The sequence below is a fragment of the Miscanthus floridulus genome, chromosome 3, assembly GCF_019320115.1.
Source record: "Miscanthus floridulus cultivar M001 chromosome 3, ASM1932011v1, whole genome shotgun sequence".
In the NCBI taxonomy this organism is placed as follows: domain Eukaryota; kingdom Viridiplantae; phylum Streptophyta; class Magnoliopsida; order Poales; family Poaceae; genus Miscanthus; species Miscanthus floridulus.
In genome coordinates this window covers 88,071,317-88,143,039 of record NC_089582.1, presented here as the reverse complement: position 1 = coordinate 88,143,039, position 71,723 = coordinate 88,071,317, and the positions used below count along the sequence as shown (strand labels likewise).

Here is a 71,723-nt window from a genome sequence, read left to right as displayed (position 1 = left end):
CCGATGATCAACACCTCAAGCAAGACATTAGAAGCACAAGTGAAGACCCAAGATATCAAGCAAAGTCCAAGCATGAAGATAGGAACCAAGCCGTATGCAAGATCACGAAGAAACGAGCTCGTAGAGGCGACCGGACGCTGGACCGGACGCTGAAAGCGCGACCAGACGCTAGACCGGTGGCTCGGCAGACAGGCGACCGGACGCGAGGACTGGACGCTAGCGGCAACCGACCGGACGCAGAAACACAGCGTCCGATCGAGTACAGAGAGGTTCTAGGCGCGCGAAACTGCGACCGGACGCATTCGGTGGCAGGCGACCGGACGCTGGCAGCGTCCGATCGGTAGTTCGTGGCTGCAACGGTCGGGACGACCGGACGTGTCCAGTCAGGACGATCTCAGCATCGGGTCAGTAGCAGATTTGCGGGAGTTCAACCCCAACGGCTATTTTTTCAGTGGGGCTTATAAATACAACCCCCAACTGGCCATTCGAGTAGGGTGGAGCTGATGAAACATACCAAGGGTGTTGATGCACCATTTTAGTGATCACATGCATAGTGCTTAGTGTGTTATTAGATGATTAGCATAAGTGCTTTGCGAAGTGCTTAGGTTGATTAGACCACCGCTCATGCACTTGCTCTAGGTGTTTGCCTAGTGTTTAGTGAGGTTTGCATACCTCTTGCCACCCCGTGCTTGCGAGCACAAGTGTTGTACATCGGAGGGGCTTGAAGTCTTGCAAGATCGCACCAACCGCGTTTGTGGTGCGGCCACCACCGTGTACCGAAGGGAACAAGGCCCGCGGTGTTTCGGCCGGAAGCTTGATAGTGAAGACGGCGGGAAGCATCCGGGAGAGGCTTGCCGGAAGGCACATCAGAGACCCACTTGCGCGTGGGGAAGGCCCGAGGCTATCCACGGAGTTACCCGACCGGGAGCTTGGCCCTTGCGAGGAATTCCTTGCAAGGGGCTCCAACGAGGACTAGGGGGAAGCTTGCGCGCTTCTCGATACCTTGGTAAAAATACCAGAGTCATCGACGGGAGTTTGCATATCTCTACCTTGCTCTTTAAGCTTCCGCATTTACATTGATCATATTATTATCATTTGCGGTAGAGATAGCAACACACTAGCAAAACCGTAGTTGCACATCTAGATAGATTATCTTTTGCGTAGGTTTTGCTAGAGATTAAAAAAAGAGGCCATAGTTTGGAGTTAGAATTTTAAGTTGCCTAATTCACCCCCCCCTCTTAGGCGTCACGGTCCCTTTACTAGCATAGGTTGCGCCCGGTTGAAAAGTTAGACAATGACAATGCTTACAACCTCTCGCAATCACATGCTTTGACTAATTCTTGTGTTAAGCCGTCAACTCTAAAAATTTGATAAAATTTGAAAAAACACAAGTCTTAGGTTCATCTTTGGCATGTTGATTGACCGCTATTTGGGATTGTTCACCTGGTATACACTTGTTAGCACTTGGTTGATTTCCTGCTTATACATGCTATGTGCTATCCTTAGTGGTGAACATCTCTTTGAAACTGCTTAAAACTGATCTACATGTTTACACTTGTACATTTTGTTTCATATGATCAGTTTGAGCATCTACTAGCACTTGTATTTGTTGCTATACTCATAGGACAACACCACTTAGAGCATCTTTTCATTCTGATTGCTATACCCTGTTGACAGTGAAAATGTCATAAAATTACACACTCAAAACACCGTCAACAACGTCGGTTTAAAGGAAGAGAGACATGTCATGAAACATATTTTATCAATAACAAGTTCCACTTGTACCTTGAGGTATTTTTATGCAGGAGATGACAAATGGAGGCAAATGAGACGGTGGGGCCTCCATATGTAGGTCGCCCGACCTACCTATGGACCCACCAGACTATGCTAAGGTGGTAGGATCCATGTTATGTATCCCAGAGCTATTCCCCACCCTTGGATCACACTTGTGTCTTCTCTCAAGGGTGGAGGATGAAGTCACACGGATTCATGGGCCCACAGCGAAGCATCCAATGTGACAAAAGTGGCCAACACACTCCATGTATGTGGGGACACCTTCTAGAAGGAAGTGGTGGAGCCCAGCTACCATAGGCAGGTCGGCCAACCTCCCCATGGAGGCTCCAGCCCTCCACCACCTTCCCCACACATTTAGCACATGCCAAATGACTGTGGCCCTTGGATTTAAGGTGGTTCTATGGCAGTGGATCCAATGGTTGCATGATCAAGGTCACACGGATCTCTGATGTGGCGCTCCTCCACCACCACCTATAAATAGAGGGTCACTCCCCCCTCTCCATTAATGGTGAAGAAGCCTACAAGCTCAAGTGAAGAGTAGTTAGTCCACTTTATCTTAGTAGTGTAGTCTAGAGTGGGAGTTAGAATTGAGTAGTGAGCTTTGCTTGGGTCTTCCGGAGCTGTTTTCTTATTCAATATATTACTCTTTCTCTACTTTACTTAGTCTTAACTTTGTGCAATATTATACTAGTTATAGTATTGTTGTGGCTTATTTGGTCATAGAGTTGTTATACACAAGATTGTGATCCTAGAAACACACCTGTATTGCGATCATCGCCTGTCACAGGGTGCTCTAGTTGGCCTCGTAATTATAGCTAGAGTAGTGAGAGAAGGTGTAAGCGTGGTGCTTATACACGATCTTGCCTTTAGTTACCGCTTGTTGCACGGATTGTTTATGGTAGCTAGCAGGTGGTGATAGCCCTGTCTAGCCTTTGTATTCCACCACGTGTTGTAGGCAAGTTCTTAAAAGGTAGGGCCCCCATAAAAAGGTAGCCGCTTCAGATAGGGGTTTCATCCCCTATTGTCTTGCCTATCTCCTAGCATACTTGTTGTGAGGTATCAATCTATGTGTCTCAATTGTGTGGTTTAATTAAGTTACAGGAGTAGAGTTAGAAGCATAGGAGTCCATTACTCTGTTGTTGTCCTCCCACCTAGTTATACTTATTAGTTATCTTATCTTTATCTTGGCTTGTTTCATCATCATCCCTTCCTACCATATTCCGTTTACCCCCCCCCCCCTATACTAGTTGATACTAAATTGTGGTATATAAGGATCTCTCTTTTATTGTCATTCCTAGCTACCGCTTTCCCTTGGGTACCAGAGCACTAGATCCTAAGAGCAGTCTCTTGTTCAACCAATAAGAGTACCAGAGGTACCTCTCTATTCAGGAGCGCACATATGAGCACACAAAGGTAATTGATCCTGCTCTCCTCAGCTGCTGAGGTATGGATATGGAATTCACCACTGTCTTTTCTACAATTGGTTGGGAAAGTTTCTAGCAAATTGATGAACTAAGAATAAAACTTCTTACCATAGAGTTCTTATGCTCTCTACAAATTACACATGATGGAGTTTATTTTCGTATGTTCAATCAAGAGTATAATCTTACTTGGAGACAATTAAATGTTGCTCTTGGTTTCGATAATGCAAACTTGCTAGACTTAGACCACGCCACCCGTAGGTTGAAGAAAGTTGAGTTTTGGGAAGCTATAACAAATTCTCTTAATTGATCTAATCCAAGACCTAATGAAATCCATAATCCTACCGTGCGCTTTCTTCATTATTAGATAGTTGTCACTCTTTTTCCTGGCAGTGATGTTCACTCACTAAGCACGGAAGAATTAAAATTGTTGTGTGCCATGAACCATAAAATTCGTGTTTCACCTATCAAGCTCTTAGTTGCTTTTTGGCAAGGAGTGTTTAGTAGAGGGGGGCCTATTGAGTTCACCTCTCTAATTACTCGTATTGCCGACACAATTAACCTGCTAGAGGGTGCACATCCGTTTGAGTTCATAACTACGGATAGGGGCATAATCACTGAGGAATACTTTATACATGCCCACATGCTAAAAAAAGGTCCAAGGGGTGGTCTAAAAATGATTTATCGTGGCCATACAGCTGAAGTCCCTCTCCCAAATGAGAAACATCAGCTGTATAGGGTTCGCCAGCTAACCTTTGACTTGGACCCAGAGGCAAGACGCTGAAGTTTTACAGGTACAGACAGGGTGACACGAGACATGTCACGGGCTGCTCAATTTGAGCAAGGTGGCACCTTGCGAGATACAGGTGATGATGAAGAAGATGGCGAGGAGGCAACATCAAGCGCCATGGACATATCAGGGTCCAGGGCATGCCTCCTCGCATCCACCATGCGCCCACGACACACGAGCTTCCTTCTCATCCGCACGAGATAGGGAACATCGTGGCTGTTGGTAGGAGATGGACTAGCTTGCCAATGGGATGGGCGAGCTACGCATTGAGCAAGAAGCCACCCTTGATGTGGTCCAACAAAATGCCCAACTCATTGAAGCTCTAGAAGAACATAACCCTCAATGGGAAGGATGGTGGGAATTCTACCCACCACCACATCCAGGACAGTGAGCAAAAGGCAAGCTTGGGGGAGGTTCCCTTCCCCACTAAGGTAAGTATTCCCTACCTTTGCATATTGCATTCTACTTGGTTCATTTTATTTCCATCATTGCGTGGCATAAAAAACTGAATATGATAAAAAAAAGACCAAAAATATTTCCCTTTGCTTATATATGCTTCATGCATGTTTATCTTCCTCATGAAAATGATGAATAGTTGCTCTGTTAATGTTTCTCTAGCACCTAGTTTACAACTTGATATTTCTCTAAGTATGGATTACTTGGCTCATATGAAACCATCATGAACCTAAAACTTTGTGGGTTGCAAGTGCTGTAACTAAGTCTAGGTTGTTGTGATACATGAAATAGTGACACAAGAGCTGCTATAATATTGTTCCAAATAGGAATGACTATCAGAGATTTGGCTTTACAACATATGCAAGGTAAGTATGCTCTTTCATGGTTTAAGCCTTCCACATAAGTTGCTTGCTTTGTGTTGAGTTTTGTCAAGTCTTGTTGACCCTTATTGAGAGACTTATCATGCTCCCAACATCAAAATCACGTACACACCACATACATATGCTGCTTCTACACTGGAAGTACGCAAAAACATGCTTTCCATTTTCCATCAAAATAAATGCTCCATGCGCTAAAAGTGTGATCTCTCTCTAAATATGATTTTTAGTAGAAGAGACATGGGCTATGCAAAAGTATTGAGAAAGAAAAGAAAAGAAAAAAAATGTGGACACATGAAGGTCCATAGCATTGAAAAAATGTGAGCACATGAAGGCTCATGAATAAAAGTGATAGCCATGTCTCAAAAATAAGTTAGAGAGAGAGATCATAACAAATAGAGGAGCATATTATATTTACCATCACATTTTCCATGTTCCACACATGCACATCTTGATCTAAGAGTATGACACTTCTCTCCATGGATCCGAGATTTGGCTTTACAACATATGCAAGGTAAGTATGCTACATCTTTCATCCCTACCCAAACTCCACATAAGCCTTTTAGAGATAGGATGGAAAATAAGGAAACTTCAAAAATGAGCCTTGGTGAGGAATCATACACCATTTGAGCGACATGAGAGTACCATTTGAGGAACATTAAGTTTTCTTTTGAAAAATATTGCAAACCCTCCTATAAGAAACTTATGCGGAATGAGAAAAATAGTGCTCAAGTCAAAAGTTGTTCTATCTCTCAACAGCCCAAGACGAAGGAAAAGGCCATACGCCCCATGAAGGACTAAGATAATATAGGTGAGTTTTCAATATTGCTAATTTTTCCATTCAAAGAGAAGTATGTTTGTTAAACACATGGTACTCTTGAGATGTGAAGCATAGTAGCAACTCCTGATCCGTCGAGGCTAAGTTTAATTGTTTGCTGGGGACGAGCAAAGGTTAAACTTGGGGGATATTGTTGATGGTGAAAATGTCATAAAACTACACACTCAAAACACCGTCAACAACGTCGGTTTAAAGGAATAGAGACATGTCATGAAACATATTTTATCAATAACAAGTTCCACTTGTACCTTGATGTATTTTTATGCATGAAATGACAAATGGAGGCAAATGAGCCGGTGGAGCCTCCATATGCAGGTCGCCCGACCTGCCTATGGACCCACCAGGCCATGCTAATGTGGCAGGATCCATGTGAAGTATCCCAGAGCCATTCCCCACCCTTGGATCACACTTGTGTCTTCTCTCAAGGGTGGAGGATGAAGTCAAATGGATTCATGGGCCCACAGCGAAACATCCAACGTGACAAAAGGAAGTGGTGGAGCCCAGCTGCCATAGGCAGGACGGTCGACCTCCCCATGGAGGCTCTAGCCCTCCACCGCATTCCCCGCACATTTAGGACATGCCAAATGACCCTAGCCCTTGGATTTAAGGCAGTTCTATGGTGGTGGATCCAATGGTTGCATGATCAAGGTCACACGGATCATTGACGTGGCGCTCCTCCACCACCACCTATAAATAGAGGGCCACTCCCCCTCTCCATTCATGGTGAAGAAGCCTACAAGCTCAAGTGAAGAGTAGTTAGTCCACTTTATCTTAGTAGTGTAGTCTAGAGTGGGAGTTAGAGTTGAGTAGTGAGCTTTGCTCGGGTCTTCCGGAGCTGTCTTCTTATTTAATATATTACTCTTTCTCTACTTTACTTAGTCTTTACTTTATGCAATATTATACTAGTTATAGTATTGTTGTGGCTTATTTGGTCATAGAGTTGTTATACACTAGATTGTGATCCTAGAAACACACCTGTTTTGTGATCATCGCCTGTCACAGGGTGCTCTAGTTGGCCTCATAATTATAGCTAGAGTAGTGTAACGTCTAGTCCTGACATACATGGCCCAGGCCCACTCTTCCTAGGAGTGGTCCCACCCGCGTAGCAACCCGCTTGAACTTTCGTCCCCGCTTCGTTCAAAATGGTTAACCGAAGGTTACTATGTGTCCCTGGCCCTGGTATTTAAGTCGATCCGGCGAATTCAGAGTTTCCACTATGGTACTAACTAGTTGCGCAGTGTTTTTTGTGGTGCTACAGTAAACTCATGTGAACAGTACCCCCGAATTTGTCCGAATCATTTTCAGGTGAACGGTGCTCGGTCTACAGTAACCCGGAATTCGGATGCTGTGGTAGCTGGCCCGTTTTGCTACAGTAACGCCGGCCCATGCCTGGATTGAATTGGGCCCACTTTGGCCCATTAGGATGTTACAAGTAGTGAGAGAAGGTTTAAGCGTGGCGCTTATACACGATCTTGCCTTTGGTTACTGCTTGTTGCACAGATTGTTTGTGGTAGCTAGCAGGTGGTGATAGCCCTGTCTAGCCTTTGTATTCCACCACGTGTTGTAGGCAAGTTCTTAAAAGGTAGGGCCCACATAAAAAGGTAGTCGCTTCAGATAGGGGTTTCATCCCCTATTGTCTTGCCTATCTCCTAGCATACTTGTTGTGAGGTATCAATTTGTGTGTCTCAATTGTGTGGTTTGATTAAGTTACAGGAGTAGAGTTAGAAACATAGGAGTCTTTTACTCTCTCATTGTCCTCCCACCTAGCTATACTTACTAGTTATCTTATCTTTATCTTGGCTTGTTTCATCATCATCCCTTCCTACCATATTCTGTTTACCCCCCCCCCTATACTAGTTGATACTAAGTTGTGGTATATAAGGATCTCTCTTTTATTATCATTCCTAGCTATCGCTTTCCCTTGGGATAAAAATAAATAGCAATACCTTGAAATACTCCCGGGTGAAGTTCTACAGCGGTATATTCTTTGTGCTTGCGGAATTATCCAATAGACATAAGAAATACCAACATACCTCTGAAGCTCCTTCATTTTCTGCATTCATGCATATTTTGAGGGGGAGTTGCAGTTTTGGGATTCTTACTGAGTGCATTTATCAACAAGGGGGAGAAATAGACACAAAGACCTCTCACCATGACGAGGGGGAGTCACATTTACCCAAGAGGGTGACCTTGTTGAGAGTGCATTGATTTGTGAGGAGTTGCATTTGTTCAGGGGGAGTTGCACTTGAGCTGCTTTTGCTAGGTGTGTTGAGCCTTTGCCTCTTTTGGAGGGCCGAGCTAGCTGTGTTTTGGAGTTTGCTCTATTTTTTGCTAGTGGTGTTGAGCCCGTTTGTTGCCTCTTCTTGAGGGCTAGCTGTTCTTTGCTTGGTTGCATCAAGTCATTGCCCATGTCTTTGGGGACCAAGCTTTGCTCATTTCAAATGACCTGGTTTTAGCTTTGTTTGGTTTTTGGTCATTTGAGTGAGTTCTGTGTTTTTCCTTGCTTTTGTTTTTGTTTTGTTTTGCCTTTGTGTTGTTGGTGTTGACAGCACTCATCAAGAGGGAGATTGTGAACACAAGGTTGATATGTGCCCTTATGGTTCAAGTGTTGTGATGAGTGATTATCAATGGTGTATCGTCTTGGGTTGAGTCATGTGGACTAACCAGGGAGTGAGTGAGTGTGCAACATATCTCTTGGCTTGTGGTGTGCAGGTGTAGAGCTCCGAGGTGGTGATCGATGGTGAAGGTGAAGGTGAAGGTCATGCGGGTCTGTGCCGATGGACTAGGAGCGGTGAAGGATGGATGTTGGGACTTGACTGAGGGACTAGAGAAGCCGGGTGGTTGGTTGTGGTGGCAGGCACCTAGGGACATCGACAGGCACAAGAGTACATGGTGAAGCGGGCTGTGTCACTGGTGTATGGAGTACGCTACTCACTATGGTTTGGTGGTTGAGCCTCAAAACCACCCTATGGATGGTTTCTGGGTTTGGGCCTCAAAACCCAGGGCATGGTTCCGGCGGGAATCGAAGGCGGTACATGGCACCATCATGGAGGTTGCGTCAAGGTGAAGCAAATCCATGAAGGGAGTGTGGCCATCAGATCTATGGTTTGGGAGTTGGACCATTATGCCCCTAGCTAAGTGTTTCGGCTCTAAAATATCTATGGGTATGTTGGGAATGTGTAATGGCCTCTATAAATAAGAGGAGGGCTGCCCCCAACCAGCCATCTCTTCCCATTGTTTAGTTTTTAGTCTCTCTCTAATAGGTTCCTCCCTCTAGACTGTTATAGGAGACCCGCAAATGATTTAGCCACTTAGAACATTGAATAGCTACGTTATTTTTCTCCTAAATTTGGTCTTACCGCTTTTTAGTCAACACTTGCTCCTGTAAAGCCCCCTAGCCCAAACACTTTTAGCCTAGGCCGCTCGGGGGCTCCATGAGGATACAATACTAAATACTACCTCTCTTTTTTACTATCACATATTAACAACTTTGTCCCCGAATGGAAGCGCGTTCCATTCATTTTGATTGGCCTATGTGACTCTGTTCTTACTCCTAACCGAACACACCCCACCATGACCAACGATTATGAGTAGCCAAGCCCCATGGGCCATGCCTAGGTTCTTAATAGCTACAGCCTATGGAACTAACAGGTAGGTGCGAAAAAGAAAGGATAAAAACAAAAGTTATGCTAGGATAAAAACAAGGAATGGATAGTGGTTCTATCATAAGAACAGAGCTGATGGATTCATTGATACAAAAACTGTTCACACGAGGGCTCGCCCACGAACTCAACTATTATATTTTCTAACTACTTCTAATCCAAATACTACTGTGGCCGCTCGACGACATCGCCTGACGCCAAAGGAAAGGCCATGGCACACGCCGCCGGACATAACCACTGCCATAGGGGCCCTGCCCGGTTCTGCTCCCTTGACTTCGGCGAGCGCAATGGGTACCTCAAGGGACCCGCCTAGTTCTGCTCTCTCGACTTCAGCGAGCGCAATGAGTACCTCAAGGGACCTGCTCGGTTCTGCTCCCTCGACTTCGACGAGCGCAATGGGTACCTCAAGGGCGTCGCACCCATAGATGCTCAGCAGAAGAGCATGGAGCTCTAGACCTTCTCATGCAGTCGAGGTCGCTCCTGGGCAGGGACGCTGCCACCAAAGTATGACCACTATAGCTGGAAGAGATCTTATCAAACTTTATGAACTGGCCAACCTGAGCAGTTGTAGGCACGGAACCCTCCACCAGCACGATCCTAGGCAACTTCCCCTCCGACAAGGCTCGCCCGGTGAAGATCCACCGGAAAAAATCCACACACAGCTCAATCCTAAAAAAGGCCTCGCAGATGAATCCAGCGTGCCACCTCCTTCGGAGAAAGCCGCCCCTTCTCAGGCAAAGACGACCAGCACCACCCCGAGCAGCCTCTATCTCATCATCATGCTCTGGATTCACAAAAGAATTTGTAAGTCCTCCCCCTCGCTTACCCTCTATCTCACTTAGGAACCGCCATGGCATACAGGCACTCTCGATGAAGAGGAAGAAGGAGGAGAGACAATAGTTGGAGAACTGGCAAAGGACTATGACGAAAAGTCCTCTCCCTCCCCCTATTTAAGGAGGAAATGCGACAGCAGAAGAGGGGCAAAAGATCAGAGCGAAAAACTCTCGCCTTTCTCCCATTCAATGCGTATGGGAAACGATGGGACACACCCTGACCGATGGGACGCACACTGACCGAAGGAACAACACCTGGTCAGACAGAACGCCACCTGGTAAGATGGGACATGGCCTAGGTATGGCCCACCACTACCGCACGCCGAGCGCAAAAACCAAAGCATCACCATGCACAGGCGGCTCTCCACCTCCCCAGGTGGGACTTGGAAAAACCCAAACGACTGGATCTCCGCCATGAGAAACCTTCGGGCTTCCTAAGTCGATCGAACAGCTCAAGAAAACACCAAGAGATAGGTAAGGAGCGAAGGGACGCCCATATAGGCCATGCCAACTCCATCACGAACGACAAGCAAGGTTCTCGATCGGACATTTCTGATTAGAGCTCTTCAAACCCCATCACTTGAGTCATCAAGGTAACACTACCGACCCACGCTATTTCTTTATAATCATTTCATACATCTATACACGCATTCATTCCATACGCCAGTGCCCTCTGGACAATTCAGGACCTGAACCACCCGGGGGCTCAGGAACTAAGGCATCGCACATTTGGCAAAATGCATCACAACGCTCCGTGTTGCGTCACGAAGCGGTAGTTGCCTCATTCAACATGAGCAACGACCGACAGAGGTTCAAAGGCCAGCCCACAAAGGGCTCGAGGCTGCCCCTTGTCAAATAGAGCTAGGGGAGCAAATGCAGATGAGCCCCGTGCAGCCCTCTCCTGGTCTGCCCCAAAGCAGACAGGGTCATCTCAACCTTCTTATTTGATCGTAAACCTCTGCCAAACCCACAGAATCTCCATCGAAGGGGTGGCTAGCAGGCCACCTGGGTCAGTCTCCGAAACAACCCAGGCATCTACCGGGTGGTAGGTAAAGGAGCAGTGGAATAACACAAGAGGGCTATGTCGACCCCATCATGAACGACGGACCCGGATTCCACTCGATCATACCTGTTAGCGAGCTCACCGAGCGCGTCACTTGAGCCCAAATGATCGAGGCAAGCGACAAAGCTCAACCCCTCCGGTTGTGAGAAACCGAGGATGGGGTAATGCACACAACTCAAACCAACCCCTACCAAGGCCTAATGGGGCTCGGTGGCTCAAGACACCAAAACACCTAGGGTCTGCGACCCTGAACTCGCCCCATCCCTCGGCTACACTTTGACTGCACACCAAATGCCTAGGTCTACGACCTCAAACTCGCCCTATTCCTTGGCTATGCTTTGACTGCACACCAAACGCTAGGGTCTACGACCCTGAACTCGCCCCATCCCTCAGCTATGCTTTGACTGCACACCAAATGTCTGGGTCTACAACCCCAAACTCGCCCATCCCTTGGCTACACTTTGACTGCACATCAAACGTCTGGGTCTACGACTCAAAACTTGCCCCATCCCTCGGCTACGCCTCGACTACACACCAAAACGCCTGGGTCTGTGACCCCAAACTCGCCTCATCAGGATCCGTGAGCTCCGGCTCGTCCGATCCCTAAAACTAACTAACTAACTGCCTCGGCTGCACGGGCTGCACCAAGGCCAGGATCCATGACTCTGACTTGCCCAATCCCCCGGTGCGCACCGACGCTAGGACCCACGAGCTCCGTCTCGTCCGATCCCTAAAACTAACTACCTAGCTCAATCCCACGGCGCACACCGATGCCAGGGCCCATGAGCTCTATCTCGTCTGATCCTTGAAACTAACTGCCTCGCCCGATCCCACGGCACGCACCGACGCCTGGATCCGCGAGCTCCATCTCACTCAATCCCCAAACTAACCGTCTCGGTTGCGCAATGATGCCTTGGTTGACGACTCCGTCTCAACTAAGAAACAAGCACACACGCCCGCTAACAACACCCTCCAGACGATTCTGCCCAAATTGATCGGGGGCTCAGGGGCTACACCCGTGGGTGCGCTAGTGCGCACCCGCTAAGGAAACGAAAACCTCTCCCGCTGGCAACACGAAAAAACCCCTAGACGATTCTGCCCGAATCGCCCGGGGGCTCGGGGGCTACACCCACCGTCAAGACAAAAATCCCCCCGATGATTCTACCCGAATCGCCCGAGGGCTCGGGGGCTCCTGTCGGATTCATAAACCCGGGGTCCCTCGCGGACAAGCTTCCCAACAGAGGCTCGGCCCAGCAGGCAACATTGCAAACAACGCGCAACTGATGGGCCGACCTAAGTACCTAAACAACAAGCCAGAGGGGCGATCCAATCACCGACCGGAAGATCCAGCCGAGGAGGAACGGCGCCGTTTTACAACTCTGGCCCACCTCTTTGACCGGAGCACTCACTTCGGTCTCCAGTCCGCCTCCGGATGGCCTCTTCGACCGGAAGGCCTGGCCAAAGCACTACTTCCGACTTCGACCCGCGTCTCCAACTAGGGATACACCAAAACCCTACTCACTGCTCTTCTCCGACTGGCGCATTCAGAGCCGACTGGGATTAACCGATCGGGGACGCCCGCTCGGTAAGGACCAGGGAACGGATGGGGAAAGTAAGGCAGGACGCGCAAGTCAAACTACAATACCAGGGACCATACCCTACGCACCTGCCAGGCAGTACCCTGCGACCCTCCTGGCACGATAGAACCCAAGCAGTGTTGTAGGCACCGACATTTTCCCCTACAGTATTGTGGGCATCATTAACTCCTATACGGTAAGGCCCCCCCACATGCCTCTAGACATCAACAATGTTGTGGGCGCCGGCATTTACCGTACCAGACGAACATGTTAAATCTCCTTGCATGCCTCTAGGTATCAACAATGTGGCAGGCGTCGACGTCTGCCATACCTGAAGAAAACAACACAACCTCCTACGTGCATCTGACATCCAACAGTGTTGTGGACACCTACCATCATCCTGTACCCGCCAGCAAGGGCAGCAAGGCTTAGAAGCATACGTTCTCTCTCTCACTTGTAAGGCCATCTCCTTCATATATAAAAGGGAATGCGCTCTCTCCCAACAGGTAAGTTGATTCAGATTCATTAGATCGATCAAGTTCACTACTACACAACAGCAGAACCACCAGGTTCAAGCCACGAGCACACACTCAAACACTTAGCTCATAGCGGGGCTCCCGTCACTCTCGGCCCTTCCGACCGGACCTCTTGTACCCCCATCTTTTCCCTTCTCGTTTGTAACCCTACTGAGCACTTAAGCTCAGGAATAAAGTCACCGACCGACTCAAACTGGACGTAGGGCACGTTGCCTGAACCAGTATAAACCCTGTGTTATTGAGTGCTAGGCCACCTTCGATCACAACGTACGGCAAAACTACAAATATTTACTTGTCGGTCACTTTCTGCACCGACGGTTGTCTTAAGTCAAACTTTTTAAACTTTAACCAAATTTATAGAAAAAGTTAATATTTATTATATCAAATTAGTATCATTGGATTTAGCATAGAATATATTTTTATAAGGGGATCATTTTATGTCACATATGTTTTTACTCTTTTCTATAAAGTTAGTCCAACTTAAAAAAATGACTAGAACGGATTCTAGAAATTGATTTTTTTTTTTTTTTTTGACGGAGGGAGTACACAAGTTGATCTAAATAATGATTCTGTGAATTGTCGAACAGATCGTTTTGGTTAGCCTGAAGACTAGTCCTCGGTTGTTGTACTTAGTCTCATTAGTTGCTAAAAGTTATCATCATGACTTTTATTATGTCAAGGGCCCTGAGTTTTACATGGATTCAGGCCATAGAAAACTCAGGATCAAAGTCAGCGAGACGTCTCCGTTGGTTTCACCAATCTCGACAACTGTTGGTTTGGTCTTTCAAAAATACTCAGTAAAGGTTACAGGTGTACATGCTGGTGAATAAAGGTGAATGTGTTTGCGTTAGTGATTCATAAAAAATCAAGAGAAGTTGCCAGCCAACAATATTCTCTTCTGTGCGCTTCAAATCGGCGATGAACGGCCACAAAAATACCAAATGCAGTCATGCAGATGCAATGCAGGGGCTGTTTTATTTCGTTCAGGCCCAACAAAACTCTCTGAGAAGCCCATTACTATGTAGAGGCCCATTGAACGATGTCCTGCAAATATCTCAAAGGAACAAAAAGAAAAAAAAAATCCGCCGTTGCCGGGGATCGAACCCGGGTCACCCGCGTGACAGGCGGGAATACTCACCACTATACTACAACGACCTGATTGATTACAAAACAGCAGGTGTTATTAATTTACTATTAAATCTTGAGGTCATGCGCGAGAGAAAAACCCGATGATATCATAGCCTCTTAAGTTCCAACTTCGGTGATCTGATAATCAAATCCGATGAGAACGATACCTCATAGCGTCTTTAGTTCCAGCTTAATATCGTATCGTCGTCTTTAGTTCCAACTTTGCTTCTTCGTAATTGGACTTGCTCCTCTGTCGATTCAACCATTGCAACCAAGATTTCAAAAAAAAAAACACACACACACAATAGTTGTTACTCCTTCGATCTCAAAATAAATACACATCTCACTTTTCGATTAAAAAATTGACTATGAATATAAAAAATAATATGAGCATTTATATCTTCAAATAAGCTAATCACGGAAGTATACTCCATGCTCAATCTAATAATTATTATTATGCATAAAAATATTAGCATATTTTTGTATAAATTTGGTAAAACTTTAAAAGCTTTTACTCATTGGAAAGCGAGATGTGTATTTATTTTGGGACGGAGAAAGTATGCTGTTTCAATGTGATGGACAATTTTCAAAGGGAAATGTTTCTCTTTTTTATGGGCGTGGCTAGCGCTCCGATGTCTGGATAGACGCACGCGTCCGAACACCCGCGTAGTCTGGCTTCGTCTGCCTCACAACGCCTCACACGCGTACCCCGCCCTTGTCGCTGCCCCGTGGCTCCTTTCCAGCAACACTGCTCCCCTCTCTCCATGCGGGTGAGACCCGAGAGCCAGGATGTGGCCGAGCATGTCCCCGTCCATAGGACCCTAGGCGCGCCACGCGCCCCGATCGCTGGCCCCTGTGCGCCCCATCCGCGAGCACCCCGGGGTGTGCCCCCAAGACTCTCTAAACACACATCTGAAACATGAAACACTTGAATGCAACATACGTCTAAAGCAAATAAAACATTTAAAACATACACTTGAACACATATGCAACACCCACATAAAACACTTAATTTACAACATGAAATCATTTACTACAATATAAGACAGAAACAGTTGAAAATCATTGCAACATACTCTTGCAACATGTGTGAAACATATGCAATATCCAAATAAAAAACGCTTATAAAAATACATCTAAAAAACAAATGAAATATTTTTTATTAAAAAGCTTGCAACATGCCTCTGAAACACTTGCAACATATGCAACATCCACATAAAACACTTGCAACATACCTATGAAACATCTGAAAGACTTGAAACATAGGCTTGCAACATGTGTTTTTCGCCATTCTTCCATACGACGCAGCGCAGAGCAGGGAGGATGACCTGTTCTGGCCAGCCGATGGCCGAGGATGGTGGCATGTTCTGGCAGGGGCCAACTGAGCCCAGCGCTTGGCCTTGGCCTTGAAAGGATCAAGATACCAAAGAGGGGGTGAATTGGGCTAATTCTAAATTTTCTTGCAATAATCAAATCCTACGGTTAGCCCAATTAACCCCTTGTGCCTAGAAAAGTGTTTCTATTAATCTAACGCACAACGGACTTGCACCCTATGTTCCAAACTTACTCTAGCATGGCAATTCTATGAATGTAAGAACAAGTATTGAATTGCTCAAAGTAAATAGAGAGAGAGGAACGCGGCGATGTTTTACCGAGGTATCGGAGAGTCGCCACTCCCCACTAGTCCTCGTTAGAGCACCCGCGCAAGGGTGTAGCTCCCCCTTGATCCACGCAAGGATCAAGTGCTCTCTATGGGTTGATTCTTCGACACTCCGTCACGGTGAATCACCCAAAGCCGCTCACAACTTGAGTTGGGTCACCCACAAGCTCCGCCAGATGATCACCAAGCTCCCAATCACCACCAAGCCATCTAGGTGATGACGATCACCAAGAGTAACAAGCACGAACTCTCACTTGACCACGCGAAGCCTAATGAGAAGATGGATGCACACTTGGCTACTCTTGATTCACTAATGAGGCTACTCTCTTGGAATCTCAAATCTCAATCACCTCACTAGGACCTTGCTCTTCTTGGCACTCACAAACGTATTTCTCAGCTGTTGGAATGAGCAAAAGTGACTCCACACACGAGTGGAGCTTCTATTTATAAGGTAGCCTAAAAAACGAACCGTTATGATATTCTGCGGGGTGACTAGACGCTCCGGTCAGTTCAACCTACGAACCAGTGAAAATATGTTGACCGGACGCTGGCAGGGTCCGGTCACCACTGATCAGACGTGTCCGGTCACATTAAACCATTACTGGAACCTTACTGTACTCGACCGGACGCTGAACCCCCAAGGTCCGGTCAGTACTGATCGGACGCGTCCGGTCATAGATTTCCTTCTCTAGAACCTTACTGGAGTCGACCGAACGCTGCCTCTCAGCGTCCGGTCACTTGACCTTTCGAGCGTCCGGTCGCACCGAACGTAATCTGCTTGATCAAATGAACTGACCGGACCCTGCGGCCAGTGTCCGGTCGCACCGGGGCCAGCGTCCGGTCAGCATTTGACCCTCCATTCACTTCCAACTCTCAATTATGTGTGAATGAAGTTTGCTCCAAAGGATCTTAGGCATTCGTAGGAGCTACCTAGAGCTAGTTTTAACAAGTGTGCACCACACCTAACTCACTAGACTCACCTAGATCAAGTTATCCGTCCATACCCTCCTTAATAGTATGGCCAAAGGAAAAACAAAGTCCTAAACTACTCTAAGTATCTCTCCAACTCCAATCGACACTTAGAACTAGTCATCCTTAACCTTGTCGTCTATCCTTTGAAAACCAAAACGATTTCCATCGTAGGGGCATGACAACTTTGATTGCCCAATTGATCTACATTACCATGACCTAACTTAATTGTCTTTACAAAACATATGTTAGTCATAGTAATCTTATATTGTCATTAATCACCGAAACCCAACTAGGGGCCTAGATGCTTTCAATCTCCCCATTTTTGGTGATTGATGACAATACCACCTCGAGTATGTAAAAGAGTGAGGTTTTTAACAGGCTTGGTTCATATAAGCTTTTGTCGATAAGAACAAAAGTGTTAGTCAAGCTTATATGACCCAAGCCAACACGATGTACTCAAAGGATATGAAATAAGTGAGAGTACAAGTAACAAAGCTCATTTGCATTGGAGTATAAAAGCGGAAGCAAAGACAAATGAGCATAACACAAGTGATATGACATATAAATAATATAAAGTAGAGAGTACACATGTCATATATCACAATCACGTAGATATCACTATCACATAGATATAATAATATGCATGAAAGTAACACACGAATGCATAGAAGTAATAGTGTATCACACAGATAAAACTCCAAATGTATATAGTAAGCTAATAATAGATAACTAGCTTTCCCCTAAATGTCGCTCCCCCTGAGTCTACATACTCGAACCCTCTCCCCCTTTGGCATCAAATACCAAAACCTAAGGGTCGGTCGGCGGGGCTGTAGCGGACGAGCCGGGCACTGAGGTACAAGGAGCAAGCTGGAACTAGGCGCCATCATCATCTAACCCTGAGCTCTATACTGACTGACCCTCTGTGGCAGGAAGTGTCGCTAAAGCGGTCTGGGTCTGAGCTGGGGCAGGTGCTGCCTGTGAAGCTGCTGGTACATCTATCGTAGGATCTGAAGAAGCGACAGACGAGGGGAGCCGCTGAGTAGTCATGACAACTAGAGCTGTTGTAGAAGGACCGGCGGCATGCATATGTGGAGGTGTAGGCATGCCGGTCAACTCGCTAAAGGATGCTCCAAGACTCCTGGAGACTAACATGTCAGGCACAAAAAGAGAGGAAGACTGATCCGGTGAGAAGCCCGTATGATATGGTGTGAACTGCGGGGCTACCACTGGTGAGGATAACCACTAAGACACCTGAACTGTGGGTGAAGCAAATGGAGCTGGAGGCTATCCCTGACTCTGAAGCCCACTAGGTTATACTACTGGAGTCATCGTGGTGGTGGCAGGCTAAGCAAGCTGGGGCAAAGGCTGTGGCTGTGGGGCCCCAAGTGCTGTTACTACATGCTACATGAATCCCATAAGCTGTTGCTGCTTGAGTAACTGCTACTGATGCATCTGCTGCTACTGTTGAAGAAGCTGTTGCTACCACTGGAACTCATCCTGACGAGCCTGAAACTGTGCAAAGTTGGCAGCAGTCTCCTGAGCCTGTCGTGCCTGATCCTGCTACATCCGTTCAAGAATAGCAATCAGAGCAGGGTCAGTCTACGGTGCAGGAGGAGCTAAGCTGGAACTGTCGGCCTCTACATCATGTCTGCGTGGAGGCATCTGAGGAATCGGCTAATAGTCATCATCCAAACTGTCACTGGACTTGGTCATCTTCTGCTGTGCCTCAAGCTGCTCCTCAGTAGCGGCTATGCCTCTGATGATCTCGTCCTGCTGAGCTGCTGACTCTGGAACATCTAGACAACGACTGGGCCGAGTGGGTGCCTGTGGTGTGCTGTGCCTGATCCTCTATGCCATGTTATATGCTGGAAACTTAGTAGTGGCACCTCTGTATTCTACAACCATCTCAGGGGTCCAAACCTGCACAGACTGGAGCATCAGGAATGTAATCTAATGTGCATATGGAAGCTGTCTATGACCCTTGAAGCCCTTAGCTATAGTATCCTCCATCTCTAATAGAAGGAGGTCCCAAATGTCGAACACGGTCTGCTGCATCAAGGCGTTAAGGAGCCAGAGCTATAAGCAGGTCAGACCCTCTTGGTATCCCAACCTAGGAAGTAGTGTCCTCCTAATAATAGCCTCTAGTACTCGAGCTGTAGGAGTCAGGTCACTAGGGTTCCTCCTCGACCCTTCACCAAAGGGCTCCTTGAAGCAATGTTGCACAAGATCAGTAGGGGGCACTAAACCTCCATGAGAACGCCTAGGAGGCTCCTGCTGTCCATAACATACCTCATGCAATCTGACAGGCTGATCCTGTAGCCTCAGTATCTCTCGGGCCCTGAAACTCACCACCCTATAATCTCTGCCGTTGAATGCAAAGTGAATGAAGTTATTATGTGGGTCAACGTAGAGCGATGCGTAGAACTATCGAACCCAAGATGGTACATAAACTCCTATCCGGCCAATCAGATCTGTCAGCCTTGGCAAATATGACAAGTAGGGGTGAATATGCTCTCTGGCTGCTGCCATAATAGACTCTATACTGCAGACTCTCTGAGATCTGAACACTGCCTCACTGTTTAGATAAGTATTATAGAAATCCTCCTAGAGCGGTGTATAGAAACCCTCTACTGCTCTCTCATCCCTCCTCAGAGGGAACCACATGTCAAACTCAACAAACCTCAGCTGGCGAACCTGTCTGGCTGTGGTGGCCCTCAAGTCAAGATGTACCACTGGAGGCGGACCCTATGGTCTAGGCGGTGGGCGTGAACCCCTGCGCTATGTAGCTGGCCTCGGTGGAACTATAGCACTGGTATGACTAGAGCGGCGTAACTAGGGTGCCGGCTCGATCTCCTCGGCCTACTGGCCCTCCTGAGTCTCCTGAGCTGGCTGAGGCTCTACTGGTGGGGGCTGCTGCTGTGGCTCCTGCTAGGACTCCCCCTGATGCTGAGGCTCCTCAATAGCCAGACGACGTCCTGCCATCATGACAGTCCCAGGTGGACTACCATGAAGTCGCTCAATCTCCCTCGGTCTATCCTACGCGTCTAGTGCCAGATGATCTGCTATGACAACTCCACTGCGAGCACCTCCTCTCTCGGCATGTTCTACAGCCTCAGTGACTGCTGTTGCTCTCACTATCTCTGTGTCGGGGTACTTGCGCTTCTTGGATGTCACCTACTTCGTTGCCTTGCCTTTCGATCCTACAGGCTGGTGAGGCGGGGGTCTCCGATCGTCATCTCCTAGACCACCACCAACATTCTTCGTGCGAGCCATCTAATCTGACAAGAAGATGAACTGCCGCTGACAAAGATCAACTGTCAAACTGACACTCTCGAGGCTTGGCCTCGATCCATACACGCGAGCTTGGCTCTGAGTTGTCTGACAACTGCCACAAGAACCTCAACGGCACCGACTCACTGCACGATGGAATAGATGGATATACAAATAAATACAATATATCTAATAGATGCGAAAGACCTAGAAAGCAAGCAATGTAGGTATGAAATTGAGACGATGGGCATGCTACCTGACGATCAGCGAACCAAGAAAAGAAGAGACGTCACGCGGGGAACCTTGGAACCGACTAGGGTTAGGGTAGATCGAAAGCCCTGAATGTGATTTGAAATCAGTGCATTGCAATTTGATCTAGGTCACAAGCAAATCAAATTGGGAGCAAAGGTCTGGCCTTACCAACGAATGAGGAGGCAAGGGCTAGGGCTTGGATGGCGTTCGGTGGAGCTGCTCGCTAGCTGGAGGTGCCGGACGCACTGGTTCGGCTTCGGCGGCACTGGATCGCGAGAGGCGTGTAGGAGCAGAGGATGGCGATGGTGACACGCGGTGGCTTGAGCACGCAAGGAGGCTCGATGGCGTGTGCGGCTAGCGAGGGCGCGGAGCAGGGGTGGACGGTGGTGGCGCATGGCTGCAGTGGATGGCGGCGCGTGGAGCTGGACGGCGGCGTTGGCACGAGAGGTGCGTGGCGAGTTGGCGAGGCATACTGTGGCGGCGTCAGCGGCTAGGGCATTGGACTGGATGGGGTGGTATGGCTGGATTGGATTAAATAGGTCCCCCAACACAATAGATAAGGAAACGGAAGAAGAGTCCTGATGCCGCGCGAGATCCACTGACCGGACGCTTCGGTGGTAGCGACCAGACGCTACCACCCAGCGTCCGGTCGATTCCAGAGAGGTCCAATTCTTCTGAAATCGCGACCGGATGTGTCCGGTGGTCCATGACCGGACACAGGCAGGGTCCGGTCAGTACAGCCTGTTTCTTCTTTATATGACCAGACGCTGGATCCCTTCCTGACCGAACGCACAAACGCAGCGTCCGGTCACTCCTTCAACAGCAGTTCACCTCCTATGAACTGACCGGACGCTGACTATAGCATCCGGTGGTCCTTTTCCAGCAAATCTTCAAAGTTCCTTTGCGTTGCCTGTTCCCAATCAAGTCCTAACTTGAATAAGATCCAAATAAACACCAATTGGGACTGATGTGAGTAACCTCTCTTAAACCCTCATATTTTTCAAAATATTTTGCCTTAGGCTATAATTTTTTTTAAGAAAATAGGCAATAAAAGAGCAAATGGAACAAAACGACAAAACAACATCCATGCATATGGAATACTTTATAAGTAAATCTAGTTGCTTGTCAAGTTTGATCCAAGGTTAAGCTTCTTCACATGCTTTTTGGCAGTTATTTTAACCATGTTAGACAAGCCCTATATGCATTGCTAAAAATTAAATATGTTGTATATTACAATAAATGCAAGGGACAACACAAGCTCAATTTTTAGTGAAGTTGCTAAAGTCAAGTACATTTAGCTCATTCCACAATCTACAAAATGTAGCCTCATCTAGCGGTTTAGTGAAGATATCCGCTAACTGATCTTTGGTTCTTACACCTTCTAGTGATATATCATTTTTAGTAACATAATCTCTTAGAAAGTGATGGCGGATATCTATGTGCTTGGTGCAAGAGTGTTGAACCAGATTATTTGCAAGTTTTACCGCACTTTCATTATCGCACAAAAGAGGTACCTTTTCTAGACCTACACCATAGTCTAGCAAAGTTGGTTCATGTATAAGATTTGTGCACAACAAGCACCCGCGGCAATGTATTCTGCTTCGGCGGTGGACAAAGCCACACTATTTTGTTTCTTGGAGGACCAAGACACAAGTGATCTACCAAGCAAATGGCACCCTCGGGATGTGCTCTTTCTATCCACTTTGCATCCGGCATAATCTGAATCAGAATAGCCAACTAATTCAAATATAGCTCCTTTGGGATACCAAAGGTCAATGCTTCGTGTGTGCTTAAGATACCTAAGAATTCTTTTTATGGCAATTAAATGTATTTCCTTAGGACTAGCTTGAAATCTAGCACACATACACACACTAAACATGATGTCGGGCCTAGATGCGGTTAAATATAACAAGCTACCAATCATAGAACGGTAGAGAATTTGATCAACCGGGTTACCTCCTTCATCTAGGTCGAGATGTCCATTGGTAGGCATTGGTGTCTTGATTGGCTTACATTCATCCATCTTGAATCTCTTGAGAAGATCTTTTGTGTATTTCTCTTGAGAGATGAAGATGCCTTCTTTCATTTGCTTGACTTGAAAACCAAGAAAGAATGTAAGCTCACCAATCATGGACATCTCAAACTCCTTCGACATCAAATCACCAAATTCTTTACATGAGTCTTCATTTGATGATCCAAAGATGATATCATCAACATATACTTGACAAATAAAGATATGTCCATTAAGCTTCTTGGTGAATAGTATGGTGTCGACCTTCCCAATGGTGAAGCCCTTCTCAACGAGGAAGTCCCGAAGGCACTCATACCAAGCTCTTAGGGCTTGCTTAAGCCCATATAGTGCCTTGGACAACCTATAAACATGATTAGGATATCTAGGGTCTTCAAACCCGAGAGGTTGATCAACATAGACTAGTTCATTAATAAAGCCATTTAAAAATGCACTTTTCACATCCATATGATATAGTTTCATTTCATGATGTGATGCATATTCAAGAAGGATACGGATGGCTTCTAATCTTGCAACCGGTGCAAAGGTCTCTCCAAAATCCAAACCTTCAACTTGAGAGAACCCCTTTGCAACTAGTCTTGCCTTATTCCTCACAACAACACCTTGATCATCTTGCTTGTTGCAGAACACCCACTTTATTCCAATGACTCTTGCACCTTTTGGTCACTCTTCAAGAGTCCAAACTTTAATGCGAGTGAAGTTGTTCAACTCTTCATGCATGGCATTGATCCAATCCAGATCTTTGGAAGCTTCTTCTACCTTGCTAGGCTCATAGCAAGAGACAAAAGAGTGATAAGCAATAAATGAAGCAAGTTTTTGAGATCGAGTCATTACACCCTTTGATGGACTTCCTATGATAAGATCTTGTGGATGATCTTGTAGGAGAGGTGTATTTCTTCTATTGACCACTTGAGGAGGAGGTTGTGGAGCATCAACATCTTATGCTTGTACCACCATTTGCTCATGGGAGATATGAGTACCTTCATTTTCTACTCTCCCATCTTTTTCACCATCTTATGGCACACTTGATGAAGAAGGTTGATCAATGACTTGTACATCATCTTCATCATCTTTTGGCTTGATGTCTCCCACCGGAATATTCTTCATAGCCTCCCTCAATGGTTCATCACCTACATCATCAAGATTCTCATGTGCTCCTTGGGAGCCGTTAGATTCATCAAATTCCACATCATATGTTTCTTCAACCAAGCCGATGGTATGATTAAATACTCTATATGCTTTGGACTTTGATAAGTAACCAACAAGAAAACCAATATCACAACATCTTTGGAACTTCCCTAGGTGTTGCCGCTTCTTGTAGATGTAGCATTTGTAATCAAACACCCTAAAGAAGGAGACGTCCGGCTTCTTCCCATTGAGCAACTCATAAGGAGTCTTGCCAAGGAACTTTTGAAGGAATAGGCGGTTTGATGCATAACATGCGGTGTTGATTGCTTCCGCCCATAGAGCTTCGGGGGTGTTGTACTCATCTTGCATTATCCTTGCAAGAGTGATCAAAGTCCGATTCTTCCTCTCAACTACACCATTTTGTTGAGGAGTATAAGTTGCGGAGACTTCATGCTTGATCCCAACTTCATCACAATAAGCTTTAATGTTTGTGTTGTCAAATTCTTTTTCGTTGTCACTTCTTATCTTCTTGAGCTTCACTTCAAATTCATTTTGAGCTCTCATGGCAAACTTCTTGAAGCAAGATACAACTTCGGATTTGTCATGAAGGAAGAATATCCATGTATACCTTGAATAGTCATCAACAATCACAAGACAATAGAGATTCCCTCCCAAACTCTTGTATGTCATTGGTCCAAATAAATCCATGTGTAGGAGTTCTAGCACTCTTGTGGTTGATATGAAAGATTTGGTTGGATGAGTATTTGCAACTTGCTTGCCGGCTTGACATGCACTACAAAGCTTGTCCTTCTCAAAATTCACATCCTTCAACCCTCTCACCAAATCATTCTTCATAAGCTTCTTGAGTGAGCTCATCCCAACATGAGCAAGTCTTCTATGCCATAGCCACCCAAGTGTTATTTTGGTGAATAGGCAAGTCTTTAAATTTGCATCTTCGAAGGTAAAGTCCACTAGATATAAGTTGTTGTATCTAAATCCATTGAATATCACTTGATTGTCATCTACCTTGGATACAACAACCTCCTTCTCGGTGAACAAGCATTGGAAGCCAAGATCATACAATTGTCCAACGGATAGCAAGTTGAAGCTCAATGAAGCAACATAGAGCGCATTGGAGATGGAATGATCATTTGATATTGCCACTTTGCCCAATCCTTTAACCTTGCCCTTTGAGTTATCTCCAAATGTTATTTTCTCTTATCCATCTACCTCTTCATCTAGTGAGGTGAACATATGAGGATCACCAGTCATATGTTGAGTGCAACCACTATCAATAACCCAATGACTTCCACCGGTCTTATAGTTCACCTACACACAAGAGATTCAAGCTTTAGGAATCCAAACTTGTTGAGGGCGCTTTACCTTCTCAATAAGTGACTTAGCCACCCAAATCTTCTTAGGCCTATTCTTGTTAGGGGGACCTAAGAACATGACTTTCAACTTTCCACTAGAGTCCTTTCTAAGCATGTAGTGAGCATTGAAGGCAAAGGGTCTAGCATGCTTGGGCAAGGGTTGTGGTGGTGGAGTTTGACACTCATGAGCAAAGTGGCCTTCTTGTCCACACTCAAAACATCTCTTTAGCTTTGGCTTTGGCTTTGATTGTTGTTGTTGAACTTGAGCCTTCTTCTTCTCTATACTTGCCACATATCCAAGGCCACTTCTATCCATCTTCATGATGGTGTTCATGAGTAGCTCGCTTTGGAGGTGCTTGCCTCTAGCAAACTTGCTCAATCCAATCTTGAGATGCCCTTTCTCCAACTTGAGCTTCTTATTTTCTTCCTTTAGAGCATCATCTTTCTTCTCTTCCTTGAGCTTCTTATTTTCTTCTTTGAGCTTCTCATTCTCAAGAATCAACTCTTTGTCATGATCAAGAGTTTCTAGCACAATGGTGTTGTGGCTTTTTATTTCTTCAAGATCTTTCATGAGCTTCTCATTTGTGTTCTTGAGCTTGACATATTCATCATAGTCATTGCACTCAACCACTTGCTTGCCTTTGCCACTAGATCCTTGCTCAATGCTCTCATCAATCAAATCATCACATGATGTAGCTATATCAATCTTAACAACATGGTTAGTAGCATCATGTGGCTCATTTGGTAGGAATTCTTGAGAAATGACAAGAGTATCATGATTGATCTTAAGAGTTGTATACTCATCTTTTAGCTTGTTGTGACTAGTGATGAGCTCATTGTGCACCCACTCAAGTTTATCATATTTATCTTTAAGCTCTTTCTTAGAAGATTTGAGCTCCTTGAGTTTGGATGATATAGCATTATTAGTTTCTCTAAGCTCATCATTAGCCTTTTCCAATGTATCGCACTTAGCTAAGAGTGAATCATTTTTAGCATCAAGCTTTTCATTTGTAGCTCTACTCTTTCTAATGATCTTAGTGTATTTTTTTAGTATTTTGATAAGATCATCATATGTAGGAGAATCATCATCATCACTATCGCTATCATCATCACTAGCTTGCTCATCATCACTACTATCATCATTCTTAGTTACCTTGCGTTCACCCTTGGCCATAAGACATAGGTGTGTAGAGGATGATGGCGATGGTGGCGGTGAAGATGCAAGATCAATAGCAATGGCGGCCACCTTCTCATTGTCATTATCATCATCGGATGATCCACTTAATGAATCAATGTTCGTGAGCCAATCACCGACAATGTAGGCCTTTCCACTCTTCTTCTTCTTATAGAAGTCCCTCTTTTGCCATCTCTCTTCTTGTATGGCTTGTTCTTTTTTTTCTCATCTTCATCTTCATTACTTGAGTCATCTTTCTTGCCCTTGTTCTTGTTCTTGAACTTATCTTTCTTGGGCTTTATGCATTGATGAGCTAGATGGCCAAGTTTGCCACAATTGTAGCAATCCATCTCGAAGATTGGCTTTCTTCTTGAGCTAGTGAAGAACTTTTTCTTGCCGTCAAACTTGATGCCACTCTTGTTTAGCTTCTTTAGCATCTTGGCGGTCTTCTTCACCATGAGAGCAAGACTTTCTTCATCATTTTCTTTATCACTTGAGCTCTCATACTCAAGTCTTGCTTTGCCCTTATCTTGGCTAGCTTTGAATGCTAAGTCCTTCTCTTTCTTCTTTGTAGAGGATGAGCCATCTTGTGGCGTGATGTGCATGTACATCTCATGAGCATTGATCTTTCTCGAGATTTGTGTCAGTGTAGCGACGGAAAGATCACCTTGATGTAGCACGGTCACAATGTGCCCATATTTGTCAATGGGGAGGACACTCAAGATCTTTCTTACAACATCGGATGGTGACATTTGAGTAAGTCCAAGCCCATTAACTTCCTCTACAAGAACATTTAAACGAGAATACATCTCATTAGCACTTTCTTTGGGAAGCATTTCAAATGAATTTAGCTTTTTAATCACAAGATGATAGCGTTCATCACGCTCACTCTTGGTTCCCTCATGGAGCGCATAGACGTCCGACCATAGTGCATGGGTGTCTTTGTGGTTCCTTACACGGTTGAACACATCTTTGCAAAGACCTCTAAAGATGGTGTTGCGAGCCTTTGCATTCCATTTTTCATAATTAACCTCATCGCCTTGTAGGTTAGTAGTATCCCGAGGTTTTGGGAAGCCTTGAGAGGCAGCTCTAAGAATACCAACGTCTAGAGCTTCTAAGTACGCCTCCATGCGAATTTTCCAATATGGAAAGTTATCTCCCTCAAAGATAGGAGGAGGTCCATCCCTGTGAGACATTTTGCTCTAAGCGGTTAAGCTTAAAAAAGTGAGCACGAGGCTCTGATACCAATTGAAAGGATCAAGATGCCCAAGAGGGGGGTGAATTGGGCTAATTCTAAATTTTCTTGCAATAATCAAATCCTACGGTTAGCCCAATTAACCCCTTGTGCCTAGAAAAGTGTTTTTATTAATCTAACGCACAACGAACTTGCACCCTATGTTCCAAACTTACTCTAGCATGGCAATTCTGTGAATATAAGAACAAGTATTGAATTGCTCAAAGTAAATGCTCAAAGTAAATAGAGAGAGAGGAACACGGCGATGTTTTGCCGAGGTATCGGAGAGTCGCCACTCTCCACTAGTCCTCGTTGGATCACCCGCGCAAGGGTGTAGCTCCCCCTTGATCCGCGCAAGGATCAAGTGCTCTCTATGGGTTGATTCTTCGATACTCCGTCGCGGCGAATCACCCAAAGCCGCTCACAACTTGAGTTGGGTCACTCACAAGCTGCGCCGGGTGATCACCAAGCTCCTAATCACCACCAAGCCATCTAGGTGATGGCGATCACCAAGAGTAACAAGCACGGACTCTCACTTGACCACGCGAAGCCTAATGAGAAGATGGATGCACACTTGGCTACTCTTGATTCACTAATGAGGCTGCTCTCTTGGATTCTCAAATCTCAATCACCTCACTAGGACCTTGCTCTTCTTGGCACTCACAAACGTGTTTCTCAGCTGTTGGAATGAGCAAAAGTGACTCCACACATGAGTGGAGCTTCTATTTATAAGGCAGCCTGAAAAATGAACCGTTATGAGCTTCTACGGGGTGACCGGACGCTCCGGTCGTACTGACCGGGCGCTCCGGTCGTACTGACCGGACGCTCCGGTCAGTTCAACCCGTGAACCAACGAAAATGTGTTGACCGGACGCTGGCAGGGTCCGGTCACCACTGATTGGACGCGTTCGGTCACATTAAACCCTTACTAGAACCTTACTGTACTCGACCGGACGCTGAACCCCCAGGGTCCGGTCAGTACTGACCGGACGCGTCCGGCCACAGATTCCCTTCTCTGGAACCTTACTGGAGTCGACCGGATGTTGCCTCTCAGCGTCCGGTGACTTGACCTTTCCAGCGTCCGGTCGCACCGAACGCAATCTGCTTGATCAAATGAACTGACCGGACCCTGCGGCCAGAGTCCGGTCGCACCGGGGCCAGCGTCCGGTCAGCATTTGACCCTCCATTTACTTCCAACTCTCGATCTTGTGTGAATGAAGTTTGCTCCAAAGGATCTTAGGCATTCATAGGAGCTACCTAGAGCTAGTTTTAACAAGTGTGCACCACACCTAACTCACTAGACTCACCTAGATCAAACTACCCGTCCATACCCCCCTTAATAGTACGGCCAAAGGAAAAACAAAGTCCTAAACTACTCTAAGTGTCTCTCCAACTCCAATCGACACTTAGAACTAGTCATCCTTAACCTTGTCGTCCATCCTTTGAAAACCGAAACAATTTCCATCGTAGGGGCATGACAACTTTGATTGCCCAATTGATCTCCATTACCATGACCTAACTTAATTGTCTCTGCAAAACACACGTTAGTCATAATAATCTTGTATTGTCATTAATCACCGAAACCCAATTAGGGGCCTAGATGCTTTCAGGCCTGTCCAGCGATGGGCCCCTCTCTTGGGCGCGGCGTAGGACGGAGCACGGCATGACGCGGCAGGGGATGGGGGACGCCGCGGGGGATGGTGGCGGCGGCGCGACAAAGTGGGGAGAGGAGCGTGGAGCGGCGCGGGATGGGGGCAGATGCTACACCACCGCGCTGAAGAAGGCCACGACAAGTGGCCTCACGCCACCTGCGGCGAGAAGCCTCGCGTTGGAGAAAGGAGCAGCGTTGTCTTTTTTGGAGAAGCGGACTGGTGAGCGGTGCTGGATAAGGCGGAGTGCGGGCACGTGGTGTCTGGACGCACAGACGCCCGCGCCATATCATTATCGTTTTTTTAATTTTAATTAGATAGAAACCCAATTCTTTCCTTGCGTTCTCGATCATGAAACAGGAACCTAATACTATTAGTTATCGGGACGTACTATATCAAGCAGCAATAGAGTAGTGCATTTTCTCTGCGTTTTTTCTCCGTTCACCATCAGTCTGTACCAATTTTATTATAAAGGGCATATCCAGTGCAGAGACTTTCCGCTCTGTGCGGGATCTGAGGAAGAATGTCAGTGACAAATTTTATCCTCGCTTGTGCAATGCGAGGACCCCGTGACTCGAACCCGGGTCTAACAATTTTATTATATGTACCAATTTTATTATATGTAAAAAAAAGCTTTGGTCAACCAGGAAGAAGAAAAAAGATGACTAGCAGCGGCAATGGCAATTGGCAAACTGTGAATGATATAGTGAGATTGTGTGTAAGTAGATCAGATCACAATGTGTAAAAACTAGAAATAGCAAGCAGTAGCAGATCACGAGCTGGGTCACCTGGGAATCCTTACAAGTACAGTCAGTGCCTCGTCGCCGTCGTCCGTGTAGGATAGGATGCTCTGTGTCCTCCGAGGGCATGATAAAAAGACTTAGGCTTTGTTTAGACTGGAGTTAGGAATCAGTATCTGATATTGTAGTACTTTTGTTTGTATTTGATAATTATTGTCCAATCATGGTCTAACTAGGCTCAAAAGATTCGTCTCGTAATTTACAATCAAACTGTGTAATTAGTTATTTTTTTATCTACATTTAATACTCCATGCATGTGTCTAAAGATTTGATGTGATGGAGAGAATAAAAAAACTTGCAATCTAAACAAGGCCTTAGCCCCCGTTGGATTCCAAGCTTCTAAATTTCTTAGGAGTTAAAAGTTTTAGGAGTTTTTAGGAGGCTGTCAAAACCTTCTAAAATAGTATTTGGTTCTACCTCTTAAAACTGACGAAAAGCAATAAATACACTAGCAAAAAGACCATGCAGTCCTCCCCTTTACCCCTGCTCCTTCTCTGCTCCCGTCGTGGTCCTCGCCGTCTCCGCGGAGGTGGCCATCTCGACGAACGGAAGCGTGAGCAGCTCCACCACGTGTCGCCGCCTCGTCTTGGTCGCGACCATCCCCCTACCCGTCGGGGAGCACCGGTGGCAGCGGGCCGACCCCCTTAGCCTTTGTCCATTATTTCTCTATTTGCCATCTTCTTCCTACAGCCACGGGAAAAAGAAAAGGGAAACCCGACGGCCAACGCCCAAGCCCCCCGGCGGCCGCGTCCCCATCCCAGCAGCCGTGCCCCTAGGCCCAGCCTCGAGCCCAGTCCCGACGCGGCGATGGAGTCCCGGTCCCGTGCCCCCGAAGGTGGCGTCTCCCACTCGCACGACGTCGGTAGCCGCGCGCGCGACGCTGGTGGCCGCGCGTAGCCCTGGCAGCCACGCCGCTCATGACCGGCGCCCACGCGTGCCCCTGGCAGCCGCGCCCGCGCTCGTCCGTAGCTCGCAGGCCCCGGGCGCGTGGCAGCTTGTCCTCAGCGCTCGCCCCGTGCCCCAGCGGCCAAGGCAGCTCCCGATGGCGCCCACATCCGGGGAAGGCCGCGCTCATGAGCTCCGGCGACCGCGGCCCGGCTTCCCTCCGCCCACGAGCTCGAGCGACCGCGCCCAGGCAACTCCTGGCGACCCACTCGCACGCGGCGGCGGCCCAGCCCCGCGCCTCCGGTGATGGCGCCCCGGCTCTGCTCCTCGCGACTGTGGAGGCTCAGGTGGGAGGGAGGATGGGAGAGAGAGAGGGGGCCGGCGGCGCTCGCGTGGCGGCTGGTGGTGGCGCGTGCGGAGGACGGCAGTGCGGAGCTCGCGCACGGACGAACGAGCTGGCTCGCTCATGGGCGGACGAACGGCGTGGAGCTTGGTCGCGCGGGGCTACATGGACGGCGGAGCTTGCATGGAGGCCGGTTGCGCTCACGTGGTGGCCGGTGGTTGTGCGTGCGAAGGCTAGCGGCGCTCGCATGGTGGGCGACGGTGGAGGGTAGGGGCAGAGAGAGAGGGTGGGAGAGAGAGAGAGGCGGCATGGCAATAAAGGAGGGGTAGTGAGAGTCTAGGATGGACATTAGGAGCTTTTAGGAGGAGGTGGAGCTCCTAAAGTTTTTAGCCCATCCTAAAGTTTTTAGGAGCTTTTAGAAAGAGATGTTGGGTTCTTGAGACAAATTCTATTCAGATTTTAGCTCCTAAAACTTTTAGGAGGGGTAACCAAACCGGACCCTTTGGTTCCGAGAACGGCGTCCCGAACTGTTCCGGCCTATTTAATTTGTACGTAGCAGACTTGAGCAGGAATCGTTCCAGCCGGGAATGACTCAATCGAACGAGCCCTAGAGATTCTTGCAAAGATTAGGGAGCAAGTGGACGTGATCGATCCTCCCAAGATTGGTTTTCGAGGTCGAGGCATCCGGCGAGAAGATATTTTGCCTCCCGTCCTAGTCCCAATAGAATAGAATACGATGAATGCCCGGAGAGGCATCGACACACAAGTGTGGATGCTCTCGGCAGCACCAGCCCAGTCGCAGGCATCGATCCGATGATCGTGTGGTGTGGTTGCTGGTTTCTGCCTGTGGCCTTTGGGTGGGCAGCAAGTAGTCCATGGCGATGGTATCGACGCTATCCAAAGGGAGAAAGAAGCTTGTTCCACTGAAACATCGTGATGCTGAACGCTTCTGAAGTATGATAAGAATACGCAACTGCCCGTTTGTTGTTTCTGCAAAAGAAGAAATGCCGATGAGCATGGTTCCATCAACATGGTGGCGTGTGTTGCCACCTATTCGGTCGTCAGCTTCCGTAGGGAAGCCGGCATGGACGCATGGTATCGCCAATCGCCATCTGATGAAGCTGCATTCCCCTGTTCCATGGAGCACGGCCATTCAGTCGATAGCAGATATTCCATTTCTCAGCTACTAGCATGTTAGAGCCCAGTTCTTTTTTCCTTCATACCAAGGGCGTTCCCAGGAGTCACCTAGCGCAGGCAGCGTTCCCAGGCATCCGACGCCACACCTGGGGATGAGATGGATGCCTGGCGATGCTCCTGCCTGGGAGACGTCCATCCAAACAGGCCCTAATTTTGAACAAGTTAACAGTTTTATCACAACGTTCTCTATTAGATAGACCAAGATGCATGGCTTCCTCCCTCCATCTCTCTCAGGCACAACGTACGCTTACCTGGCAAAGAGCTATTCTAGCTTGACAGCAAGACATGGAGCCCTACGTACATGCCATAAAGCTATTTCTGTTACACAAAGAGATAGGGGGCCCTGAGTATGCCAGGACATGTTACATGTGCTGCATCTCTGAACCACAATTGAAGAATCAAGGCTCAAAGGGCAGACAGGGGATGGTCCAAGATCCAGAAACCAAGGGGGGCTACCTCAGGAAACGGACACGGTCACGAGCTGTACACGTTCCCAAAGGCCACAGACCACAGCATTACAGCAATGCAATGCAAGCTGGTCCGGACACTGGACAGGTACGGTATGTGATAAAAAAAACACACAATGCACATCTGTATATCATGTCCAGGTTTGTGGTTTTCTTACTGTATAAAGGTAGCAGTAGCAGTAAATGTAGAAACTATAGTGGCTGCCTGGCTTGCTTTTATGCATATACGAAGATTGTGGAGGATAGCTAAGCAGGTGACTGATAAACTTCTCAACACAGCCGGTATTATGCTGTTCATTGATAAGAAAAAACTGATTCTAGAAAGAAGCAATGAACAAACTGTCGGAAATAGAAGTTATGAAGAGTGGCTGTATGTCAGGGTCACTATCAATTACCTCAACTTGCACTTAGAGTAATGCATAAGAGAAATACAAAGACAGCATCACTTTACAGGACCAAAAAATAGGTCATGAACAAAGCAGAAAATGGGAATGCTGTAGGAATATGGATAAATTGATCACTGATTGTCATATACATACTAGTTTTTCAAAGAGAAAGTCAAGCTGCCACAGCAACTGAGAATACAGGGGTACCACATAATATTACCAGCCGTTCATTAAGCTTACAACATCATGAACATCAAGCATCCACAATCTTGACAATGCAAGCAAAATCCAAGGGACATAATCTTAAAACAGAGGTTCATGACTTAAAGCAAGGATCATAATATAGTTAAAATGATAGGGAGAGCAGAACAGCCGGCAAACAACCAGACAATTGAAGCATGAACTCTTCAACTGGATAGACAGTCACTTGTCAACACGAAAATTCCAACCCGACTGAGACGGGTTAAATGATCAATATCTCTAAATAACTGGGAAGCAATCAGACAATCGCATGGGCACAAAGCTGAAAACCAGAAGTTGCCTTCAGTTCATATATCCTCATCCCATTTATCCATGGGTGTTCAAAGCCTCCCAGACCAAATTCTTGGGAGCGGCACCACTTGTGGCGCTCCTGGCCTGCAAGGCAGCAGCCCTGAGTGTCTTCCATGTGAGCACATTTGCGCCCCAGAATGAGGCTGCAGAATAAGTCAGGCCATGCTTCTTGCAAAGGTCACGCACGGCCGGCGCGACCTTCCGAAGGTGGCACCGAGGTAGGCGGGGAAACAGATGGTGCTCAATCTGGAATTGCAGACCACCATGGAACCAATCCATCCACGGAGGGCACAGGATGTCGAGCGAGCCTGCCGTCTGCTTCTCAAACCAGTCATTGCCCTTGGGTGGCCCGACATACACATCGGACGAGAAGTGGTTCAGGCAGAATTGGACGTGCTGAATCCCGCAAATGGTAAAGCTGAAAAGCACAAACGCGACCCTCTCCCACCAATTCGGCAGGGAAACAACCAGCAATGGGTACCAAGCCCAGAATGCGGCGACCCCGGCGATCTCAAGCAACCGCTGCGGTACCCTCTTCTCGGTGAGAACGAAGAGAGCGGACTGCACAAGAAGATTTATCCTGGCGATGCACATTACCGGGTAGAAGGTCCAGTGCTGGTAGCTGATGAGGAATTTGGAGGCGGCATCGAACGCCAGGGTCCTTTGGTAGAAGTAGGACCATATGTTGCCGAACAGCTTGGGGGAGACGGCGAAGAGCGGCATGTGCTGGAGGTCCGGGTCATGGTCCAGGCTGTTGCAGGCGATGTGGTGCGTGTTGTGGTTGCATTTCCACCAGGCGATGCTGAGGCCGGTGAGGCAGTTCCCGGAGAGCACCTGCACGACGCGGTCGAGGACCGGGTGGCCCGTGATGCGGTGGTGGCCCGAGTCGTGGCCCATCCAGCCGGACTGGATCCAGACGAAGCCGATGAGCCCTCCCGCGAGGAGGTGCGCCCAGGCGCTGGCGCAGGCGAGGACGAGGTAGAGCGCGGCGTAGAAGAGCACGGCCATCAGGACGAGCTGGACCTTGGGGGCGGGGCCGACGCGTTCGAAGAGGCCCGCGGAGGAGAGCTGCGCGAGGAGGCGGCGGTAGTCGGCGGACGCGGGGGAGACGGTGTAGTCGGAGAGGCGGCCGACGAAGAAGCGGCGGAGGAGCGGGCGCGCCGAGGGCGGGTGGTAGGCGACGAAGGCGTCGGTGGCGTCCTGCCCCGCCAGGGTGATGAGCGGGAGGTCACCGCCCGGGTGGTGGGGGAGCCAGGGCGTGACGTCGTACACGTCGCCGGAGATGGAGATCCAGAGGTCGTCGGCGGACGCGTGCGCGCGGAGCTCCTTGGAGGAGATCATGCGCACGTCGCCTGCGCCCGCGGCGTCTCCGGGGACCGACATTGCGTCGACGGAGGGCGGCTTTGCGCGGCCGTGGCCCGGATGGGGCCTTGGGTGGTGCTGATTTGGGACGCGGAGGCGGGGGGAGAATTGAGGAGCGGGGGAGATCGGATCTTAAGGAGAAAAAAAGAATACCCGTGTCATCTCGCTGTTCGATGGGCTGGCTGGCTGTTGTGTCGGCTGAAGCTTCCACACACCTCTCCGTGGCGCAGTGAACGCGGGGGACGTGGCTGCTGGATGGCCGTGTCATGCACGTTCCTGGCGCGTCTCCGTCCTGACGCGCTCCCAGAGGACATCTGGATTTCTACAGCTAAACGCACTTGCCTTCTTGTATGCTTGATTTTTTTTTTGTCTGATCCGAAACACAGACTAGCACTCGTGCTACAGCTCAGATCCATGTTGCACGTTGGATCGATAAATTTCGAGATCAGATGCCTCGTTATCGAACGACACATCGTCTGCCACTGTAAAAATAACACTATTAAATTCTAGAATAAATCAAAAAAATACGAGCATCTTTGCCAAGAAATTGAACTTAGTCCGTGCAGTCCAATAAGAATGAAACAGACATTATAAAAAACAAGAATGAAATAGAGGTGAGAAAGACTCGAGATCCTTAGCACCTAAGGTTCCCAGACGACTCAAGGTTCAAGGTTGGTTCACACGATTAGGGTTCTTTCTCTATATTTCCACATCTCTCTCTATTCGATTCTCTCTGGGAGATTTGATCACCCACACATCCAAGTTCGTTCTCAGCCACGTATATTCTCCATCTTGGGCCAACCATGATCTACTAACCTTAAACCCTAGTAGTTCATTTTTCTCTCATCCTCGTTTAGAGTGGGGGTGATGGATCTTGGAAGCGGTCAGGGTAGAGGGAATGGAAATTTGATGATGAAGGTGAATCTATTGGTGGTAGAGAGGAGAGGGGTCAAGATCGGAGGTGATGGTCACGATCAACTAAAGGCGATAGAACCTTAGGCGATTGACAAGGTGTTCGCGGATAAACTAATCCATGCAAAGGCGTTGGCACAATCCCTACTAGGTAAAATTTCGTGCTAGGGTAAGGGGGTTGTATGCAAGGATTTGGGAGAGAATCACTTCGTTCAAGCAAGGAGCGAGTAAACATAGGGCTGGCCCATGTAAGTTCGGTAAGGATTTGGTTATTATGGTGTATTTTGAGGAAACCAAATCCCTAGAAGAATTGGAGTTCATGTTGATCTCGATTGCCTAGCAAATCCCTAGAAGAATTAGAGTCTCACGTCTCCTACTGGGCATGATGAACAAGGTAACTAGGAAAGAAATTGGGAGATTCCCTTGAAATGGAAATGGAAGAGGATGCCATAGCGGTGGGTAGAGTGCTTTAGGTGAAGGTACAAATGGACATACACAAGCCCCTAAACTGAACAAAGAAGTAATAGAAAAAGAAGTTGAAAAAGTAGAAGGGGTTGGGTAGAGAAAGAGGTGGATAAAAGGAGGTTTGGGCACCATGGAGGCAAGCTGACTTGATAACTTAGTGAAGGCAATGTAATACTCCTCAACTGACATGTCCTGCTGCTGCTGAAGATAATGAAGATTCTAACGAATTGAATAGCAGAGAGCTGAGCTGCTTTATTGGTAGCGAGCTTTCAAGCGATCCCACATTTCCTTCGTCGTACTGTGATCCTCAAGACATGAGCGAATGCTCAACTCAACATTCATGCCGATAGCAGCCATCACACGGTCATCATCAAGGCGCCAAGCTTTGACCGCTTTGGCCTCGTTCGCTGGTCTGAAACTTGGCTGAAACTGGCTAAAAAACACTGTTCCGGCTGAATTATTGTGAGAGAAAAACACTGTTCCGACTGAAAAAAGAAGCTGAACAAACCATTTTTAAGATAAGCGAACGGGGCCTTTATTATTAGGATCAGTTGAGGCTGCAGGTGGATCCTCAGTGAGATGTGAGGCATAACCACAAGCTTGCAGCAGCATTTTGAGAGAGAAAGCCCACTCTCTATAATTTTGACCATTGAGCTTCACGTCCAGGGGTGGCAAGCCAAAAGAAAAGGCCGTAGGCATGAAGGATGACACATCACCACTAGGAGATGTAGCTGGTGGCGCCATGGTAGAGGCTGGCGGTGGAGAACAAACTGGCACAGCAGATCGGCAAAATCAGCAAAGCAGCACGAACAGCAGCAGAGCAACAAAGAGGCAGGAGCAGATCGGCACAGCAGCAGAGCAGCACGGACAGCGAAAAGGGGCAACCTTGAGGAGGGGCGTGGAAGGAAGGTCGACGCTGCTGGATGAAGTCAGTCGCCGGCATCCATCAGTGCAGAGGTGTCGGCTGCATGGAGGCTAGGAGAACCTAGCTTTGTTACCATGTTAGGAGGGACATCTAATTATTTGCCACTCTTACGGAGGCCGCCTCTCTAATTGCCAACTTTGTGGTGGCAACTACAGAAATATCCTAAAAAATAGTAACTCGTCTAATATTTTACTATTTTTGCTGACGTGGAGCCAGCTTGGAAACGGGCCGTTGACGCTCGAAGACCGAAGACAAAAGACCATTCTGCCCCGCCGTGTATTGCTTAACAAGCGCCGTCTCCTCCCATCTGCACTACTATACGATCGTGCACGACAGGGAAGCCGGCGGCAAAGACGCGAGGCGGTGGCAGCTGGAGAAGGCGATCCCGCTGCCGTGGCCGTCAGACCACCTCCATTTCTGCCTCCGGGGCACGGGCAACGGGTGCCTCATCATTGAAGTCAGCGAGGAAAAACCAGTATTCATGGCGAGCCACCGCGTCAGGGACGCTGAGCTCTTCAAGATCGACGTCAAGAGTTTCCAGCTCCAGAGGATCTGCCGGGCACGGTGCGCCGGCAGTGCTGCCGGCGAGTGCTGCTGGCCATACTTCGGCTTCCCGCCATCGCTGTCGTTGCCCACTGTGTGAGCACTGAGCAGCATGATGTTAATGAAACAAAATTATCTTCAACTTTAGAGCGAGCCTTCAGTTTGTATGGTCTCTACATGTATAAGCAACACTTGTACTCGTCCAGTTTGTTTACAAATGCAACGCATACATACAGATACAGTTTACAAGTACAAAGCAAACAGCAACCTCAACATTTTTCAACTGTATAAACCCCACAAAGCAGGAGTAGACCATAGCCCAAAGGCATAGATTATAGTCAAAGCCACGTCACTTGATCTTGATGTTTATTGATTTCCTCTTGTATACTATGTCCCATTGCCGGTTGCTTTCATTGGTACCATAGCAATGAGCAAGTACAGCATTGCACCTTCTACACAAAAGACGGCAGCTTGTATGAGGCAAAAGGAACCAACTGCTGTACAGCCTAGAGGATAATCCATAGATCATGCCAGGTGCTCCTAGCTTGCTCTATGTTTTGATATCTTCCACTGCATGTTTGTCGTTCTCTTTGTTCTCTTAAAGGATTGCTCAAGGTCAGCTGAGGACCATCCAGTGAGACCAGAAGATCGCCCATGGCTTGCAGAGGATGATCCTGCGCCACGGAAAGATGGCCCAGGGTCCGCTGAGGATGGTTCAGCCAGACGAGAACGGATACCATACGATGCTGCAGTCGAGCTCACCATACCCGTCACAGCAGGTGCAAAGCTCTCCACAAACATGCCACAAGATATCAAAGTCTCACCAGGAGGCATGTTGATGTATGAAACTGTACCATCCTGAAGATCTACACAGAGGAGTCTCTTCTGGTTGCCAAAGAAGATCTTAGTCTTGAGCTGGAAAAATGGGCTTATGCCCACAGGCATCCGAGGAACGATAGTCTGCAAGTGGATCCAGTCTTGACTAGTCAAGTCTGCCACCCAAATATCTGACACTATATTGTTAGATCCATCAGAATGTGTTGACAACAAACGAAGCTTTCCTTCCCCTTCAAATAGTCCCAAATTATGGTTTTTTACAGCATCTGGGATGGCAATTTTTGAGAACCTCTCATCTGTCAGGTTGAGCGTCAGGATTTCTCGACACAAATGGGAGGAAGCCTCATTAAGAAGTAACCAATACATGCCATCATTAACAATGACTGCCTTTGTTGCCTTTAGGAGCTCTGCAGATTCATGTATTGTCCTCCATGTCAGTTCTGGGATGCCTTTAGGACCCGGCAGATCCTCTGGAGCTGGAAACTCTTGACGTCGATCTTGAAGAGCTCAGCGTCCCTGACGCGGTGGCTCGCCATGAATACTGGTTTTTCCTCGCTGACTTCAATGATGAGGCACCCGTTGCCCGTGCCCCGGAGGCAGAAATGGAGGTGGTCTGACGGCCACGGCAGCGGGATCGCCTTCTCCAGCTGCCACCGCCTCGCGTCGTTGCCGCCGGCTTCCGTGTCGTGCACGATCGTATAGTAGTGCAGATGTGAGGAGACGCGCTCGTTAAGCAATACACGGCGGGGCAGAATGGATTTTTGCCTTCGGTCTTCGAGCGTCAACGGCCCGTTCTCAAGCTGACTGGCTGATCTGGCATGCCACGTCAGCAAAAATGACAAAATATTAGACGAGTTACTATTTTTTAAGACATTTTTGTAGTTGTCACCACAAAGTTGACAATCAGAAAGACGGCCTCCGTAAGAGTGGCAAATAATTAGATGTCCCATGTTAGGAAGAATGACCTCACACCCATTCAATGAGTCTAGGGTTCCAGTATATACAAGTATGGCCCAAATTAGGCCATAAGGCCTATATAGGCCAGAAAGAGAGAAGACAGAAAATATCACACACACACACACATATATATGTATGTATGTATGTATGTATGTATGTATGTATGTATGTATGTATTAACAGATACATATGTAGTGAACACATAAACTGAAAAAATCGAACCGAGAAGAAAACAAAGGAGAAATATCGCATGAGGTCACCACAACCTCGCTCCTGGACTGCTCTGCTGCCGCGTCGTCGCTCTTGCACGTGTCCTCGTGGCCGTCGGTCAGCTGTCGCCCCTGGTTGAGAAGGAGCAGGGGCGCCGCCGTGCTAGGGCCGAGGCAGGGAAGGAGAGGGGTGTGAAGGGACCGTGACGCCTAAGAGGGGGGGGTGAATTAGGCAACTTAAAATTCTTACTCTAAACTATGGTATCTTTTTCTAACCCTAGCAAAACATATGCAATAGATAAGCTATCTAGATGTGCAACTATGATTTTGCTAGTGTGTTGCTATCTCTACCGCAAACGTAGTAAAATAATCAATGTAAATGCGAAAGCTAAAGAGCAAGGTAGAGATATGCAAACTCCTGTCGACGACTCCGATATTTTTACCAAGGTATCGAGAAGCGCGCAAGCTTCTCCCTAGTCCTCGTTGGAGCCCCTCGCAAGGAATCCCTCGCAAGGGCCAAGCTCCCGGTCGGGTGACTCCGTGGATAGCCTCGGGCCTCCCCCACGCGCAAGTGGGTCTCCGATGTGTCTTTCGGCAAGCCTCTCCCGGATGCTCCCCGCCGTCTTCACTATCAAGCTTCCGGCTGAAACGCCGCAGGCCTTGTTCCCTCCGGTACACGGTGGCGGCCACACCATAAACGCGGATGGTGTGATCTCGCAAGACTTCAAGCCCCTCCGATGTACAACACTTGTGCTCGCAAGCACGGGGTGGCAAGAGGTATGCAAACCTCACTAAACACTAGGCATACACCTAGAGCAAGCGCATAAGCGGTGGTCTAATCAACCTAAGCACTTCGCAAAGCACTTATGCTAATCACCTAATAAAACACTAAGCACTATGCATGTGGAGATCACTAAAATGGTGTATCAACACCCTTGGTATGTTTTCTCTGCTCCACACAACTTAAATGGCCGGTTGGGGGTTGTATTTATAAGCCCCACTGAGAAAGTAGCCGTTGGGGTCGAATTCCCGCGAAACTTCTACTAACCGAACGCTGAATCGTCCTGACCGGACGCGTCCGGTCGACCCGACCGTTGAGCCGGAAATGTGCTGATCGGGCGCTGGCCAGCGTCCGGTCGTCTACCACCGGACGCGTCTGGTCACAGATTTGCCGCTCTGGAACCTTACTGTACTCGATCGGACGCTGCTATCCTGCGTCCGGTCGGTCGCCGCCAGCGTCCGGTCACCTGTCTGCCGAGTCACTTGCCCAGCGTCCAGTCGCTTGTCCAGCGTCCGGTCACCACAGTGAGCTCATTTCTTCGCAATCTTGCATACGGCTTGGTTCTAATCTTCATGCTTGGACTTTGCTTGATCTCTTGGGTCTTCTCTTGTGCTCCTAAGGTCTTGCTTGAGGTGTTGATCATCGGATCATCACGTCGCTTTCGTCCAAGTCACGTCTTGCACCCTATTGAACTACAAAACAAACACTTGCAAATTCATTAGTCCAATTTGGTTGTGTTGGTCGTCAAACACCAAAATCCAAAGTAAATGGGCCAAGGGTCCATTTTCCTTACAGGGTGCCACTGCGCCGGGGCGGGGAAGGAGCATCCGAGCAGGGTGTCCCTCTGCGGTAGCGGGAGGAGCAGGGACAGGGCCGAGAGGGGGAAGGAGGAGGGCGCGCGGGGAGGCACAAGCGCAATGCGTGACTACGCGAGGGAAGGCCGGTGGGACTCCTGGTGGCGGCTGGGAGGGAGGAGTGGAATGGAGTAGGGTTTGGGGAGGTTGTATATATACCAAGGCCTGCTGGGCTGGGCCATTTTCTTTCTAATTACTGGGCCTCATGGGTCACTTCGGTTATTTCGGTTAATCGAGCTTAAGAACCGAACTAACCTCACTTATTTCGGTTACTTGGAACTGACAACCGAACTAGAAAATAGAATATTCAGTTTTGGTTAATTTGATTTCGGTTATTCGGTTTGGTTTTTGGTTCTCGGTTATTTTTGTTCAGCCTTAGGCGCTAGGTGTATATATAGTTGTTTATTTCCTGCAGGGATGCACTGCCATTATTGGCTTCAATGCAATTCCTGATTTACTTTGCCGGTGAATGCCGTGTGCCGTCTGAGCCCGGACATGCTGTCATGCGGTGATTACGAACTAATAGTACTTCTGCATATATATATACTACTAGTTTATATCAATGCATCATATGATATGTATAGCTTCCTGTACACAGTTCATGTACCGGTTATGTATTCCATTGTTATTGCCTTATTGCATTCTTGGCCTTCGTTTTTCATAATCATAGGTTCACGGAGAATACATGTCAGGCCAACAAGATCAGGGCCGGGGCTGCATATCAAAATATGTTGCTATACTAGCCTTCGTGTGGCCGACCAAGCAGTACACGTCCCTAAAAAATCAAGCAGTACACTTAGAAGAAAAAATTTCCAGCTCAGAGACTGGAATTCAGACTTAATCTATTACATGATTTGAATAATTGGCACCAATTATGTTATGTGATGACAATTGATATACTACACTTGCCGTGTTGGATAGTTATCAATAGATATATCCCATATAGCGCGTTATCATAAATCTACATGCTTGATGACCACAATGCATGTTATTGTTATCAATAGATACATATCCCATTTGTTTTATGGCAGGAACATCAGTATGAACAACATTGGCATCTAGATTGTTGGTGGCTTCAACAATCATGTCGACATATTGTCATGCTGAGAACGTGTTGTAAATAAATATGTTGTCAGCGATTATGATGTTTCTCTCTGTCTCCGAATAAATATGTTGTCAGCGATTAGGATGTTTCTCTCTCTGTCTCTGAATAATGAACACTACAGAGCTCCAACGTATATATTGTACGGCTAAGATCGAATTTAGTAAAAGTCCTCCTTTTTAGAGTCTATATTTGTTTTACAACACCAGCTATTTTTTCTCTGAATTTATATAGCAGTTATATATGTTAGATTAGATACTAATTATGGACATGTAGCGTAAATCCAAACGTGTCCACGGTTGCCATGCATGAGCGCAGTCCTACCGAGTTTTTTTCCGTATGGGATGGACGTGTCCACGATTGCCATGAAGACATACAGTACGTCCCTACCTACCGAAAAATTTTCCGTACCCACGCATGCATATATTTGCCGATCCGACACGCCCCGTACCCTCACGCTCATCCTCCTTCGTGCCACCCGTCCTCGCAGCCGCCGTCGCCGCCGCCGCTGCTTGAAGAAGCATCATGGCCGCCGAACCCAGAGCATGCGACATCTACAGAACTCGGGACGTACAGGGCTTCCACTTCCGGGTGAGCCACCCGGCTACCAAGAATCTCGCCGCCGGCCAGTACGTCGAGAAGGTCTTGGCGTTAGTCAACGGATTCAGGGTCACCGCAAGATGCTGGCCCCGCTGGGAAGGCTTCATCAAACTCTCCGTCGTCATCACCAGCATGCTTAGCCAACAGAGGGTCCAGCCTCCCAAGGTGGCTGCGGCAAGCATAGAACTTCGGAACAGGGACGGGCTGCCGGTTCGCACGGGCAGACAGCAGCCTGAAACCGCCGTCACCGGAGATTGTTTTGGAGGAACCATCCTCTACGTAAACAGAGATGAGGTCGAGAAGGATTGTCTCGTAGACGACCACTTCACCGCGATTTGCACTGTGACCATCCTAAGAGACTGGCCGCCATTGGACCTTCCCGTTCCTTACAATCTAGGAAGCGTCATATTCACCATGCCAGATCTCAGCGATGTGTCCTTCCAAGTAGGGGGACACTCTTTCAAAGCGCACCGCCTTGTTCTCGCCGCCTGCTCACCGGTGTTCAAGGCGATGCTGTTCGGCGACATGGTTGAAAACAGGGCAAGCACCATTGCTATCGAAGACGACACGAGGCCGAACACCTTTGGATGCATGCTCTATTACATGTACCACAATGTGCTGCCGCCGGCTGCAGCCGGGATGGGCGATGCTGCTGAAATGACGGAGTTTCAGCATCTGTTTCTAGCTGCCGATAAGTATGGATTGGACAAGCTGAAAGAGACGTGCGAGGAGATGATGTTCGCTGGCATCACAACATCCAGGGTGCTGTCGATCATGGAGTTCGCGGAAGAGCGTACACGCCCTAAACTGAAGAGCAAGTGCCTTGATTTCCTTACGGTTCCTAGAAATTTCCAAGAGGTGGCTGCAACTCAGGAGTACCTTGATTTGATGACCAAGCTCCCGTCTTTGCTAGCCGAAGTACGGGACAGTTGCAAGAGACCACGAATAGTGGTGTGAAGGGCTAATGTATTACTCCTACTAACATCTATTTGTCGGCTATCATTCAACGAAAAATCATGACACTGATGAGGTGGGAGGATATATTTGGTGTAATCAGAGAGCGATCCGACAAGATCGATCGTGGAGTCCATATTTATAGCGTTAAAAGTTTTGCTAGCAAGTACACATTTAGGTTTCTAATCTTGTGTTAATACTATTATGCCCTAGATAGAAGAATTATGTGAGCGTCATCACTAGCTTTTTCAGAGACCTGCAAATTAAAGTTGCTCTTGATCAGAGTCAGCTCCAATGTGGATGACGTGCATGTCTTGTTGACGTGAATATCATAATTATATATGCCAGTTAGATATAATTATATATGCTAGTGGATTGTTGAGGTGGACAACTTGCATATAGAGATATAGAATGTTAGTGAGGTTTAGGATTATAAGAGATAGAGATATAGATTTAATTGAAAAAAATAGTTAAAACTTAACCCTAATGCATTTTAAATAGGACTATTTTTTTAGCAAGGCTTCAACTAGTTTTAGTGAACAATTGCTTGTATTTGCTAGCGGAAGTATGAAACTGGTGCAAGAGACCACCACTAGTGTGAAGGGCTAATTGATTATTTTTTTAGTATTACACAGTACGATGCAGACACTTACACCACGTGCACACTCACTTCTAAGAATGCACGCATACAAACTCTACCCCCCTATGAGCCTTTTTTAAGACTGGTCCGACAAATCCTCGAGATTGATGAAGTCATCATAGGTGCTTCGTTGTTGACGGGAACGTCGCCTACCACTGAAAAGCATAACGTTGTTAAATCTGGTAATATTCGTTCCCACGGGGAGTCCGACCCAGAACCTAAGGTGCTACTTAAAGCTCTTGTACAGACCCAGGATCAGACAAGAGGACCTAAGGTGTTACTAAGGATGGTATATGATTGTACATGAGGTGCTACTAATGCCGTTACATACCAACATGATAGTTTGGTGCATCCTTTTTTTTGCATTATGAGAAGGACCAGCATGGACACGTGGTGATCATCTAAGTAGTGTTGTATCCAAAACGTAGTACGACACCATCGCATATAATTTACCGAGAGTCCCTGTCTACCGCGCTCACGCAAACTGACATCATCAGTGGACGGTGTGGAAAAAATTCTATGCGACGTTGTGCGAGGAGAGTGTGTCCATGCTAGTCCTTCTCATGATGCAAATCACGTCGTGCGAGGAGAGCAAACCCTGACTCTCTCGGCTGGTTGATCAACCGCAGAACGTGCAATGGGGCCAGGATGCCACGTGGTGATAATCGGGACGGTGTCACACAGAAGCCAGGTGCAACACCGTCCGGAGCATGATAGTTTGATGCATCCTTTTTTTCATGGAAAAAGTCTACGTGACCCCCTGGCCTTTGCACCTATGTCTAATTCACCTCCTGAACCATGAAACCGTGTATCGACCACTCCAAACTTTTTCAAACTGGTTATTTAACCCCTTCTAGTGGTTTTGGCTCCTGGTTTTTGTTGATGTGGCAGGCTCACCTAGACACGTTGATGTTTGGGCCCATGCGTCATAGGAAGGGAACGAGATGCACATACGCCATCTAGATGTGGCAGCGTATAACGGCGGCCTGAGCGGCTGAGCGGATTCTTGCACGGGCGCTAGCAGAGGGACGGAAAAGGGAGCAAAGGGGCAGCGGACGGCCTAAGAGCCAGCGGCGACGCTAAAAGGCTGGGACAGAGCTGCAGGCCGCCGGTGGCGCTGGGCTCAAATGCGGCGCAAGGAGAGGAAGGGGAAGAGAGGCGCGTCCATGGCGGCTCCGGTGTGTGCGTGTATGAATGTATAATCTGGCCTTGGCGTCCATGCAAAATATTTAGAAAAAATAAAGAATCAAATTAAGCTTGTACTGTGCGTGTGCATGCATAATCTGTGCTCTTTGGAGAGGCAAGAAGATAGCTCTGGCTTTTACGCCTTCTATTTAATATAGGAGAAGATGAAGCGAGCTAGTTGCATATGAAATGCTGGAGCCATCAGGGGCCCGCCAAACCCCACAACTGAGGACGGCCAGGCACTCCGCGGAAGCAACACGATTACATACGGAGGTTCCTGGTCCATCAACGCGAGGCAGCTGGTCGAGAGCCGGCGCCCAGCATTCTGCACGCCATGCGGGTCATTGCCATGCATGGCCATATCAACGAGGCGGCGAGGCCGCAGTCCGCAGAGGATGATGAAGGCACCGAATTGGAGCACCCGCTGGGGCGTTACGCCTGGCAAGAGCACAGCCTGCTCGACCTCGGCGCACTCGAGGGAGGCCTATGCAATTATGCTGGTTGGCGACAACGCGCTGGCACCGGCGTCCGGACTCCGGAGCTGGCAACGAGCTGGTGGCCTTGAGGAGCAACGGTTGTGCGGTGCCGCTGGCCTCCGGAGTGAGAAACGGGAGATAGGGAGGGGGCGTGGCGACATGCCGGCGGCGGCATGGCTGTTGTGGCGGTGGCGAGCTGCGTGGCTTGAGCGTCAACGTATCAAGGCGAACCTGCAGCTTGAGCTGCCAGGTCAGCAAAACCCAGGAACTAAAACCACTGAAAGGGATTAAATACCTGGTTTGGAGAAGTTTGCTCGATACACAGTTTTATAGTTCAGGGGTTGAATTAGAGATAGAAGCAAAGGTCAAGGATTATGTAGACTTTTTCCTTTTTTTCATCGTGAGAAGGACCAGCATGGACACGTGTGATCATCTAAGTAGTGTAATATCCAAAGCGTAGTACGACACTGACGCATATAATTTACCGAGAGTCTTTTGTCTACCGCGCCCACGGAAACTGACATCATCAGTGGACGCCATGGAAAAAAAATTCTATGCGACGCTGTGCGAGAAGAGCGTGTCCATGCTGGTCCTTCTCATGATGCAAATCATGTTGTGCGAGGAGAGCAAACCTTCTCGGCCGGTTGATCGACCGCAGAACGTGAAATGGGGCCAGGATGCATTGCCGCACGGTGATAATCGGGCCGGTGTCGCACAGAAGCGCTTTGATTAGAATTTCTTTCCCTTTGATTAGAGCGCTTCCATCTTTGGTTCACGAGACCTGATTGCATGATTGAATAGGATTTCTTCTTTTTTTTAAAAAGCTAGTTTCCTTTCCTTCTAAAAAAGCCGTAGAGTTTGTTTCCTTTTAAAACATGAGCAGCCTGTCTCTCCGTCTCCTACGTTGATCTGCTTCCATCCATAATCCATAAACAAAAAAAAAAAGAGAGGCCTTGTCCTATTCTGAATTTGCAGTTGGATATAATTTCCATGTGTGCAGATGCAGCATCAGTTAAAAGGCTGCTTCCTGCCCCGTTTGCCGGCTGCGGTTCCCTGTCAGCATACTATTCCCTCTCTCAACCCTCTAGGCTCTAGCGAAGTCGCACTTGTCCCGCCGCATCGACGAAACTATCTTATGGCCGAACAGAAAGCATGCACGGTCTTCCACGCCCGGGAGTCCAAGTCCTTCAATCTCAGAGTAAACAACTCGCCCACTAAGCATCTCTCCGGCGACGAGTGCATCGACATTGACGTCTTCATCCCTGCCGCTGCCGGCTTCACATGCACCGCCAAGTACTGGCCGAATTGGCAATCGTCTGACTACATCAAGATATCTGTGGTGATCACTCGCATGGATGACCAGCACCATCAGCAGAGGCAGCATAAGCTCCTGGCGGCGCATATTGATCTGACAGCTAGGACCGGCCTGACACCTCCTCCTGTAACGGTCAGACGAGAAACTGCCACCGCAGATTGCAATTGCAATGAAGGCATGGTCCGACGAGAACCCGCCGTCACCACAGATTGCAAGGAAGGCGTCTCTTTGATCGCAAAGAGGTCTGACGTCGAGGCGAATTGCGTCGTCGAAGACCACTTCACCGCGATTTGCATGGTGGCGGTCTCAAAAGTCTGGCCGCCGCTGCCGTTGCCGACGCTGTCTAGACTAGAGCATGGTATTCTCATGACCTCCGATCTCACCGATGTCTCCTTCCAAGCCGATGGGGAGACTTTCAGGGCGCACTGCCTCGTGCTCGCGGCGCGCTCTCCCGTGTTCAGGACAGAGCTCTTCGGTCGTCGTCAAATGGCTGAAAGCAGCCAGCAGGAGAGCTCGATTGCCATCCAAGACATGAAGGCATCCACCTTCAAATCCATGCTCCATTACATGTACCATGGCTTGCTGCCTGCCGAGACTGCTTGGCCGGTGTCGGAGTTCCAGAATCTATACGTTGCTGCCGACAAATACGGGCTGGACACCCTCAAATAAAGATGGCAATGGGCTCCCGATACCCGATACCCAACGGGTATTTGATCCATTAGGGAACGGGGATGAGATCATATCTTTACTCGCGGGCATCTAAATGGGCAAGAATCCATACCCGACGGGTATAGCGGGTACAGGAACGTTCCCTGTTTATCCATCCCCGTTACCCGTTGGGGAACCCGACTATTTGAGCTGTCATGCGAGTATTAGGCCCAAAAAAGCTCAACATAGGTATTTTGGTCCAAATCTGAACAGTCATATATATAGTTTGTGTGTTCTAGGAACCCTCGTTCAATTTTTCCTCACTATCTCCGCCAGCCGCACAAGCACGCCTGTCTCATGAGCGCTCGTGCCCCTCGCTTCCTCAGTTCGGTCTCTCTGCCACCTTTGTTCATCCTCCTCGCAACCTCGCTTCTTCTCCTCGGCATCTTCGAGACTCCGACACTTATACCCGGATGAAGAAGAAACGTCTCCGATTGCAAAGCTACGACCCCAAGTATCTTTGTTTATCGGGTATGCAGTACCCGTCGGGTATCTGTTACCCGACCGATACCCGACGGGTACGGATATAGGCAAGAATCTATACCCGAGACAGTTAATGGGAATAGGAACATGATGAATTCTCCCTGGCGAGGAAAAGAACGTTCCAACGATACCATCCCCGTTGCCATCCTTACCCTCAAACAGACGTGCGAGGAGATACTATGTGCTAGCGTCACCACAGATGCGGTGCTGTCAAACTTGCAGTTTGCCGAAGAGCGCGCATGCCTGAAGCTCAAGTCCAGGTGCCTCGATTTCCTTGCGGATGGCGAAAAATTCAAGGCGGTGGCGGTAACCAACGAGTACATCGACCTGATGAAGAAGGTCCCGTCTTTACTAGACCATGTGCAGAACCGATTCAAGAGGCCACGACTATCGTGAACACCGGAGTTGTTGGGTATGATCAGCTATATATCGAGTTTTGGCGTCAGTTAGTTTGATTAGCAGCATAAAAAGTTAAGTAGGCTGGAACTTTGTTCCCTTATTAAAAAAAAGTTCAAGTAGTATTTATTTTGCAGGTCCTTAATTTATACTGTTGGTGTTTCTCGGACAACCAGATCGCCGCAGCCGGCTTATGATCTTCACCTCTGAGGCGTACTCTTTCCTCCCTTGCTCTGAACCTCTCGACACTCTCCTGATGGCGACTTGAAGGTCTAGCTCTCTCAGAAATCCTCTGTAAACCGCGCCGAAGCCGCCTTCTCCGAGCTTCTCCTCCTCGGAGAAGCCTTTGGTTGCGACAGAGAGTTGGCCGTACTCAAACCGCTTGGGCCCTGAGCCCTTCTCAAACTCCTCGTCCATGAGCTTGCCTCGAGCTTCCGATTCTAGCTGTATCTCAGCCAACTCCAGGTGTTTCCTTCCTAGTGCGCGGAGCAGGGCAACAACTGCTAGGCAGAGGAGGATGGATATGGAGCTGGTAACTCCGAGAGCAACCTTTAGTCCGGTTCTGGAATTCGAATCACCTACATATATAACATCAGATGGTTGATGACGGTGTAAGTGTAATAAGTTGTTGCTGAGTTGGCCAACAGCCAATTGGATCCTTGATCCGCGTCCTGATCAGGAGCACCCAACCGTTTTTCTAGCTGATGGGCCCTCGTCGCGCAGCTCTATAAAGAGAAAGGTAGAGGCCGGGACGCAAGATACGAGGTTCACCGTAGTCACTAGCGCCCCACCGAGGTTCTTAGCCCTAGTCCGATCTAGAAGAGCGCGCTGTAAGCGACGCCACACCGTCTTCACCGTAGCTAGTGGATCGCAGCCAGCTTATGATCTTCACCTCTGAGGCGTACTCTTTCCTCCCTTTCTTTGAACCTCTCAACGCTGTAGTTAGTCTTCAGTGGAAGGAAGTTTCTCGGACAACTAGATCGCCGGACGGTGAGACCCAAGCCGCTTTTGCTTCCCTATTCGGCAGGTGCATGCTCCAAGCTACCGTGCCCACCATCGCTATGCGTGCTCGCCCATCACGCCGAGCCGCCGCTTACGCGCGCTTGCTCTGCACTGGGTCACCGTTGCCACCTGCTTGCGCACTGCGCTGGCCCGCCACAGGGCACGCTTGTCCACCACTCTGAGCTGCCACTGTCAGAGAGAACGGATACGAGAGCCGGAAGGGAAATTTGAACGGGGAATGAGATATGGGGGTGGATGTGGCTGGATTTGGGCCGGGATAGGGTTGTCTCGGGGATTCTTCTCTACTAGTCCATCACGTGTGCTCTCGCGCGTATCGGCAGTCAATTGGAAATGCAATCTGCTTAGTCTCACGCACTGTCAGCCACTCTGTCGCTATGCAGTGGGATGTAGCACAAAGGCTATGAATCACTAATAGTAATGGATATCCAGTTGTACGATTGGTAGTGACCGGCAAAGTCATTGATCCCTTTTGAACAGATGTAATACATCAATTGTTTGAGAAATATATTGCAGTAGAAAAATAAAAGCTGCAATAATGGATTGAGGAGAATTTTTTTTTGAAAAAGAAGCCATGAATATACAAGGGTGTGGTTTATTACCTGAAGCCTGGAGGACTGGATGTGTAGAGGTACACGACTGAATAGGCATGTGCGGCATTCATTTCATTAGGGGCAAAATAATATCATCTTGCACATATGACATATTAGACAGAGTTAGAAATTGAAAAATTCAAATCATTAGAGGAAAATAATATCACGATGCATGGAGGAAGATAAAAAAGTTGTTCCATGCTTACCGTGCCTGAAACTAATCATAGTAAGATGGCCTATGGCATATCCACAGGTATAAGATGATCTGCAATCTGCAAATTTTGTAACTCCAAAATAAAAAATAACACATTAACTCAACAAAAAAACAAAAGCATGATAGACTGGATTCTCATCCATGTCTCATATCCCATATGTACACCAAAATTACAGGCAACTACCTAAAATCACATGATTTCAATTTAGCAGAGCCTGAAAACGTGGCCCATCAGGGTTACAGAAACACTATCTTTGCACAACATATTAGTGCCTGAACATGGTACGAGGTGCTATATCTGATAGCAGACCTCCCAAAGAAAAGCAATACACAAAGCAACCAAAATGAAGTAGGATCCTTTATTTGTCCTGCACTGCACTGTAGCACAAGGATAATTCGTTTTTAGACATGACAAAAACCGCCTAATACGACAGCATGGTAAAGGGCTTTTCTGACTCTGATCCGGCCTACTGAATCCCTCCACCCACTGGATTTACCCCCAAATCAAGTGCCTGTGCACCTGGCAAAAAATAAAATAAAATAAACTACGTATGGATGAAATCGGTACATAAGTGCACCAAATCGACCAAGCAAGTATCAGACCTTACCAATAACAGGAACAACAGTGTAAGTTCTTTGTTGAATTCAGGATTGGTACTCGTCTTTAGCAGTGTTTTCAATTCCTGTGAAATACTGAAAAATAACTAGCAGACGATAAGATCATAAAAAGTAGCCCATGTACTCGTAATAGTTTCTACAATTTGCAGCGACCGATATAGATAGTAATTTTTAGATAATAGTTTTCAGTGTATATTATGCTCCACATCTAGCCAGTGAAAAAGTATGGAAAGGAGATACGATAAAAACGCTTTACCTTCTTGAAATGCAGAAGTGATAACCAACCTTTGTACAACCAGAAGAGCATGGCATCCACTTTACTGCTAGCTGGGAGGCAATTCAGTCCTGGCATTCCTGTAAAATCAGAATCCATGTGCACCCAAACAAAGGCAAGAAAGGAAGCTAGAATCCATGTGGACCCAAACGAAGGCAAGAAAGGAAGCAAATTAAATTCATGTAAAATCAGAATCCATATGCACCCAAATGAAGGTAAGAAAGGAAGCAAATTAAACACTTGGCTCAAAATCCCTCATCCACCTCCGGTTTAGTACCTCAGAACAAACTCACACATGATTTGAGGGTCATCATTCTGTAAACAAGGGAGAATATAACTATCCTCACACCCTGAAAGTAAAGAAAAATGGGCAAGTTGTTATAAGGGCACGGCAATTAAAAATTAGAAAGAATCTAGGGAACAAGAGTAGCCTTAGAATCGAACAAAATGACATCATCTGATCTCTCGTAGGTAGGCACAACAGCATGCATTGAGAAATAACATCATTTGTAGCAATCTATGTTGCAAGCATATACAGTGGATGTAGAGAGGAGCGGGGTACAGTGCCAGCACATGAAATTTCTTCTTATTAAGGTAGTATTGCAATAAACCTAGCCTAGGGAAGCGGCATGGTAAGATAAATAAACAGATAGCGATACATCTATTCATGAACATGACGTGGGCCTTTGAAGGTCATCCGTCTATATTTCCAAGTTAAATGGGAGTTCATTTTCATCACAAGCTATACAACAAAAACACATGACCATTACTTGCACCAAGCATTAGAGGGGAAACAGTATTTGGTCATAGACGGAGCACTCATATCAGTAAAAATATTGTGCAGGAATGAAATTCGTACGATAAATACATGCATCAGATAGCAGTATGAAGCTGTGTCCCAAATTAATATAATTATGCCATTTTAGCTGAGAAAGGCGAACCAGGGAAAGCACTGCAAAAAAGAGGCACATGGCCAAACTGAGATGAAACTCGAAGATGAGGACGAGCGGCCACGCTTCTGCCCCTGCGCCGGCCACGGCACAACCGGGACCCACCCGCACTGAGTCACATCATGAGAGGGGAAGAGAGGCGCGCGCGGCGCGTGGGGAAGCGGAGGGGATAGCGGCCAGCGCGGCCACCGGTGCGCCGCCGCATCAGGAGAGGAGAGAGAGAAGCGCGGGGGAGGGATAGCCACCGCCGCGTCGGAGGGTGGTCAACGTAGGGGCCCAGCTGATCCGCCACTGCACGGGGAGAGAGGGAGAGAGACGGCGGCGCTGGCACGGGCGGCGCGGGGAGGGACGGCGAGCGAAGAGGGAGCGCACGGGATCGAGAGGCTTGATCTGGATCTGAATCCGAAAGCGAGGAGAAGTCTGGAGGATGTGGAGCGTGAGGGAGAGAAGATATTTCGGTGGAGGGAGGCTGGACCATTGATCTCCGAATCGGACGACCAAGGCATTTGGAGGTGACATGGATAGCCGCAGAGGCCAAAGCAAACTGGCTTAATATATTAGAATTGGGGAAGTAGCTTCAATGGAGAAGGAGATGATGCGGGAGTACGGATAATCCATAGTACAAGGTGTGGGTGCGGGTGTCTTTTGGTATGGTACCAGCACCTTAGGCCCTGATACTTAGCCCGACTACGTATATGAACATTTTTTTGTGGGAACAATTCTGAACTCTTCGATTGCAGTTTTTTTTTTTGACGGATGGAGTATTTATTTCTGAACAGAGAAAAAGGTAGGATTGGTGGCGCGGCCTTTGTTTGAGATGGGCTGTCCCCGCTTACTAAGGACTTCCAAGGCGATTGTGGTCACTCAGCGACCCAAACCTGCTTAACACATGTAGGCTCAGCCCACATATGAGCCGCCGTTGCGTGACCCACTTCCCTTTCTCCCTCGGCAGCATCCACGTGGGAGGGACATCGCTGCGCCAGCGGCGCGTCGTGTGTGTTCGTGCTCGTCCATATCCTCCTCGGCTCCTCTCCAGTCCCCACCTTCCCCTTCGCATCAGCAATTTCCAAATCGCCCCTCCGCCAAAACGGGAGCTCAGCGGCGGCGCCCCCAACCTCTAACCCTCCCCTGAACCCTACCCCCTCGTCGCCGGTCGCCACCCCACGACATGGCCCTCTCCCGCCGCCTCCTCCCGCTCTTCCTCCGCCGCGGCGCCCCCGTCCCCGCCCGCGCTCTCTCCACGGCCGCCGCACCTGCGGCGGTGGCCTCGGAGGATGACGAGGAGGCCATCACCGTCAAGGGCGTGCGCATCTCGGGCCGCCCTCTGTACATGGACATGCAGGCGACGACGCCCGTCGACCCGCGCGTCCTCGACGCCATGCTCCCCTTCTACCTCTCCCGCTACGGGAACCCTCACTCCCGTACCCACCTCTACGGCTGGGAGTCCGACGCCGCCGTCGAGGACGCCCGCGCCCGCGTCGCCTCCCTCGTCGGCGCCGACCCGCGCGAGATCTTCTTCACCTCGGGCGCCACCGAGTGCAACAACATCGCCGTCAAGGGCGTCATGCGCTTCTACCGCGAGCGCCGCCGCCACGTCATCACCACGCAGACCGAGCACAAGTGCGTGCTCGACTCCTGCAGGTACCTGCAGCAGGAGGGATTCGACGTCACCTACCTCCCCGTGCGCAAGGACGGGCTCGTCGACCTCGCGCAGCTCGAGGACGCCATCCGCCCGGACACCGGGCTGGTGTCCGTCATGGCCGTCAACAACGAGATCGGCGTCGTCCAGCCCCTCGAGGAGATTGGGCGCATCTGCAAGGAGAAAGGCGTGCCGTTCCACACTGATGCTGCTCAGGCGCTGGGGAAGATCCCGATTGATGTCAACAGGATGGGGATTGGGCTCATGTCCCTGTCCGGCCACAAGATTTACGGGCCCAAGGGCGTGGGGGCCCTCTACCTTCGCCGCCGCTCGCGCATCAGGGTGGAACCGCAGATGAACGGTGGTGGGCAGGAGCGTGGCATCCGCAGTGGGACTGTGCCCACGCCGCTTGTTGTTGGGTTTGGGGCTGCCTGTGAGATTGCTGCTCAAGAGATGGATTATGACCACAGGCGTGTCAGTGCTCTGCAGCAGAGGCTGCTTGATGGCATGCGTGCGCAGGTCGATGATATTGTCATCAATGGAAGCATGGAGCACCGTTACCCAGGCAACCTCAATTTGTCATTTGCGTATGTCGAAGGGGAGAGCTTACTGATGGGTCTGAAGGAGGTGGCTGTGTCAAGCGGTAGTGCCTGCACTAGTGCTAGCTTGGAGCCCTCATATGTGCTGCGGGCACTTGGAGTGGAGGAGGATATGGCGCACACTTCTATTCGTTTTGGCATTGGTCGGTTTACCACTGAGGAAGAGGTGGACAGAGCAATTGAGCTTACTGTGCATCAGGTGAAGAAGCTCCGTGACATGAGCCCACTCTATGAGATGGCCAAGGCTGGCATTGACCTCAAGAGCATCGAGTGGTCACAACACTGAGGCATCTTTCATGACAAACGGACACTCGAGAGTGTACACGGATTGCATACATAGGTATATGGCTCTTAGCTGCCTGCTCTTTGTTATATCCTGTTTTCTTTCAAAAGGGATGATGCCATGGTGCCTTGTTTACATGACATGATAAATAATCGTGCATCTGTTCAGCATATCTGATGACATTTAGAGCAAAGGATAATGTGCAATATTTTCATGGTGATTTGTTCTGAGCATACATCTGTGAATCAGATATTTTCTCTATGATGTTGAAATTAACTTGTGATCAATTTGGAGAAGTGTAACCTAGTAAGGTCTTGTTCTGTTCCATTAAATGCAATATTTAGGACAAGAATAAATCAGATTCTCTAGACCGTGCATCTAAGACCCTTGCTGCCGGTTATGCTGAAATGTTTCTTATTAATATGGTTCAACAAGTGCCTGTGCGCATCCATTAATATGGCATGCACTGTCTTGCTTTTAGGATATCAACACAAGCAGCAAGCTGAACCCTGGTTAACAAGATTCCATTTTTGTAATGCCTTTGAGATTGTTTATTTGGGGCTGCGCTCTAGGGATTTTTGGTATTAATTCAAATTAGTACAAACTTGTTCTCTCTGTTCAAAACCATAGTTCACTTTAGCTTTGTCCTAAGTCAAACTTCTCTAACTTTGACCAGTTTTTTCTAAAAAGATGTATTAACATCTACGGGTTCAAATAAATGCAGTATCAAGACATTTTATGGAGAACTTCATGAAACTAGTTTCATATGTAAATGTTGGTGCAATGTTCTACTCCATCCGTTTCATACTGTAAATAGTTTTAGCTCTGTTGCAAGTCAAGCTTGTCTAACTAGTTTATAGGAAAAATTATTAACATCCACATTTCATGTTGTATCAAATATATCTCATGGTGTATCAAATAAAAACATTATCAAATATATTTCATGGTGTATCTAATCTAATGAATCGAGTTTGATGTTGTAACTATAAACTTGGTCAAAGATAGAGAAGTTTGATTTAGGACACAGCTAAAACAACTTACAGTTTGAAACAGAGAGAGTATAAACTTGGTCAAAGCTAGAGAAGTTTGACTTAGAACAAAACTAATGTGACCTATAATTGGAAATGAGGGAGTAGGATTCAAATACAAATCTATATCCAATTCACGTCCTAATTTTTTTTCACATAGAATTCTGAGGCCAAGTGTGCCTAACATGATGAGCTAAAATGTCAAGATCTAGTCACGTGACCTGATCTGGCCTTTGTTGCTTCTCACAGAAATTGCAGTGTTGAAATAGTTCCAGCTCATATCAGTCCACTTGTTTACTACTGGGTTAAACATTGTCATATGTTATATTTTGCCATTGCTTTCATAGGAACGGGATCAGGAGTAATGAATAATATTAGCCTGCTGTTATATATAATTTGCTGTCCCTGATTGATCTGTTGTCTGTCATCAGTGCCCTGATCTGAATACAAGTAGAAGTAGCAATGCATTATTCCTTCATCCACATATACTAAATACTTCAATCTACGTACTCATCCATTCTATACGTACCAGTGTCCTAAACTCCTAATCTAAGTACTAGTAGCAATGAATTGCATGCCTTCATCCGCATACACTATATAGTTTAACCCTATATCCTATACCAGTTTATACCTACAAGTGACAGTTTTGAGCATGACAATAAAAAGGGTGTACCCAGTGCAGAGAGCTCTCGCTCTGTGCGGGGTCTGGGGAAGGGTGTTAGTGGCAAGCCTTATCCTCGCCTGTGCAATGCGAGGAGACCGCGACTCGAACCCGGGACCTTCCGGTCACATCGGTAAGACTCTACCGCTTGCACCAGGCCGCCCTTTAGTTTTGAGCATGACAATGTGTGGTATTTAACTAAAGATTTGTTCTGAGCATAGTTTGCCCTGTAGCAGTGTTCTTAAGGTAGTGAGGTGAGGTGTGTGTAACAGAACCGACCAAATCATAAGAACGTAAGTACAAAAACAATCACCGAAGCGATCAAATTCCTGTACTTAAGCTCCCATAATCTCGGTAGTCCGAAAATCACGAAGGATTTCAACCAACTCTCGACATACAAATCAAGATCGTAGTGATTCAACACAACACATCATCCGTTACAACATTTCATAATAAGCATTCGGATTACATCCATCAGAGTTTAAATAGAATATTGCAAACCAAGTTTGAGTGTGCGGAAGCAACATAGTTTAGTACAAAACATCATAGTTTTCAAATACATTGCCAAGTCTGAGTCATGTCCCACAAAAGTATTATCAGGTACGAGAACTAGTAGAGACCGTGTCCAACGGTCTAGTCTTTATCCCCAGCAGGGAGAAGACAGTACTTGCAGCAACCAAAGTAGAACTGGTCATCTGCAACAGGTGGGAGATAAACCCTGAGTACGAGAAGGTACTCAGCTAGACTTATCCGTCAAAACCAGAAATAAAAGACACCAAGGATCATGCAAGGCTTATGAGGTGGGCTAGCTTGACACAGTTGCATAAAAGAGCTTATGATTATAGTAACCAATTTAAATTTAGCATTAAGCTTATCATCATTTACCTGTCCACTAGATTAGCACCTGTACTAGAGCACTCACTTATTAGGATCAAACAATATTAACCATAGCAGGTATAATAAGGCTGTCATCATCATATCATCAATTCTGAACCATTATGTTATTTAGTGTATCTACATTGGAGATAAGCCCGTCAAGTTCTCACTAACCGGGAGAGACGGCGACTCGAATCGAATTACAACTCAGCTGAGGGGGTATTCCTAACTCTCACCCTGGCATACTTAGCAAGGGTAGCCGTGGGTCACCTTTGGGACAACTCAGGAACCAAATTCGCGGGTTCGATCAGCGCCATCACTCTCAGGGATTACCCTTCTGCCAGGACAATCAGGACTTTTAAATCACCTGCCCTTGGACTCACGCCTACGGCTCCCTTCCGAGGCGTACTTTATACTTATCGACTCCCGGCCTGAGGTGAGCTACTCGGCTTCGCGGTCGGTCTTCAGACACGGCTAACTAAGAGAGAGGCATGCGTTCAATATGAACAGGAAAGGCTCCAAGAATCAGTCCTTAAGCGACACAGACGGAGTTACTACAAACCGGCAAGCCTCCGTCCGGTCTTCATTTCAAATTAAGACTAGTTCTTTTCCACGATAGCAAATATAGCCAACCGTGCCACATGTATCTTCCTATATCTCGCAGGTGACAGGAAATCACCTGACTTCTACCGTGTTTAAGCAGGGCTAAGCACTACACGAGCCTGAGCTACATAGGATTTAGGGTAACAATATCTGGACAAGGATTGGGTAACCAATGCAGCAAGTGTTTGCATCCAACACTTAAACTTAATGCAACAATATATGTAATAATAATACTATAACTGCATTTTGGAAATTAGGAGGCTTAATATGCTCCGGGGCTTGCCTTTCACAAAGTTGCAAGGACGGTGATCCGGGCACTCAACGGCGACCTCGTCTGGCACTTCTCCTGAAGGCTGCTCCTCCTGAATCTCCAGTGTCGGCTGCTGCTGCTCGCTTGGTTTCTCGAATTCCAGCAGTGTTACTCTCTTCGGTACACCTATTGCATGCCGATACATGAGATAAATATCATAGATGCATAAGGAATGACATGATGCTCATGATGAATGAATCACAGTAAGTGTTTACGAAAGCATCACTGGACACTCGTTTACCAAGTAAAATAGCTCTATTCAAATCACTTTAAGCATGTATCTAACTTAACTTAAAGAACAAGATCAACTTACCTAACTTACATAACCTAAGATAAAGATGCTCATCTTCAGTTAAAGGCCTAACACCTAGGAACATTACCACAAACTTAGAAATAGTAAAGGTATACATAATTTAACATTTAAAGTTTCATATGCATACAAGTATTCCCTTAATTCAATCACAACTAGGGTTCTACAATTCCAAATGACTTGCATGAGGACATTCTATAAAGCTTATGAAATTTTCTACAAATCAATGGTAAACAGCAAAGCATGATTCTTATGTTAACCAAATCAATTTCCAGTAAACCTAGAATCTGTCCAGAACTAACAGGGCTACTAGCTTAATTATTTACTGATAATGCAAAAGCATAATTTGACCAAGCCAAGTTAACCAACTTGTTGCACATACCAGAGAAACACTAGAAAGTATAGTGCCAACTTCCAAATAAATTATTTAATATCATTTTCCAATTTATTTAGTTAATTAGGTGATTAAAGCAATATATAGTGAAACTGTTCATAAAAATCTACAAAAATTACAGTAGCTATCTCATGCTTCACATAGACTACCATAAAAATTTCAAAGCCATTGAGCAAGTAGAACTTGCTGTATCTAAAATAACAAGTGGCATGTCCATTTTTAGCATAATTAGGAAACCCTAATGAAAAGTGTCAAGCAACAGATTTATCATTTTTCCTAGCATCATTCTAGCATAAGAACCTTACTCACCAAATTTTACCTATATTGGATCTATAGAAAAATTATGAAAATTCACACAAGATCCATCCAATGATAAAAAGAAATTCTATAACTCAAAAACTATACATGCACTAGCTCTGAAATTTTAACCAGAGCTTCTACTAAGCAATAATAGATTACCCACAAAATTTCATAATTTTTGGACCACAGAAACTCAAGATAAAATTCAAACAAGTTTGCATGCATCTAAAAACACATTTCAAAGTCCTATTTCATTCATCCAAAATTTCTAAAACATGTGCTCATATAATATTTTTATTGAATACTAGACATTACTAGGAACTCAACAAAATTGGAACCATAGCATTTGGAGCTACCAATTAGGAGATACACATTTTTGAATCATGCACACAATTCTGTGAAAAACAAAATAAACAAAACCAAAAACAAGAAATCAACTTCGCAACTGGGCCGGCCTGAACAGATCCGGCGGCCCGCGAAGCCCACGCCCGCATACGCCAGCGCGGCCCAGAAGCAGCGCAGCCCAAGTCAGGCTCCTGCCTCTGCACTTCAGCGACTGACGATGGGGACCCGCGCGTCAGTGAGAGAAACAAGGGAGGAGGAACGGACGGTGGCGTAGTTCATCGCCGGTGGCTTCTCCGGCGAAGGCAACGGTGCCAACGTGTTCGCCTCACCCAAGCGCACCTAGGGGAACCCTTTATTGCAGCTAATGACTCAGCTAGAGGGGGTGGTGACGGCCACAGCGGCGTGCGGCCACGGCATGGCCGGCTCCGGTGAGGCTACGGCGTCATGGCCCTAGTGGCACACTCAATGAGCTTTAGCGTCACACACAGAGGCTAGCGCAAGGGAGAGAAGGGGCGATAAGGGGCTCGAGCAGCACGGCCACGTGCGAGCTCGGCCGGCGGCGGTCATGGCGACCCGGTGGAGCCGCGCTCATGGTGAGCTCTACCTAAAGCGAAAATGGAGTGGCAGTGGTGTCGTAGGCGTAGAGAAGTTCACGGCGGGGCTGTGGCTTGGATGAATCAGTTAATTGCGCTCGATGATGGTGGATTTGGCTCGGCGGCGTCACGGTGTCCCGGTCGCCGTGCGCGCGAAGGAAGGGGACGGCAGTGAGGGAAATGGCGAGACACAGTGAGAGTGGCAAGGAGTTGGCCTTCTTCTGGAGCTCGGGCGCGTGACATGGAGCCTTCGGCAGAGCCTGCGCGCCACGCGGTGAGCGTCGCCTGAGCCGGTCGGCCACCATGCTTACTGAACGTTTTCAGAAACGTTGCGATTCAGTCATCGATTGATCCGACTGACAGCGAGTATTCCTCGTGTCAACATGGCTAAACCAATGACCCTTGGCAAAAACTATGTACATAAAATTGGTAGGTGTACCATCTATCTACAATTTCTTTTCAAGGACCATGACCTAATTCTCCATGGATCAGCAGTTACATCAAGCCAAAGTGGGCTTGATCCAACTGAAATTGCAGTTAAGACTTAGCATATTTTTCAGTGTTGAAATCAGCATGAAATTTTGACTTGTGGGCCATGTTTGAGCATGTTCTAACCATTTTCATGAATTGATCATAAAACAACTTTTGTTCCTTAATAAATTAGCTACAACTTTGGTAAAGAATGCACAGCCATGCAAAGTTTCCAAGTTGATCTTTTGAATCAGTCAAACAGTGACACTCCAAGGGTTATTAAAAGTCAAGCCTTCACTTGAGGGCATTTTGGTCATTTTGATCTACATGAACAATGTCCCAACAAGTAACCTAAGTGTAGTTAAGGTGTAATAGACCATAATCAACCAGTTTACAAAATTGTTATACCAACTTTTAATGATCACATGTGATAAAGCAATTAAAACAAGCAATTCATTCATATGTTTCAATTCCATGTTTCACATGTTTCATGACCTTGTGGTTATTTTATACTTGTCGTATTACTACCATGTTGCCATGTTTCAAGGTACGAGAATTTTATGTTACATTCACATGTTGCACTACTACCATTCTAAGCAATCAAGCATGAAACACACACAATTGAAAATGTTGCATATGCATGTTTCAGTAACAATGACATGCTGAGATAGATGATGCACATGTTTATGAAATGAAATGCAATTAGTGGAAGCCAAACACCTAGGGTGTTACAGCCTTCCCCCCTTAGAAAAATCTCGTCCTGAGATTTGGAAAGCATACCATTTACTATAGAAAGCTGGATAGTTTTCCTTTAAATAATCTTCCCGCTCACAGGTTGCATCCCGTTCACTATGATTATTCCAAACTATCTTGTATAATTTAACTACTCGTGTATGAGTCACTCTTTCTTGAGTATCCAGAACTTGCACGGGCTTTTCCTCATAAGAAAGATCAGATTTCAAGTTGACTTTCCTTGTTGCTATTCTTTCCTCGGGAATATGAAGACACTTCTTCAGCTGGGACACATGGAATACCGGGAATATAGCTCCCATCTCACGTGGTAGATCGAGCTTATATGCTACTCTTCCACTTTTCTCGATAATGCGGTAAGGTCCAACATATCGAGGCTCAAGCTTCCTTTTGATTCCAAAACGTTTTACTCTTTTCATAGGGGATACCTTCAGATAAATATGATCACCTACTTCAAACTCAATAGGTTTTCTTCTCTTGTCAGCATAGCTCTTTTGTCTAGCCTGAGCGGCAATCATATTCTTCTGGATAGTTCAGACTTGCTCTTCGGCTTCTTTTACAAAATCAATACCATAGAATTTTCTTTCTCCGGGTTCCACCCAGTTCAAAGGAGTTCTACACTTGTGGCCATAAAGAGCTTCAAAAGGAGCCATTTTGATACTCTCTTGATAACTGTTGTTATAAGAGAATTCAGCGAGAGGTAACCAGTCCTCCCAAGAGCCTTTGCAAGAGATAAGACAAGCCCTAAGCATGTCTTCAAGAATTTGATTAACACACTCAGTCTGTCTTGATGTTTGCGGATGATAGGCAGAACTGCGGATTAGATGAGTGCTAAGGTTCTGATGTAAACACTCCCAAAAACGAGCCGTGAATTACGGTCCTCTATCAGAAACAATGGATTTGGGGACACCATGGAGATGTACCACTTGTTGAAAGTAAATCTCAGCATAATTGTGAGGATGATAGGTAGACTTGATCGGAATAAAGTGAGCAGATTTAGTTAGACGATATACGATAACCTAGATGGAATCACAACCCTTTTTGGTAGTGGATAATCCAACAATAAAATTCATGCTAATTTCTTCCCACTTCTAGCTAGGAATAGAGAGTGGCTGCAATAATCCGGGCCTCGTGTGAATAGCCTTGACTCTGCAATAGTTATCACACTTTGCCACGTAAGCTGTGATTTCTTTCTTCATCTTGGTCCACCAATAATACAGCTTGAGATCTTGATACATTTTACTGCTACCAGGATGGATGGACAATTTAGAAGAATGGGCTTCAGCCATAATTTGATTTCTAAGTTCTTTGTCTTTGGGTACCACAAGCCTATCATTAAACCAGAGAATTCCTTTGTCATCGACCCTAAAGTGCTTGGTTTCTTTCTCTTTCATCTTTTGCTTGATGTGAAACACACCCACATCAGTCTTCTGGAGTTCAATAATTCGACTTCTAAGAGAGCAATCCACAGTGATATTGTAGAGTACCATAGGATGAAGGAGGTGTGCCAGATGAAAGTCTTCACTAACTAAGGAATTGCAATGGGCCTTTCTGCTTAAGGCATCAGCAACCACATTTGTCTTACCAGGATGGTAGTGAACTTGAAGGTTGTAGTCTTTGATTAATTCTAACCATCGTCGTTGACGCATGTTTAACTCGGGTTGAGTAAAGATGTACTTGAGGCTTTTATGGTCGGTATAGATGTTGCACATATTACCCAGCAAGTAATGTCTCCAAATCTTCAGGGCATGAACAACCGCGGCTAGCTCTAAGTCATGGGTAGGATAGTTGACTTCATGCTTTCAAAGCTGGCGCGAAGCATAAGCAATGACCCGGCCCTTCTGCATAAGAACACACCCCAAACCGGTGCCACATGCATCACAGTAGACATCAAAAGGCTTTTCGATGTCAGGTTGTGCCAATACAGGAGCAGATGTTAGTAAGGTCCGCAAAGTGTGGAAAGCCTCTTCACACTTCGGAGTCCACACAAACTTCTCATCCTTTTGAAGCAGTCGAGTCATGGGCTTGGCGATTTTTGAGAAATCCAGGATAAAGCGACGATAATAGCCAACCAAACCCAGGAAACTTCGGACTTCTGTGACCGTAGTAGGTGCCTTCCACTCAAGGACTTCTTGCACCTTAGTAGGGTCAACCGAAATTCCATCACTAGATAACACATGACCTAGAAAAGGTATCTTGTTCAACCAGAATTCACACTTGCTGAACTTAGCATAAAGCTGGTTGTCACGTAACCGAGTTAAAACAATTCTCAGATGTTCAGCATGCTCTTCTTCATTCTGAGAATATACAAGGATATCATCAATAAACACGACGACAAACTTGTCCAATTCTGACATGAATACAGAATTCATCAGGTACATAAAGTGTGCCAGAGCATTGGTCAACCCAAAGGACATGACGAGGTATTCGAACAAGCCATAACGAGTAGAGAAAGCTGTCTTTGGTATATCTTCAGGACGAATTTTGATCTGATGGTAGCCAGACCTCAAATCGATCTTGGAGGATACCTTAGCTTTGGAGAGCTGATCAAACAGAATATCAATGCAAGGAAGAGGGTATTTGTTCTTGATAGTAACAACATTTAGGAGGCGATAATCCACACACATGCGCAACTTCTTCACAAATATAGCCGGACAACCCCAAGGAGAAGAACTAGGCCGAATCAAACCTTTCTTCAATAGCTCATTCAACTGACTCTTCAGCTCAGCCAACTCATTGGACGGCATTCTATAGGGCCTTCGAGAAATAGGAGCCGTACCCGGAATGAGTTCTATCTTGAATTCTACATCATGGTCCGAAGGTAATTCAGGCAAGTCATCAGGGAAGACATCTGGAAACTCACAGACAACCGGTAGATCCTCAATGGCTTTGGCTAGGATAGCATTGGCTGTATTGTGGATAGAGATATCACGAGGTAACTGCACTAGAAAACCCTTCTTATCCACAGGATCCCTCAACATTACCACACGGGTTGATGTGTCGATCAACACTATTCCCGCTCATCCACTTCATTCCTAGGATTATATCAATTCCTATCCCTGGTAGAACTACAAGATCCGTAAGGAACTCTCGATCCCCAATCTCAATCTTTACATCTTTAACTACTTGGTTAGTCAGGATATTATTTCCAGCAGCACTAATACAATAACCACCCTTGACAATTGTAATCACATTCATCTTATGCTTAGATGCAAAAGTAGAACTCATAAAGGAATGCGAATCACCCGAATCAAAGAGCACAACTGTAGGGTGATCATTAACAAGGAACTTACCAGCGGTGACCACTTCACCAGCAGTAATTTCCTCCACAGTCGTGTAGTAAACACGCCCCTAACGAATGTTTCCTTGAGCATTCTTGGGAGGATAGGGACACTTATTTGCCCAGTGACCTGGCTGGTTACAGTTCTAGCACGGCCTGTTAGCTGGTGGGGCATTGGAGCTGCCCTGCCCGGAGGTATTCTTTGGCAAGGAAATTGTGTACCCCTTGCGGAAACCAGTTTTAGCTTGATTCTTCTTCTGAGGTGGGCGGTACTGAACATTAGCATTGGGTGGACGGTACTGGGTCTTGGATACCATTGGAGCCTTAGACTGAGAAGCACCAGCCTCAAAGTTTCTTTTATGGTTCTTGGAAGTAGCATATATCTTGTCATTATTCTCCTGAGTCAGGGTGTCACTGATAAACTGATTGAAGGTGACACACTTGCAGTTGCCCATAGACTTCATCAGTTTAGGGGAAAGTCCCCTCTTGAAGCTAGCTATTCTCTTGGCGTCAGTATCGACGAACTCGGGAGCATACCTCGTCAGGTTGTTGAATGCCTGGAGGTATTCATTAAGACTCTTGTTGCCTTGGGTTAGCTTCATAAACTCGATATGCTTAATGGCCATGAGACCAGGAGGGATAAAGTGTCCCCGGAAAGCTGTCTGGAACTGGTCCCAAACTATCTCAACGTTAGCAGGGAAGGTGGTCCTGTGATGGGTCCACCAGATGCCTGCAGGGCCTTGGAGCTGGTGTCCTACATACGAAGCCTTCATTCCTTTAGTCAAACGGAGCAATCCAAACCTTTGCTCTATCGTGCTCAACCATTCATCAGCTTGTAATGGTTCTTCTGCCTCACGAAAGATAGAAGGCTTTGTGTCCATGAAGTCCTTAAAGCTGCTGTACTGGTTCGGTTCGGGTCCCTGGCAGACATGCCGATCCTCACGGTTAGCCATCTGGCGCATAGCCTCAGCTAGCATGCGCTGACTTTCCATGACCGTCTGCATTAGCTCAGCTGGTGTGGGCGGTGGAGGAGGTGGTTGTTCCTCATCTCCCATGCTACGACCACGACGAAGGTCATAAGCCATCTGCAAAATGTATAGCCAATGAGCATTGATGATGTGGAAACTTTTATAGATGAATTGTATAATTATGCCAAACTGAGTCCGTTGGAGAGAATACATTTATATAATCAATAGAGGCACAATCATTCATCACAATCACACAACTCATCAAGTGCGTCAATTGACACATAAATGCGATGAATTTAACCAACAATCGAGATCCATAGACCGCAAGGATGAAATTCCTCAAAAGCTCACATACGCGGGGCATGACACGTTCGATAGGTTACATCGAAGCCATAGAGGTTCCAAACTTACGTCAAGGGTAACATAGGGTTCGATATTACATCCCAACGATTAACTTGATACAAAGCTACTTGTTCATGCATGAGGATCAACAAAAGACTAGCTCTAGCGCATTAGCTAAGTAGTAAGCTAAACTACGCATCGTCCTCGGAGTCAGTGTTGAAGATCTCTCCTCCATCTTCATCACTAGCAGGCTCTAACTCCTCATCTTCCTCCTCATCAGGTGGAATGTCCTCAGGTCCATTGACCTCAATGCCATCATCACCTTCAGCCATGATGACACCAGAACCCATCTCATCCTCATCATCAGGTGGCAGGAGAGGGTGAAGTTGATTGTGTAACAGGTGAACCTCCTCATGGAGATGGTCATTGTACTCTTCGGCAACTGCCACTTGTTGCTCTAGCTCCACCTGTCGCGCTCTCAACACATTCTCTTCGTGCCAGGCTTCATTTCATTGGTTCATCACGTGAATCAACATACGTTCATAGTTACGGTGAACAACTGTCAACCTCTGAACCTCAAGGGTCTCTTGGTCCCGTTCCTGTGTTACTTGCTCCAAACGGTGTTGAGCCGCATTCCTCTTAGCAGTCACCCGGGCCAGTTCTGTCCTCAGCCTTTCCGCCTCAGTAGGCTCAAGACGGGGCTCACGAGGAGCTAACCGGTGACGAGGTGCCCTACCTCCAGCAGACTTGCGAGCAGTGAGTTTTGTGCGCGCCATCTGTAGCAAAAAGTTGCAACGTAAGGGGAGAATCATTTAAGGGATACGAAATTTAATTAGTCGGGACAATCAAATTTTAAGGGAGGGAATAATGCAAGGAATGCCATGTATGCTTGAACATGATGCATGCACGATCCGTACGTCCTCACAAACCTAGAAACATTTAAAGGCTAGCGAAATATACGATGGCATACATACGCTCTCTCATACACGGTAACTAGTCGATCTACAACGATACGTTGTTAGTGTACCTGCAGAAAATTTCATTTCAGCCCAATACTTTCCCAAAAAGGCATGTAAACTAAATACTTTCATACATACATCCCCAGATGCATATACTCTAGTATCACAGCTACCCGTTAGATATACCCGCATTTAAGTACTCTCATAGATACATGATTGAACATGTAAGTATGCGAGCAGCCACAACTACTCTCCCCTTGACCGACGGTTGGATGGTCATGCTTTCACAACTCCCACTTACTAGAGCGTAGAGGTATTTTGTTCCATACATTACCACACAAGCGGATGGCATCCATACAATAGCACGCCGTATGGACGACGAAACAGAACAAGCAGGAACCCCCAAGTTAGTACTTTAATAAGCCACCTAAGAGTCCTTATTTGGGCATAAGGGATATGACCACTGGCAATACTTATTATTTAATTTAGGATTTTCACAAATACTTTTGTTTTAAATACACAAATGACATGTTTAGTGTCGAATCTTGCTCTGATGCCAGCTGTAACAGAACCGACCAAATCATAAGAACATAAGTACAAAAACAATCACCGAAGTGATCAAATTCCTGTACTTAAGCTCCCATAATCCCGGTAGTCCGGAAATCACGAAGGATTTCAACCAACTCTCGACATACAAACTAAGATCGTAGTGATTCAACACAACACATCATCCGTTACAACATTTCATAATAAGCATTCGGATTACATCCATTAGAGTTTAAATAGAATATTACAAACCAAGTTTGATTGTGCGGAAGCAACATAGTTTAGTACAAAACATCATAGTTTTCAAATATATTGCCAAGTCTGAGTCATGTCCCACAAAAGCATTATCAGGTATAAGAACTAGTAGAGACCGCGCCCAACGGTCTAGTCTTCATCCCTAGCTGGGAGAAGGCAGTACTTGCAGCAACCAAAGTAGAACTGGTCATCTGCAACAGGTGGGAGATAAACCCTGAGTACGAGATGGTACTCAGCTAGACTTACCCGTCAAAACTAAAAATAAAAAACACCAAGGATCATGCAAGGCTTATAAGGTGGGCTAGCTTGACACAGTTGCATAAAAGAGCTTATGATTATAGTAACCAATTTAAACTTAGCATCAAGCTTATCATCATTTACCTGTCCACTAGATTAGCACCTGTACTAGAGCACTCACTTATTAGGAGCAAACAATATTAACCATAACAGGTATAATAAGGCTGTCATCATCATATCATCAATTCTGAACCATTATGTTATTTAGTGTATCTACATTGGAGATAAGCCCGTCAAGTTCTCACTAACCGGGAGAGACGGCGACTCGAATCAAATTACAACTCAGCTGAGGGGGTATTCCTAACTCTCACCCTGGCATACTTAGCAAGGGTAGCCGTGGGTCACTGTGGGGGTATTAACCCCTATACCCTTACGGCTAAGCTTGGGCCGGTCCGGATCGATGGGTCCGGTCCACCCGAAAGACGACGTGTGGCCCAGCCAACCTGATCGGAGTCCCGCACAAGGAGTCAAGGCGGATTTGGTGATCAAGCAGGATCCTAGTCGGTTAGAATAGGAATCCTTATCCGGCCACATATGACAATTGTAACTGACTAGGATTGGTTTCCAGATCTGTAACCCTGCCCCCTGGACTATATAAGGCGGGCAGGGGATCCCTCTAAAAAACATCTCTCATTGACATACAGCAATACAAATCAAATGCAGGACGTAGGTATTACGCCTTCTTGGCAGCCGAACCTGAATAAAACCTCGTGTCTGTCTTGCGTCATCATCTTGTTTGTGGCTTGCGCATCTGTCTACCGACAATCTACTACCTTAGGCATACCCCTAGGTAGACCGCCGACCATATTTCGTCGACAGTGGCGCGCCAGGTAGGGGGTGTGCGTACTGCTCTCCAAGCAAACAAGATGGTCATCGTCTCCGCCTCCATGGCAACGCCGAACGACCTCAATTTCACTGTCGGCCAGATCACCTAGACCACCAGCTCCAACGACTTCATCGCCATGACCACGGAGGAGGCGTGGATTCAGTCTACGCCGACCACTGCTTCACCTACACCGACTACGGCTCCGACCACGATGGGTACGGCTCCGACCACGATGGATCTAGCTCCGACCACGATACATCTGGCTCCGACCACGCCTGCATCATCTTCAGCCACGCTGACGACTCGTCGTCCGCTTCCTCGCTACAAAGGGAAGCAGATCGACAACACCGATCTGCTCAACTCCATCGATCGGGTCGGCACCAAACTCGCTGAAACCCTAGCTCTGGTAAGTATGATTCAAAGTCAACCTAACAAGCAGGTAACCACTTCCCACAACAGATCTACCCAACCAGCTCGGACCAATCATCCTGCATGACTTGGTACAGATCTTGTGGTCATATCTACTCCTGAAGGGTGCTCCGCTCATTGTCGGCCAGCCTCCGCGATGGGTCTTCGGCTCTCCGAGTACGAAGCCTTGACGGAGAACCACCAGGTCCAGCCTTACGGCCTGTGAAACGCTACCTCCAGCTACGCGCATAACCTACAACGCCGCTTGGATCTGTGTTTTATGCACCGACCTCGGCCGAAGCCATGCGACTTCGTCAACATGATCCGGACTGAAGATTATCAAGAAGGATCTATCCACACAGTCCAAGAGGGTGACTCTAGCTCCTCTGGCATCGCATCTAAAGCATCTGTGCACACCGAGCTTCAGCATCACGAAGACGACGGCACCAAGTATGATCTGGATCTGCCAGACCACGCCCCAGGATTTTCACAATTCCCGTCTTTCCCGCCAAGACGAGGGGATTTGATCCATGTTGTTAGCAATGACGAACCACCGGCGGTTGGCGAAACAGAACAAGAAAGGACCGCGCGCGAAGCACGCAATATCGACCGGTTCAATCGCCGATAAATCGAAGCCGAAGCAGACCAGGAGGCGCGACACATAAGGGTCCAGCCACGCGACCTCAACGATGCTTTCGATAGGGTGGGGGACAAACAGGTCTTCAGGACTCCAAGTGCCAATGTAGCCGTCGCCATGGCAACAATGCAACGGCTACCCAACACCCCGGAAACCCAAGCGGTTCGCGATGAAATACAAGCCTATCTGACGGCTGCCATGGCCCAGACTGCAGAGATTGTAAATCAAGTCTGGGCTCCATCCATCTTAGTCGAGTCAAGCCACAGCCACTAGCTTTCGAGTCGCTCATAGCCACTCAACCCACGTGGCTCGCACAATAATGACCCATCAGACAACCGTCAAGGTGGAAAAGTGGCCATGACGGTGGTTAGGATGACAACCGCCGTCGGGAGGACAACCGTCGCGACGTCCGGGACGATAATCACCGAGACAACCACGACAATTGCCGCGATAACCGCGGTCGCAAGGCTAATCTAGATGGCAATCGAGATCACCGTGATGGCAATAATGATCTCCGCCATTACCTCGATGGACGCGATCTGCGCGCTCGCATCAACCAGAGAGCCGACGATCGAGCATCCCATGAAAGCTATTGCCGTATGGAGTATGACATTGCCCACGGTCCGTCGGGTTTGAAGCAGTTTACTCCACCTTCGCCAAGTCATATGGCCCAAGAATTTCAAGCTCGAGAAACTTCAGAAGTACAATGGCAAAGAAAACCCTGAATTATGGGTCATGCTCTATGAAACCGCGTGCAGATCAGCCATAGCTGACGAGCACATCATGTCTAACTACTTCCCAGTCGCTGTTGGCCATGCAGGTCAC

The 71,723-nt window shown here is 47.3% G+C and overlaps 5 protein-coding genes and 1 non-coding gene across 6 annotated transcripts; 3 read left to right on the top strand and 3 right to left on the bottom strand.

The window, feature by feature from the left end:
- Positions 1–14,430: 14,430 nt before the first annotated feature.
- On the bottom strand, positions 14,431–14,502 carry TRNAD-GUC (transfer RNA aspartic acid (anticodon GUC)). The gene has a single exon. It is a non-coding gene; the product is annotated as a tRNA-Asp (tRNA).
- An 18,929-nt stretch (positions 14,503–33,431) lies between these two features.
- LOC136541869 (delta(8)-fatty-acid desaturase 2-like) lies at positions 33,432–35,380 on the bottom strand. The gene has a single exon (XM_066534032.1). It carries the CDS (start codon positions 35,226–35,228, stop codon positions 33,861–33,863), a length of 1,368 nt encoding a protein of 455 aa, XP_066390129.1. The 5' UTR covers positions 35,229–35,380; the 3' UTR covers positions 33,432–33,860.
- A 2,790-nt stretch (positions 35,381–38,170) lies between these two features.
- LOC136543999 (uncharacterized) lies at positions 38,171–39,839 on the bottom strand. Its single transcript, XM_066536293.1, has 2 exons — positions 39,374–39,839; positions 38,171–39,329 (listed from the first exon to the last, which is right to left on the bottom strand). The coding sequence occupies exons 1-2, from the start codon at positions 39,837–39,839 to the stop codon at positions 38,593–38,595; spliced, it is 1,203 nt and encodes a 400-aa protein (XP_066392390.1). The 3' UTR covers positions 38,171–38,592.
- A 3,478-nt stretch (positions 39,840–43,317) lies between these two features.
- LOC136543998 (BTB/POZ and MATH domain-containing protein 1-like) lies at positions 43,318–44,349 on the top strand. The gene has a single exon (XM_066536292.1). It carries the CDS (start codon positions 43,318–43,320, stop codon positions 44,347–44,349), a length of 1,032 nt encoding a protein of 343 aa, XP_066392389.1.
- A 3,433-nt stretch (positions 44,350–47,782) lies between these two features.
- Positions 47,783–49,549, top strand: LOC136543997 (BTB/POZ and MATH domain-containing protein 2-like). Its single transcript, XM_066536291.1, has 2 exons — positions 47,783–48,628; positions 49,316–49,549. The coding sequence occupies exons 1-2, from the start codon at positions 47,783–47,785 to the stop codon at positions 49,547–49,549; spliced, it is 1,080 nt and encodes a 359-aa protein (XP_066392388.1).
- A 4,672-nt stretch (positions 49,550–54,221) lies between these two features.
- LOC136546065 (cysteine desulfurase, mitochondrial) lies at positions 54,222–55,970 on the top strand. The gene has a single exon (XM_066538046.1). It carries the CDS (start codon positions 54,387–54,389, stop codon positions 55,740–55,742), a length of 1,356 nt encoding a protein of 451 aa, XP_066394143.1. The 5' UTR covers positions 54,222–54,386; the 3' UTR covers positions 55,743–55,970.
- The last annotated feature ends 15,753 nt before the right edge of the window (positions 55,971–71,723 follow it).

What these genes read in the sequence shown, in the direction of transcription:
- LOC136541869 (XM_066534032.1), bottom strand. Translation starts at nt 35,228, where the DNA reads ATGTCGGTCCCCGGAGACGCCGCGGGCGCAGGCGACGTGCGCATGATC.
- LOC136546065 (XM_066538046.1), top strand. Translation starts at nt 54,387, where the DNA reads ATGGCCCTCTCCCGCCGCCTCCTCCCGCTCTTCCTCCGCCGCGGCGCC.
- LOC136543998 (XM_066536292.1), top strand. Translation starts at nt 43,318, where the DNA reads ATGGCCGCCGAACCCAGAGCATGCGACATCTACAGAACTCGGGACGTA.
- LOC136543999 (XM_066536293.1), bottom strand. Translation starts at nt 39,839, where the DNA reads ATGGGACATCTAATTATTTGCCACTCTTACGGAGGCCGTCTTTCTGAT. An exon ending in CTTCAAGATCGACGTCAAGA is followed by an intron (nt 39,330 to 39,373) that starts GTTTCCAGCTCC and finishes AAGGCATCCCAG; the next exon opens with AACTGACATGGAGGACAATA.
- LOC136543997 (XM_066536291.1), top strand. Translation starts at nt 47,783, where the DNA reads ATGGCCGAACAGAAAGCATGCACGGTCTTCCACGCCCGGGAGTCCAAG. An exon ending in ACGGGCTGGACACCCTCAAA is followed by an intron (nt 48,629 to 49,315) that starts TAAAGATGGCAA and finishes ACCCTCAAACAG; the next exon opens with ACGTGCGAGGAGATACTATG.